This window comes from Nicotiana sylvestris, chromosome 6, assembly GCF_000393655.2.
Source record: "Nicotiana sylvestris chromosome 6, ASM39365v2, whole genome shotgun sequence".
Lineage (NCBI taxonomy): Eukaryota > Viridiplantae > Streptophyta > Magnoliopsida > Solanales > Solanaceae > Nicotiana > Nicotiana sylvestris.
In genome coordinates, this window is record NC_091062.1 from 206,530,128 (window position 1) to 206,602,216 (window position 72,089).

Below are 72,089 nucleotides of genomic sequence, written 5' to 3' on the forward strand. Positions count from 1 at the left end.
TTCGAGAGACTGGGTTCACCGAGTAAAGTGGATTGGGTTGTGGAATCGGGTTTGGTCAAAGCTCTGGGAGCCATTGGATCAGAAACAACGAACGGCCCTGATCAAATTCAACCATACGGCGTCGTATTGTTTGTCTTTGAAATTAACTGACCGGGCACCATCAAACGGCATAGTATTTGCCCTATACTACGTCGTTTGATGGTCTTTGGGTTGACAGACCTGGGCCGGGTAAATGCTTTGTTTTGGGCCTGATTTTTTTGTCAATTAAAATGGCCTAGTCCAATTTTCTTCCTATTTTTGTTCTTTTCTTCATTTTCACTAATTAATAAAACCAATTAAAAATTAATTAAAATCCTCATTAATTCCTAATAAGTATTATCACATAATATTAAACACTAATTAGAAGTAATCTCACAATTAGACATTAAACGCCGAAGAAATTATATAAAAATATAAAAATCCTAAATGTATTTTTGTATATATATATATATATTTTTTTTATTTTATATAAGCCCATGATTAATTAATTCTAAAACGCCACATTATTTCCTAGCTGCATATGCACCTACATTACTATTTTTTTTTTGTATTTTTCCCTATTTAAAATAAAATAAACATGCACAAATAAAATGCCACGAAAAATTCAAAATTGCATACAAAGAAAAATTATTTGTGATTTCTTTTGGAGTAGTTCTTGTGAGGTAAAAATCACGTGCTCACAGCGCCAAACACAACTTTTCAATTGGCGAATAATTCAACTCGTTAGGTGTCATCATCCTGCTCAAGTAGTACAGAGAGTTTTCTTTCCCCTCACTATTTTCTTGGGTCAACAGTGCTCCAACAGACCTTTACTGCGCCGCAATGTATAGTATCAACGACTTTCCAGGTATAGGAGCTGCTAAAACCGGAGGCTTCATCAAGTAGGTTTTGATACTTTCGAAGGCATTGCTACAAACTTGGTCCCACTTGAAAGGAACGCCTTTCTTCATGAGGCGACTAAACGGTTGGCACCTCCCAGCCAGGTTTGATATGAATCTGATAAGGTATGCTAGCTTTCCTTGCAGACTTTTTAATTCATGGATATTTCGAGGCTCAGGCATTTTCAAAATGGCATCCACTTTGGCTTGATCAATTTCGATCCCTCGATGTCGGACAATGAAACCAAGGAACTTTCTAGAAGTAACTCCAAAGGCACATTTCAACGGATTCATCCTAAGTTGGTACCTCCGGAGCAATTCAAATACCATCCTCAAGTCTTTCATGTGGTCTCCCTTCTCTCTTGATTTCACCACCAAGTCGTCAACATAGCATTCGACATTCTTGTGGAGAAAATCGTTGAAAATATTTTGCATAGCCCTTTGGTAAGTAGCACCAGTATTCTTCAAGCCAAAAGGCATTACCTTGTAGCAATAAATACCCTTGGGGGTGCGAAACGCAGTAAGCTCTTCATCTTTTGGTGCCATGCGAATTTAGTTATAGTCCGACGAACCGTCCATGATAGACATTACCTCGTAACAAGTAGTAGCATCGATCATCAGCTCTGGAATAGGAAGTGGGAATTCATCTTTGGGACATGCATTATTGAGGTCCCTGAAGTCGACGCATACTCGAATCTGGCCATTCTTCTTCCTTACAGGGACAATACTTGAAACCCATATTGGGTATTTAACTTCCCGAATAAATCCAGCTTCAATGAGCTTGTTAACTTCAGTTTCAATCAGGGGAACCAAGTCCGGCCTAAAACGCCTTTGAGCTTGTTTAACAGGGCGAGCACCATTTCTGACTGCAAGGTGATGGACTGCTACTTTCGGGTCCAAGCCAGGCATCTCTTTGTAACTCCAAGCAAAGACATCCCTGAATTCTTTGAGTAACTCAATATAAGTTCTCTCTTCATCAGCTTCTAGTAAAGCACTTAGGTAGGTGGGTCTTGGTTCCTCATCGGTGCCAAGGTTAACTTCTTTTAAGGCATCAACTGTCGTCTTCACTCCTTCTTCAAGTTCAGGTGGAGCATCTTTTGCATCTTCATCTTCTTGAGGGTCCCCATCATTGAAGGATATGTGATAACACAACGAAACATCCTCCAATTCCACATTATCTTCCATCGAAGACGAAACACCATTCTCGCCTTGTACAGTGATATGATACGAAGAACCTACACTTTTTTCACCTTCGTTACGTTCCTTAGTGTAGACCATGGTATATGGCTTTACCTTCAGTACTTCTTCACATGAAACCATCAGTTTTGTTTGTCACCTCATTCTGGAAGGAACCAAACTTTGGAAATCCTTAGAAATCTCCTGAATTTTGGGTGAAGCGGGTGTTGTTGTATTTCGATGATTTCTCTGGAATTTATTCCCCTTCTTTAATGGACCCAATCTCTCAAATACAGAAGTTCTCACAATTGATTTTCCAAGACGATCAAAGACAGAAGGCCTATTAGAAGCGGCAGATTCGTCTTCTACAGTGATATAATTGCTACTTGCCCTTCTTATTGAGATGCGCACTGGTGACGGTTGCTTGTATCCCAGACCTTCACGGGGTTGCCTCGTTGCAGCTTCTAATGGGAGCTTCCCTAACTTTGACAGCTCATTGAGATTGTATCCAACTTTTACAAATATCTTGTAAGCGTTATGATCAAAATCTTCATCTGTTCGCTTTGTAAGGAGTGCCACATTCTGCAAACGATTATGGGCTACAAACCCTACAAGCGACTTTGAGGGCAAATTTACTGCCTCAATTTGTTTTACCGAAAGAGTTAACTCCCTTAGCGTCTTGGTTTGGATATTATATGATTCGCCCTCGTCTTTCTTCCTTTTAGGGACATATTGGAGCGCGTGACTTACTTTATTTCCATAAGACGCAGTACCCCCTTTATGAGATTTATTCACGTTGGCGGGTATCTCTTCAGTAACAACTTTGGCTTTACCAATAGTCACCTCAGCTCTTTTAGTTATGGGTTCGTCATTCTTGCTTTTCATACCATCATCAACTTTCAGCTCCTTCACAATGCGGTTCTTCAAGTAGAACTTTGCATCGGCGAAGTGTGACTCAGCCTCGGTGAATGGCTCATCATCAGCAACTATCATCTTCTCGACTTCGCCCTCGTAGTATTTCAAACATTGATAGTAGGTAGATGGAACAACTTTATTCTCATGTATCCAAGGCCTCCCAAGCAAAACATTGTATGAAGTCTTCGTGTCGATCACATGCAGCCATGCACTTGATCACATATCTTCAATAGTGATTCCCAGCCTGATCGCGCCTATGTCTCTTTGCCCCCCTTGGTTGAATCCTTGGATCATCACACGACTTTCTGAGAGTTCGTTCATGGGAATACCAAGTTCTTTCACAGTATGGATTGGCAAAATGTTCACTGAGGATCCTCCATCAACCAAAATTCGATTTACCCTTTCATCGCGCATATAGCCAACCAGGTACAATGGGCGGTTATGAGGAGTGTCACCTAGCAAAAGATCGTCATTTGTGAACGTGACTTTTTCCTCACAAGCATTAACTTCTTGAGGAGTGGACTCAATGGGCTTTTCCGAAGGTGGTGCCAACGGTAGGTCATCAATTTTTTCTTCTCCTTTGTCAGCATGGAAACAAGAGGCATCAATGCCCTCACGGGAAATCTTCGTGCGGAACCAACTTGGTAAAAACTCCTCCAATGTCACTGGATTTCGTGGCTTTTGAGGATGGTGCATCTCCACTTTTGCTTTCTTCAAATGCCTAACTAGATTCTTTTTCATAGGTCTTTTTACCATCATCTTCCTTGTTGGTTGTTCTATTGATTCTTTTTTAGGGCTCCTTTTGTGGTGCCTAGGACGAGTCACCAATGTCCAACCTTCATCGTCATCAGGTTGATTGACTTCAGCTTTATCGCTCTCCAGTAATTCTTCATCTTTACTTTCTTTAAAACCACATAAGTCATCCGGACTGAGTGAGCCAAAGGTGATAGAGACTTGGTTTGCGCTTGCTTTCTCATCTTCAAGCACGATCTTCTTTTCGCGAGCCAAGTCCATGACTTTATCCTTTAAGACAAAGCACTTCTCCAGAGGGTGGCTTACAAGTCGGTGATATTTGCAGTAGTTCCGGTCATTTGTTTTCCCAGCTTCATTTGGTCGCTTCATCTCCGGAAGCTCAATGAGATTTAACTCGAGGAGTTCTTCGAAAAGGGCTGGCACATCAAAATCCAGGAATGGGTACTCTTTTTCCTGCATTTCTTTTAGAGTCAACTTCCCACTTGGCTTATCTTGAAACGAAGTGGATTTCATACTCTGCTTCTTGCTCTCCTTCGTCGTGAACTTCACAAGTGATGTATTGACATTCATAGCTTCTTTGCTTTCAGACTTGGGTACGAACTTGCCCCACTTCCTGACTTCTTGCTTGTCATTCACTTTGCGAGGTTCATAGATGGGTAGCCTTTCATTTCCAGCGGAAGCCATGCTCAATTCCATGTCATGGGCACGAGTTGCAAGTTCTTCAAATGTGCTAGGCTTGATACCTTGCAAAATGTAGCGCAATCCCCAATGCATGCCTTGGATGCACATCTCTATGCCTGAAGCTTCACTAACCTGTATTGCAGTTGAGGCTTGCATTCCTCCAACGATTGATAAAGTCGATAACCGGTTCCCCCTTTCGTTGACGAGTATTTGTGAGCTCTATCATACTCACTGTGCGTCTTGTGCTATAAAAACGATTGAGGAACTCTTGCTCTAGTTGATCCCAACTGTCGATAGATCCAGCCTCGAGGTCCGTGTACCAGTCAAAAGCATTTCCTTTTAGCGAGCGAACAAACTGCTTGATGAGGTAATCTCCATAAGTCCCAGCATTGTTGCACGTCTCAACGAAGTGCGCAATATGTTGCTTTGGGTTACCTTTACCATCAAACTGTTGAAACTTCGGAGGTTGATAGCCAGCAGGCATCTTCAACATATCGACCCTTGCAGTGTACGACTTTGCATATGTAAGGGAGGATTTGGCAGCAACTTCATATTTGTTCTTAATGGTTCCTTCGATGAACTCCTTCAGTTGATCGATTAGAATCATCCCTTCAGATGACACAGGGATAGCCTTAGTGGATGCTGCTTGTCTTGGGGGAGAGTCACTCTCTAGAACTTCTGGGGGCTTGCCGGGTGCATGGGTAGATTCTTCTTCCATCAAGATTCCCACCCTGTGTGTTAGCTTGTCAATTCTAGCCTCTTGATTTTGCATGCATTTGGTCAAGCCAGTGATTGCTTCCATCAAGTTTGCCAACTGCTCCTCCATAGATGAAGTGTTTGTCATCATGGCTTGTATGATTGTCGTCGATGACGGAGAATAGCATGGATTTTCACACAGATTGATCCTTGACTGGGTCACGCTATGTGGTGTAAGTGGGGAGGATCCATCGCTTGAAGCATCATCATCTTCCTTCACAGCAAAGTGCTTGGAGCTGGAGAGGTCAAGCAGAGCAAGAGTTTTCTTGATCTTTTCAGCAACATCGCTTCCTCCTTCAGATGCATTTGTGGATGATCTTGCTCCTTTTGAGGATGAAGATCCGAAAACAGGGGTTGATGCGGACGACACTTGGGGTGCTTGTTGTCCTAAAGAGCTTGCTTTGCTCCTCGTAACTGGTCCGAAGCTTCCAAAGGTGACATCGAGGATGCTTTCCACATCAGCATAGAACCTGGAGTTAGCAGCCTTGGTGGATGTTGATTTGGAGTTGATTTTCTTCGAAGCCATTTCAATGTTCTTGAATTTTGGTGATTGAAAAATTGAGATGAGAGGTAGAGATTGTCCCACTGGGCGTGCCAGAATTTGTAGACAATAAATTTGCATCGAGAAAATAAAATCAAGACCGAAAAATATCACAACAATCATAGTATTTTATTTCGAATATTTGAGTGTAACAATCTCTATGAATCCTCTGATTCTTCTTTTCAATAGTAAATAAATTCAAGGGCCTTTGAGCTTGATCCTGAATATGTATTTGTTGCCTCGAACGATAATCTTGTTCTTGAGCTTGAACTTGATTGCTTGAACTTGACCTTGATTTGTTCTTCGTTCTTGAACTTGCACTTGATTTCTTGAACTTGAACTTGAAGCCTGAAACTTGTGGAGGAATTTGCAGCGTTTGATCCACGAGCTCTTCCTTGCTTCTTGGTATAACTTCTGGTGTCTTTTCTGGGTTATGAAGACTCCTATTTATAGTTGTGGGAGGGAAGAGTTATGATAAGAACAAACTCTTTCCGACCAATCAAATTGAAGTGTGATAAGGCCGCATTTGATTGGCCAGAACATGTCACTTGCACACTTGGCGCGATTTCATTGGCCTTTTAGTGTGACTTGGCATGCCTTGTCATTTTGAAATGTGGCATGATCCTATTGGCTCTTCCGTTTGACTTGGCGCGCCACGTCACTTGACACGTGGCACCAAACTGGGCCTCTAGGAAGATGACATATTGGGCTTAATGAAGCATGCTCATTACTTGTAGCTCAATCAAATGGGCTAGCCCAATAGATTTGGACTTCTTTATTTAACCCATACTTATTGGATTTACATAACTAATCCAATTATATTAGCCCATAATATTTATTTGGCCTAAAATACATTTAATTGAGATTAAATCCAAATTTTATTATGGATTTAAATTCAGTAAAATTTTAATTATCTACAACTCCGTCTCATATTATGTGTCGTGTTTTTCTTTTACACGCCCCTTAAGAAATATTAATTAGGAAAATGATTGAACTATTCTACCCTTAATTATATCTTAAGATATAATCTCTCTTTATTAAATATTTATTCTAGTTATGTGTTATCTTTATTTTCAAAAATAATTATTACTAAGGGTAAAAAAGGAAAAAATAATCAATTTTATTTTGAACTTCTAAAATGACAAATAATTTGAGACAACTTATTTTAGTAACCACAACTCTGTTAATCAATATGAGATGGAGGGAGTACATTATTAAAATGAGAGTGTTAAAACATTTGACATATATTAATTTGGATTAAAGTAAACACCGGTGCAATAAATTTTTACCAGCAAACGCAAATGAGACTAGCCCACCACGAATCCCAATGAAATCAAATACACACTGATAGCTTTACAGCAGTATTTCTCTGCAAAACACTTGGCCATTATAAAAGTTAACCGACTCAAACTTTTATCTTTGCTACAGTAATTTACAACTTGATAACCTTAAGAAAATGAAAAGTGTACTTATTTTTTCCCTAAGAAGTTACCGTAACTAAAGCTTATAAAGCGAGAGCTAGTAGATCATTCTACCAATATTGATTCAATTGACCGAGTAGGGAGCGCTTCCCCCGAATGGATCATACGCGGCGCGAATCCTGATATAATCGAATTCCAATGCGTGTATCGGACATCGGGTGAAAAAAATATATATTGATTCAATTGCGTGAAGACTGATCCAACATTTGAGAAAATCTTTCAATTAAATGAATAAATGAGATGTAAATAAAGGAAAAGGGACAACCACACTAATAAAAAATTTAAAGCACTCAATAAAGCAGAACAACGTGCTTTATCAAGGAATCTAGATACCTAGTTCCATTGTCAAGTTGTCTTTTAGGACACTTTTGATCTATAGTTAACTGAGCTTCCCTTTTTTGTCATTTACATTCACTTTGCAGAACAATCATTGTTTCTGAGGAATGTTGCTGACTATACCACCATGCCGTTGCATAGCAGCAACTGGTTCACCACATCTGGGGCAACGAAATGATGGAGCTGCAGAACACCTTGTTTGAAGACAGTAGTAGCAGTACCTATAAGATTGAAATAAATAAAACTAAAATTTTCAGAATCACATTTAAGCATAGTAGACTAAGAGGTAGGAACAAGACTGGCAATGCTGTGAAACCTAATGCATGACAAAAGACCCATTAAAGACGGCATCATCATGCGATTTCAAAAAAAAAAAGCTCCTATTTACTACTTACAAAGTTCGAATATTAACGAATATGCACCCATCAGTCCCTCCCTGCCCGCCCCCAAAAAAAACAACAAATAAACATTTGCTTTAACAGCTCCAAATATATATGAATGCCTTGGTTGTCTGTAAAAATAGACAATCATTTTTAAGGGGCAGATGACGCGGCAAGGGCAGTGCAATGATAACTTATTGTGGATATAACCCTGAAGTAATAGTAGTTTCAACTCTCATGTTATGTGAAACCAGTAATATTGGAACTGTACTCAGCACAGAGGTCCAAGGCATATTTCCCTGGAAAGAGCATTAGTAATTAATGGCTACACTAACCTAGGATTGGTCTAGCTGCAATTTCCATGAAGCCAACTTAATCTCTGATAAGGATAATTCTTCGATTAAGTTCCGTAAAAGCATGTTCTTAATAAAGGCATATACACTTATATGAGAATACTTCATTACCAATTTATCGCATAAATGAAAGCAAGTAAACATATATACCTATGCTGACAGGGGATAGCTAGAAATGGAATTGATGGGGTTCCCTGGCAGATGGGGCATAAAGTTTCATCTACTGAAGAATCTGAAGATTTGTCCTTTGAGAATGGACGAAGGAAACTCTTGACAGATGCTGAATTGAGAAGGGGAAGAAGCAAGAGCAGCAGTTCCTGCATATTAGAACATTGCTCAAAATCTAAGTCCCTTCATATTGTGTATTGAAGAACTGAATTGAAAAAGCCTGAAACAAATAGCTTCAATAGTTGAACTGCAAAACAATAAAATTTAAAGCCCACCACCAGAAAGGAAAAAGGGCATGCATATGCGAGATTAAAAGATGATTCTGTTAGCTCTCGGGCAGCATGTAAAACAACTAAAAAACACGTAATACTCTATACTGTTATTGATTCAGACTATCTAGAAGTTTCTCGGCGAGTCCTTTTTTATACTTCCTGAATGTGCATAGGAATTCTGCGAGAAACAGCCAACGGAAGGACAGTTACCGAGAATTCATTCCACACCAACTGACGATTCATGTACTCAAAGCTCACAGCTCGGTTCATATTTGGGCTCCCATAAACAAGCCTAGCTCTTAAAGCTCTCTCAATGAGATTCCTGTACCTGCATGTAGTTGTAATGTGTTAAATTATCGGATAGATCACATGCAGGGGACATTCAGAACAATTAAATGATGCTCTGTTCATATTTGGGCTCCCATACATTTTTGTAGAATCAGCAGTACCAGCCATCTTATGTTCCTACAAAATTAATCATGACGCATGATTCCCTCAATAACTGCGGCAATCAGTCCTCCAAACTAGGAATCACCGTATGTCTGGACGGAGATGCGTGTACTACATTGATGAGAGATATTATGACCATAGCTCACTACAGTTACCAATCAAATCAAGGGAATGATGAAACTTAGAGGCCCGTTTGCTTTTGAGAAGAATAGAAGTCTATCTACATTGTATATTTAAATTACAAATGGGGTTTTTGTTGCAGATTTTCCCGATCCAAGGATGCCCTTTTACTAAAAGTGGAATTTCACACAACGATTGTTCCAAAGAGTTTCTAATAAATAACTGGTTTAAAAAAAAAGAACTTGTAAGTTTCTAACTCGTACTTTTATGTCCTCTTTAAGAACATTCTTCACAGGTTTTTAGGAACTTCACTTCACTAATTTAGTTATTTCCCATTAAAAAATTATCATAAAGCAATACAAGCTCAAATCCGTGCTTCTGTTACCCACGCACCTGTCTGTTGTACTATAGCACAGGTTCAAGCAGTATTACTTACAGCAACTACTTTACGAACTAGATTTTTCCCCTTTCTATTTGGTGGTCATGGCATGCATTAGAAAGAAATAAGAAGCAATTTTGCAGTAAGAGTATACCTTCCTGTGTAAAGAAAGAGAAGTAAATTGCTAAAAGACGCTGCTTTATAGATCCCCTCCATCCGTTGCATTAACAACCATGCTCCACGTGCCAAAGACCTCTGAAACAAACATAAAATTAACAAGTGACAAACAAATTATATGTCGACACTCTAAAAATCAGTAATATCCAAGTTAGGGGTCTTCGTTTAACTAATACTTCTCCATCCTAGTTCAAAAGACTGTTTGACTGGACAGCAATATCAACATAGGACTTAAAAACCTTACTATTCAAATGCACGTGACGTCCAAACTTAAGATAAACCTATACTTTTTCTCTGACATTGAACTTTCAATGCTTCCTCTCAAGATTCTCAACTCCATATTCCAATTATCCTCGTGAATTAGTTTATGACATTATATTGGACCTAATTGTCCACCTAACTTAATCTTCTGGTCTTACATATTTCCCCATTTAATATTAAGCAATACATTGTTCATCTCACATCTCAATAACCGCAGACACTCAATACAATGTTTATCTAAATAATTGCAGTACCTCAAAAGAGTAACGTGCAGTCCCTACATGTCAACTTATCAATTTCAAATTTTTTATAAGGTCAGTTAAACTCATATTCTAATAAGATAGCTAAAAAGATTCAGTTTAAGGAGAAAAGAGAACTAAATACAAGATAAAATATCAGTATAGTATGAATGTACATGATACCGTTCTATCATATAGTGTATGCAAGTATTTTCCTTTCAAGAAAATACAATTTTGGATGGACAAAAACAGAAAGGCAAAATAATACATTTGGAATATGGATTTCAGACTAGCTCTGCTCTAGTATTTTAAATTGACATTTATCTTTGCTAGTATTCAAGAAAAAAGTTTTCAGAAGTTCTTTAACTATTAAACTGCTCAAGGAAAACTTAGTATTCAGCTTCTTTTTTTATCAGCAAGGAGAAGTAGTTTCATCTGAATATTAGATTTAAAACAAACTGAAAACATTTTCATTTGGTATTCTTTTCGATATGTAGAATATTGTCTGCTGTGGAGAGTCCATGCGATAACAAACCAAGTTTTGTTTGGACATGTTGCTATTGCAAGAATCTCGTTGTTCCTGTCTAAGTGAAAAGTTACTTCTTATTTTCACAAACTGAAAGATCCCATGAAGCATTTCTATTAATATTCTACTCTCTTTTTATAAAAATGGTGGTGTCAGGGCCAGCTTGCATGCACCTCCCACCAGCATATGCATCGGGTAACTCTGTCTACCAAGGCTTAGACTTATAGGAAGAAATCACCTGACTTTTTTTGCCTTTGCGGAAATTTGAACCCTGGTTTGTCATAGTCCATTTAAACTTTATTGACCACAAGGCTACACCCTTGGATGCTTGTTAATACTCTACTCATATCAATGATTAATGTTGATCAGTGATAAATGTCTTTACTGATCTAATTTGAAGCTGCACCTTTTGGAGTTCCAAAGTCAAAAAAAACCTTTCAATTCATATATGCTTAAGCCAAGATAAAATAAAAATAGAAGGAATTCCTGTGCATGGCTAGAAATTGTAATACAAAGTTAGATTTTTAGAGAACTTTGTAACTTATTATCTCTAACAAATGGAGTCAACAACTCTAAAGAATATTATCTATTAGAGAACGAGGAGTATTCTTAGTGAACACAGATTTCTCACCATTAAAACTTGGCATCTTAAACAAACAAGTAGAATATGTTGGGGGGGGGGGGGGGGGACCAGTACCTGCTCAGAGTCGCCCCATCTCCGAAAAGCAGAAAACGATTGTAGACGGGCCCATATATATTGACCACCGACGGTTGCCACGCAGTACCATATCTTTTGAGCAGCAGTAAGTCCGGGTCCCTCTAGTCCAGTTCGCACTGAAACAAGCATGGAAAAGGAAAAAGAACTACAACTGAAATTATAGCAGTCGATGCAAGAAACAAGAAATGCAGTTGCATCAAGCTGTCAACATCCGCACTTCAAACACAAAGTACAGACCAACGAGATTTTCCAAGACTCCTCCATCATAGATTGATGTTATACACTTGCTAATTTAGGCATGCCAATCTATAAAACTACAACTGAAATTATAGTGGTTGAGGCAAGAAACAAGAAATGCAATTACATCAAGCTGTCAACCTCTGCACTTCAAAGTTCAAACACAAACTAAGACGAAAGAGATATTTCAAGTCAATCACACTGGCCCCTCCATCCAAATTGATGTTATATGCACATGCCAATTTAGACTTATCAAACTATAGAATTTAAAACTTTGCGGGGCTCAAGTAACTCAGTTTATCTGTTAGTAATCAAATAGAGCAAGACAAAGAGGATCATCTCACTCAGAGTCAGAGGTACCCTCCAGAAAATCCAAAAGAAACACTTGTTTTCCATATACCACATATCCTCTAAGTGAGCCTTAAGAAGATAAAAGAATTATTATACAGTAATTTCGAGATTAGTTGCCGACTTCTGTAAGAAAAGCAATGTCTGGGAGCCGACAAAGGAAGATGAATAAAGAATATGTCAATATGACGTGCCATTATTTGCACAAAAAATGGCCACATAAAAAAAGGAGGAGGAGAACGAGCATAACGTACAACCGACTTGGCTTCAGAAAAAATGAAGCTAACGCCTCAAAGCTAAACATGAGTACTTAAAAGCTATGTTGCTCAGACTATCCAAAAAAGTTGACGCACCCCTGTCGGATCCTCCAAAAATTCACTACTTTTGGAGGATCCAACACGCACCCAGTGGTATTTTTGAAGAGTCCGAGCAACATAGCTTAAAAGGATATCCAAAGTTCAGAACTAGTATTTTTCACATCCCTAAAGTACAAAACAACATCCACAAATATCCATAGCTTGCAACACGACATGACAATTAAGAACAAATGTCCAAAATTACTGAGATACGGAAAAGGTTGGTATGAGCTACTTATGAAAAGGGAGGAACAAGATTAAGTGAAGATGATTTTCTAACCTTTTCCTCTAATCTCACTTGCACGTTCATCTCTATATCTCAGATTCATGAGAGCATTACCAGGAGTAGGCTTATCAACCCAGATAGAAAATCGCCAGATTAGAAACTCGAGGAAAGCTTCAAGTTCTGGCTCATATTGATATAGCATTCCTGGCTAATCCCAAAAAAAAAAAAACATATCAAACCTGACTGACAAGGTAATCATGAAGACTTGATGAATTCGATGATAAAATAAAAAAGTTGCACGATAGGTACCTTCATCAAAGAAAAGACCTTAACCAACTGCTCCTTTAGCATGGCTGACATTTCAATGTCCAGTCTGCCAGCATCTACCTGATTAACTCTGGATATTGAAATTGGGATCACTGACTGCCAAAAGAAATCATTAACAAGACATTTCAGCAGTTGGGAGCAAAAAAAAACTCAGCAAATAAAACCTCAAAATGCCTAACTCTGTTTTAAACCTTCTCTGAGCCCGACAGATAAAAGATTTGGCTTTTAAGAACTTACAGATAAGGAATGGGAACAGTTTTTGTGTGTTACAATGGAGAAACAAGTAAAATTCAAAGGAGAAAAACACTCTAAAAAACATCAAAGGTTCCTAGAAAATGACTAATCTTTATCTTAAGATGGACTTTTCGTATTTCTAGCCATAATTTATAGTAACAATGAAGCTCCACAATAAAAGATCCTCTCTCTATAATACTTCAAATAATATCATTCTAGGTGGCCTATAACCTGAAGCAAATTTAAGCTAATTCCCGACTGGCTAGGGGATCTAAATTCAATTTTCTAAACCCAGCAAACGAAAAATACAATGTACAAAAGTCAGAATCACAACATTTTTTGAAGAATGTTCTATGTTCCACTAATTTTTCCATAACTGATTTCATCCAATAGAGAGTCAAAAGCACATCCTATTGTCATAAAAACTGAAACAACCTCTAATAATACTTTTGTGGATTAATTCCAATAAGAAAGATTATATTTTGTGAACAATTACAGTAGCAAAAGAACAACTGGACATAAAATGAAACAGAAGTGCGGAGGCAAACGGAAAATCTCCCGGAGCTGATACACAAGTTTAAGTCAGTACCTGCTGTGAGGTAGCAAGAGAGTGCCATTGAGGAATTGAATTTCGATAGGTATTGACCCAAGCATCTCGTTGTGGGGGATGATTGATGGTGGCACCATTATTGGGAGAGGACGATGAAGCTAGGTTTTGCCTATCCATATATTAACAGTGATAATACTGCTAGAGGTTATTCAGATGAATTATAACTATAGAGACATATGCGATGAAGAAATTGGTAATCGTCGCCGGCGGTTGCTTCCCCGATTCCGGCGAGCAACCTATTCCGTTTGGTACTGACTCTAGTCCTTCACTCTTAGACCACGCAGTCAATTTGAGAAATTACAGTTAACGTCTTTATTAGAAAGAATAAAAAGTTGACGTCTTTGTTTATTTAGAAAAAAACATAAATAATCTGAGCGGTTAGGGATATTTGTGAGGGGTAATTTCGTCTCTAAAAAATGATGATTCATGGACGCTTAGCTCGCACTTCAAGATTTGTTGGAAGACTCGTCATAGTGCCCACCACTAGTTTTCTTAGGGGAAGTAAACAATTAAAACCAACGGCAGTTGGATTATTAGAGTTAGGAGTGTTCTTAGTGGGCGTTTGGACATAAGAATTGTAAAGTTTCGAAAAAAAGGTAGAAAAAAATTTAAGTTGAAAATAGTATTTAAAAATTCGAGTTGTATTTGGATATGAATATAATTTGAAGTTATTTTTGATTTTTTTTTTGTATGCTTTAAAGTAAAATTTAAAATTTTTATTGTCAAACACTGATTCTACAAAAAAAAGTGAAAAACTTTTTGAAAAAAAAGGATTCTTTTTTTATGGCCAAACGGGCCCTTAAAACCAAAAGTCCAAATCAAATTGACACAAAAAAACTGACAATATTTTCGTTTGATTTGGTTTTGATTTTACATTTTAAAAATCGACCAAATGTGGTTTGATTTTGGTTTTAGGTAAAAAGTAATCGAACAAAATCAACTGTAAAAATATGTATTTAAAATTTTATTATTATACATATATCTGAATATTTAGGTAGAGTTTTTAAAATTTTATGGTAAATATTTAATCGTTTGCATGCTTAGTTTGTAGTCTATTTTTTCATCATTATAATAACCAAGTTCTTTGTCTTTACATTCTATTTGATGGTGGTTTTATTTTGCGAAGTCCACAAAACTATTTCATGTTAAAAATAACTTATCTTTAATTGAGTTTTTAAATTGCTCGTCACTATTTAATTCAATCATATATCATCAATATCTTAGTAAATTAAATGGCAATTTTTCTTAAAGAATAATTGGTTTGATAGTGTTGTGTTAGAATAAAGTCGGTGGAATATGTGCTTGGCAAATGTCTCATATTTAAGAGAAAAATTCGACAAAATCGGCAACAAAAAAAATAACTGAAAAATCGACAAAATTAACATAAACCGAACCTATAAAAAATTGAGTTAATTGATTTGGATTGGTTTTAATATTTGAATAACTGGCTTAATTGATTTGGTTTCTTTTTAGATAAAAATCGATCCAAACTGAACCATGAACACTCCTTATTGGAGTCGTCCCTCTCTTTCAATTTATGTGTAATATATTTTTAAAGAAATGTCATATCTTAGATGTAAGTAATTATTTATTTTAATATTCTTATTTTATTCTCAATATATTTCTTATAGGAATATTATGCCATATTTAAAATAACAGGATTTGTTTTTTTGAATAAGTTATTTATACTTTTAGTTAAAATCACATGATTCAAAAAACTTGTGTACATTCTCATGTTCCGTGTTCAATCAAATTAGACAAATAATATGATAGGAAATGAGTAATTTATTACTATAATCCACATCTTCTATGATTTTCTATCTACTTTTACTAAAGACATACCACGACCTCACTAAAGCAAGCTAACTACTGGTTATATTTTTGTTTTTGGAATTGATTTTCGAAAACAATTGAGGATATAACTTGTCTTTTTGGTTTTGGAACTGATTTTTGAATTTGAATTAAACCAAAAAAGAAATTACAGTTTTAAGGCTTAGGCTTCCTAGCACGTCGAAAACTTTAGTTTGGATTTCCAAACCCTTTGGAATTGGTTTCCTTTTACACTTTTGGGGGTCAAAAGCTTAAAGCAAGACCTTTAAGTAGATGGTTCCAACAAACTGCCTTTATCTTTATTTGATGTCACTATAAGGATTAGTGGATTACGTTACTAAAAAAGTTTTTCTTTTTCTTTTTAGAATCAACATCAACTGGTATTACACATCTGAATTTGTGCAAAATACACTAGTGTAAACTTGAATCTTATATTGGAAGATCCATAGTTATTTTTAATTTGTTAAATGTTTAAAAGTTATTTAATTGTCATCCAAAATCCTTCATAGTGGTAAAATTATATTTATTCAATGTCACGTGTGAGTTTACGAAGTATGATGCAGTGTAAAAAAGACCATGTACAGAAACTAGTAAGAGATGAACCAAGAGGACACAAAAAGCTTAAAGTAATAAAAGCCGTCGACAGCAGGATTCGAACCTGCGCAGGCAAAGCCCAACAGATTTCGAGTCTGTCTCCTTAACCACTCGGACATATCGACGCTTCGCATGGTGTTCGTCAGGATAATTATAATAATATTAATTTGTAATAATATGGCGAGAAATGGCAAATAAATCTTAAGTCTTCAGTTTTCTATGAATTGATATTTGTTACTATATAATTTTTCGGTTTTTCCTGAAGGCTGTCCCAATCAAAACAACAGAAAGAGAAGCTGCGAGGGACATTCTTGGCTCATAATAGTTGTTCGACTTGCACCTTCAATGTGTATATGTAGCTTAACCATGAAGTTGGCACCCTCCGCGCCTTGATCCTCCCCCAATGAAAATGATATAATGTGTTTACTTCTGTTACCCTGCTGAAACTTGAGTTGTTATGGTGCTAGGTGTCCTGTTTATTATACTATATGGATTGGGTTTCTATACTTCCTTCAATCCCAACCGTTTAAATAACTTCCCCACCCACCCACCCCACCCACCCAAAAAAAAAAAGAAAAAAAAATCATTCATCAATCAAACTCTCCAACAACTTGTTCGAATCTTAATCACAAAAACAGGAATCTTAATCTTGCCAACGGGTTGTGGTTAACAGGGATGGCAGTGGGGGCGTTTTTTGGCTCTGTTAAGCAGGTGTACAAATAAGGATACAAGGCAAGGAAACCAGCACTGCTTCTGATGAAGATTAATAAAAGTGATTAGGCAAAAAAGGTACAAGTGACCTATCACTTGATGCATCTTTTTTGATAATTCTTTCTCGCATTAAGAGTAATAGGGGCAAGGGAAGAGCCTCCGAACATCAGCCAAATTTTGCATATATCCTGTGTTGCATACAGAGGATTCATTTTGAAGCCATTGGACTTCTATGAATTCACGTATCTACTGTAGTACTTATAACGACCAGAGCGTAAGCAAATTTCAGTACCATGTGTTAATGGACGTGACAGACATTGGCTCTCAAGAAATACATCCTAAAGAACTGAAGAGAATAGAGAGAAAAGGAGAGATACATGTAACGAACAAAACTACAACCTACATCCAGTGGCAACAAAAATCTCATTTTTAACCAAATCTGGAACCGATTAAGGTTCTCGCAAAACCTGGAGATAGACCATTTGAGTGTAACCATTGAATACAGAAGTCTCAAGTCTAGATAAGCCAAGCCTCTGAAACAATCCATATCTGCCATCTTCAACAATAGGACTTTGTGCACGAGCTGGATCGTATCTCGTCTGATGAGTAAGTGAAGGACCAGCCACAGGAGGGAGCTCCCAGTAAACATCTAACACTGATTCTACAAACCTGCTGTTTTGAAAATGCTCTGCATAAGTAATAGCTTTATTGCTGTGGTTAAAATCATCGCGCATCTGCCCTCTCACACCCCACCAAGCTTCACCGGGACCGCATAGTTCTTCAATATCAACAGCCTTCTCCCAAAACTTCTTCCTTCTTGATCTAATCCTAGCTTCATCACTGTCCTTAAAGCAGCTATGGCCCCCACCTGGTAATCAAATAGAACAATGAATTATGCATACATATACTTCGAGGAGCACTACAACTTCCAATAACGCAAAGAGTTTTGATAAATCAAAAGGGAGGGAAATTTACAATTTCACAGCATATTAAGAAACATTAAGTTCATCCATCACACTAGAAACTAACATTAATCCAATTCTCTGCTTGTATTTGGTGGTGCATGTGGAAGGAAAGGAATACAGATGTTTCGAAGGAAACAACAGCTCTATACTGAAGAGCTAATCAGAATGTATACTTTTGATTTCTTTTTGGAGTAGCTTGGAGTGGATGGATGATGCCGAACCCCTAATGCAGTTCATAGAATCTTTTGTATAGTCTAGGTTTTTGCTGGGGTATCGATCTTTTATTTTTCTCCTTTTGGATGTAATTGCAGCTCTTTCTTAGTGCTAGTTTTGAAATACTTGCCATTTCAAAAAAAAGAAACAAAAAGAAAGACTTCCAGAGAAATTCAAATTAAACAGCAATATTTAAATGCAAAAGAACTTAAATGTCCAATTAGGTCTGAACATATGTAAAAAGATAAAAAGAAGCTGAAATGAAACACACCTCTTATATAAAACTGATCACACATCTGCCTAAAAGAATAGTGGTCTCCCGTGCCAGTATCATAGTTGTCCTCAAACACAAGATGCCTGAACCCTGCTTTTAGTGCTTGCTTTAGTCTGTCAATCAAAGTTCAAAATGGAAAATCAAGAATTTTGCAAAACAAGTGGCAATTGGTATCAGATGAGACAGAACGGTTACTAATGCATTGCAATTAGACAGAACAAATGCCCAAAGAAATACTTCATCAATGAAAACACTGCAAAGAGCGTCCAGTCTGAAAAGCCAGAATACCTTTTCAGTTCATTTTGATGGTCATCGAAAAAGACAAGAACCTCGCTAAGATCCTTGATTGCATGTTTTTTCATAACTTTCGCCCAATCAACATTTCCGAAATCAACAAAGTCTTTTCCAGCAAAGTACGTGCAATTTCCATCAACATAGGCAGGTCCTTTCTTCAGATATTTCTCTGGATGACGCGGTGTAAGTGATATAATTGGCGTATCTGGCATTGCTTGTCTCAAAACCCAAGTTGAGTGTCCCTTGAAAGCACCACTCTCAATCATCAGCTCTGGTTTCAACCATCGAGCCATAAACCAAAGCCCAAAGCTGTGGTCAAAACCCATCCCATACATGTTATTCTTGATAGGCCGTGTCTCGTATATCGGTACAAACTCCTCCAGACCTTTGAGTAAATCCTTAATGGTCCATTCAACAGATTTGCCATGTTTCGATCTGCCTTTTGACAAGGATTAAAATTATAAGCTGCATTGGATCTTTCTATTATCATCTTTAAGTGCTCAAATCCAAAATGTTCAGCTACTACAACTTCTTCTTTTTTTTTTCGGGATAACTGAAAGAAACTTAAAATCGAGAAATTAAATGGACACTAATTCTCTTTTTTAGATAAGAAGCTACAACTGATTGTTATTCATCAATTATTGCATTTACTCTGGCTTCTCCTCATAGATAGAGAATGCACGGCAGAAAGACCTTCTAACATTCCAATGTTGATCCACTTTTTACATACATGTATATATAGAAATATATTTCCGTATGTGTCTATGTATGTATAATGCACATATGTATGCGATAATTACTTCATTTAGTGACACCTAGATCTAAGCTACAGCTTAAGACTCAGTTCAGAAAAAGAAAGAAGAAAAGAAGTGCAATGATGATAAACAATTTTTAATTGGGATATGATAAATTGCAAAGCAGCTATATACACGTAACTGAGCAGTCTGCATTTTTATGCTAAATCTATAATCTCATTTGTACGTGTGAGTAGCATTCTCAAACAGTCCCATAATAGCATTAAACTACAAAAAAAGGACTGCTAATAATAAGTTCCCCAAGTTCATAGCTGAGGGTACCAAATCTTAATTAGACAGCCAGAAATTCAATACACGCTTACAAAAAGTTCCCATTAAGCCATCACACCAACCTCTTCCATTAACATCACACTGTATAGCAACTCTTAGTCATACTTATCTCACCTTATTGGAGGTTGAGACGCTGAGTAAATCATAAACCACGAAAAGACAAAATGCTACTCCAGTAACTCGCACCTTAACAATTCTCCATTCAACCCAATCAACTACGCCTTAATCCCAAACTAGTTGGAGGCTATGAGTTCCTTATACCAAAAAATCCAGATAAATTAGGTAAACTAGACCTTCCGCTTTCTTTTAATCAAAGAAAACTTGACCACAAGCAAAAATAAAAAGCAGCTCCAATCATGCTAAGGAAAACAGACAAACACATCACATTATTTGTTTAATCACGAGATTCAATTGAGCATATATTTCTAATCAGCCAATGCATAATATACAGATCTGGACAATCCTGGATCGCAAACAACAACAACACATAAAAAGGAAATCTCAATATTTACGTACAATAAATAGAAGAAATCCGTACAAAAATTCATATATTTGTTTGCGTCAGTGAGTAGAAGAAATAATTGAGACGAAGAAAAATGAACTTACACCACGGAACACCGAGAGATCCGAAGTCAGTTTCAAGGGCTTGGAAGCCAAAAAATCTTAAGCGAGAAATGTGATCGGAAGAGGAAGCGGAGATACAAACAAGGTCACGCGAGTGGTAAGCGAAAGAAGTGAGGACCACCAGCACAAGTCCTATAAGGAGGAATGGCCAAATATGACCGGTTCGAGTCATGTAATTGGTGAATCTTATCGCCGGAGACAAGTGCTTTCGTGTTTTCGATTCGTCTCCCTCTCCGTCTCCGTCGCCGTCGTCGGTAACCGGCGATGCCCTGCGTAAAGAGAGCACTCTTTCTAGCATCTTCTTCGTTGTGCTTTTTCACTCCTACTCGACTCGCTCTCTCACACTGAATGTGTGAAATATCATTTATTTGTTGGACACGAAACTCCTGAGGGGAAAGAGGGGTAGTTTTATTTTTATTTTTACTTTAAACAAAACAAAAAAGGAAAAAGACCATAAAGTGAGAATTACAAATAAAGTAAATTACACTTTGACCACCCAATTCTTTGTGTGATCAGAGAATGCCCCCAATATTTGCAATATTTTCACTTGTAAAGTGTTACTGCCCATATGGAAAAAGAAATGGTCATTCTACCGATCAAATGTTTACACTCTGTTTGAATTGTCGTTTCCATCATTTCTTTTTTCTTTTTTTTTTTGGTCAAAAGAGAAGCTAATATATAAATTTAAATATTGTTCATACGAGTAGACATGCTCCTTTGAGCATTAAAGTTGCCAAGGTTGGCCAAAACATTAGAGACATCACTAGAGATAGATCTACGATATGTAACTCCAGAAATATTCAACATAAGACTAGGCAAAATAACATATGGTGATAGTACTAAAACAGTAGGATCACCAATTTTTTCAATTTACAGTTCTTCCTTAGCTAGCAAGTCAGCCACTTAGTTTTGCTCCGAAAAATAGTATTTTAATTTTGGATCTCCTAGTTGCTGCCTTAGCATCCTGCAATCATGTAAGATAAATGTATATTGTGAGGAGTTAGTTGTGAACATGTTAATAATCTCTATTGAGTCTGCATCAACCTCTAGAGGATGAAGGCCATGAGCATAAGCTAGTTTTAGACCATGTAGAAGTGATATGAGCTCGCCATATGTATGATCAGATTGAGGAATCTGCATGTAGTAGCCTAGCACCCAATCCCCTTTGTTATTTCGGGAAACTCCACCAATACCTCCTGCTCCATCTTTAAATGCTCCATTAATATTGAGTTTGAAGTGATTTTGTTTAGAAGGATGCCATTTGACATGGAGAGCTAGAGTTGGTTTGGTGCTGCTGTCATTTCTTGCTAGAGCAATATACTCTGTAGCTCGCATATGTACCAGATCAAAAGAAGCATAGTTTGTGAGGTTATTGTAAAGGTTGTTATTTCTAATGATCCAAATATGCCAAAGACAAAAGGGAAATAGTTCTTTCCATGTGTATATCGCTTTTGGTAATGTAAGAGGGAGGTTTGCAATATTGTCCAACTAGTGGTGGTGATTGGCAAGCGTCTGAATACTAATAAGACCAAGTCTTTGCCAAAAGGATTTAACAACCTCACAGTCAACGAAAATATGATCAAGAGTTTCTTCACAAAATCTGCAAGTGGAGCATTGTCTATCAATATTAATGCCTATTGAGTTTAAGTAGACTCGGGTTGGTAAACGATTATGATAACATAACCAAATGAAGAATTTTATTTTATTTGGTGTCTTGAGCTTCCAAATCCAAGAGAAGTTAAGAGTGTTTGGTGGCTAGATTTGACAAGTGTCCTAGCAGTTTTTGAGCTGAAACAGCTGGTGTTTGTAGTTTCCAAATTGGCATGTCTTCATGTTCAGGGAATAATGGTAATTGAACACTATTAGAGATATTTTTGAGGTTCCAAGATCCATTTTCATTAAGGTCTACAATATTATTTTTTTGGTAATTATCATATTTTATTACCAAAGCGAAAATTTACAGCTAAAAAAAACTTCACTAAGGCTGGACATCTTCCCAGATCGTAGTATCACCCAATGCTCCCTATACTAATAGCTAACTATCATTCATTGTATCAATTGTATTGTACTACTACTTCAGCATCTTCTGATCACGGATAGAACTTCAGCTCTTCAAGTCTTCTTCTGAGTCTGGTCATCTTATGGCCTCTTCCACATATCATTTGTATGATCTACTTTACCAGTATCTCTTGTTGCCTCTGTTGTGATCTAAAGATCCTCTGGTTTCTCTCTTGTCACACATAGTAGACACATCCAGCTAAAGGCATTCTGTATATCTCATCGTTGGCTTATCTGCTCTTTGCATGGTAGTATGCCCAAGCTACCTCTTGTCTCCACTCCATAGCCTGTCTTGTGATGCCCATCCATTGTAGAAGTTTTCTCCAGATGAATTCTGCAAACGCGCACTTGAAAAATAGATGCTCAATGCTTTCCTCTTTGATATTATATAATGGACATAATACCTCACTTGTCACCCTCCATCTTGCTAATTTGTCCTTAGTGTTCAGCTTGCCCATGATAGCCAAATAAAGAATGAAAATGCATTTTGGCACTCCTCCATTATTGCACATCAGTTTTCTCCATGGGATTTTCTGTTGCTCACTTCTTAGCATCTTGTATAAACTTTTGATGGATAAATTCTTCCTATCAAGAATCTCTGTCAGGTTTATTCCAGCATCAATCATGTATTACTTAGCCTTCGGTATCTTCTTCACTATCTACGAAGCTTGTTTAGGTTTAATTATCCGTATATCTCTACCTCTCCCATAGTATATGTGTATCCACTGCACACATAGCTTGTCTTTTTTCTGAGTTATATTTCATAGTAATTTACATATGGCAGCCTTATTCCACATGGTTATGTCTAGCAAGTTCCATCCACCAGTAACTTTTGGTTGGAACAATTTGTCCCAAGATATTAAAGTTCTCTTTGATATATCAGCACCCCCAGACCATAGGAAATTTCTACATATTGACTCTATCAGTTGTATCACCTTCTTTGGGAAGACAAAGATTTGGGACCAGTAGATTTGAATAAAAAACAGGACACTCTTGATCAATTGAATTCGACCAGTATATAATAAAAACTTTGCAGTCTATAATGTTATTCTACCAATCATTCTATCTAACAATAGTTGAAACTATATGATAGACATCCTTTTTGTACTTAGAGAGACTCCTAGATATCTAATAGGCAGCACTCATTTGGTGAAGCCAAGTTTATCCATAACATACTAAACTTACTCCACCAAAGTATATAGAACTCTTACTTTTGTTTACTTTCAGTCCTAATACCCTAGAAAACTCCATGAAATAGTTATATAGCATGTGAATAGATATTTCATCTCCTCTACAGAACAACAATAGGTCCTCAGCAAATCCCGGCTGGATTATTTGTAGTGTCTCACACCTTGGATAGTAATTAAAGTCTATGGTCTGGAGGAGCTGATTTATTGAGAGCATGTTCAATAGCAGTTAAAGGACCCCCTATAGTAGCTCTAAGACTGGGAGTATTGGGTATGCCAAAAATTAATGCTTTTACCATTTTCAATGATCCAACGGATACCTTGATTACAAAAGTATCATCCCTTAAGAATATTTCTCTAGATCATTGAATCAGTTCTACGTTGATGGGTATGAGTTTGGGACTGAAAGTTTCTATGAACAATATTTATTAATGAGGACTCGGCCCCAAAGGGAATGAGGATTTTTTAAAAGTCGACATGCAAGGTTCGTGTGAAGAGTTAAAATCTTGTTATCAGCACTATCTATACCTAATCCACCATTATTCTTAGTATCAGTCAAGGTATGCCAATTAACAAAATGAAGCTTTGATTTTTCAGCAGTAGATTCCCATATAAAATTACGCTGGGTTCGATCAGTGAGGCTATTGATTTTTTTTTGGGAGTTTGTGGTATTGCACAATATGATTTGGAATAGTATTAAGAGTAGAGGTTGCAAGGGTAGTGCAACTTGCCATATTAAGGAATCTAGTCTTCCAACCTGTAAGCTTCTTATTCATGTTATCAATGATGAATTGGAAGTCTCTTGACTTTGATTTTTGGTAAAAAATGGGAAAAGCTAAGTATCTACCAAAAGTGGAACTTTGCTTAACTTGGAGGGCATGAGAGAGAATTTTCCTGATGGTGGGATCATAATTTTCAGAGAAAAGGACTTTTGATTTATCAAGGTTTATTTTTTGACCTGACAACGCCCAAAAATAATTCATAGTTCTCAAAATGGTGTCACAATTCTTGTTGTCCGTCCGGCCCATCAAGGTTAGATCATTTTCAAAGAAAAGATGAGATAACTGGGGACCAGTTCTACTAATTTTGATAGGGTTCCAATTACCTAGATCCACCTCATAACAGATATTTCTAGAGAGTATTTTTAAGCAGAGTATAAAGATGTAGGGAGACATGGGATCTCCTTATCTGACGCCTCTACTAGGAACAAAAAACTCAGTTTTACTTTCATTGATAAGAATAGACATAGTTGAGGAAGTAATACAAGACATAATAAGTTTAATAAGATTCGGAAGGAACTGGAAAAAAGTGAGGGTGCAACGTATGAAAGACCATTCCAATCGATCAAAAGCTTTTACAAGGTCAACTTTTAGAATCATGTTAGCTTTTAAACTTTTCATCTTTTGGTAGTGGTTCACAACTTCTTGAACAATGATCGAACAGTCGGTCGCTTTTCTATTCTCCATCAAACTAGCTTGATGGGACCAATAAGCTTGTCTAAAAGGGGTTTAATACGGTTTGCAATAACTTTTGTGGCAAGTTTATAGACAGTATTTCAAAGGCTAATGGGTCTAAAGTTCTTTATATTATTGGCATTTTCGAATTTTGAGATGAGACACAAATAAGTATGGTTTAGTTTCGGAGGGATGGTACTAGTGGTGAAAATATTATGGCAGAGTGACAGGACAGAGGGACCCATAATTCTTCAGTATTTCTTATAGAAAAAAGGGTATAAACTATCTAGTCCGGGTGCTTTAAAGGGTTTAAAAGATTTTAAAGTTTCTAAAATTTCATGTTCACAGAGTTTTTTTCTTAAATGTATTTTATCTAAATATGTGAGAATGGGAAAATGATAATCATTGTAGTGATTAACGACGTCAAGATGAACAGTGGAATACAAGGCTTTGAAGTAATGGAAAATATGGGCTTCTATATCAGTTGGTCATAAATCAAGTTACCAGTATCATCTATAAAAGAGATAACAAGGTTTCTTCTTCTTCGATTAATGGTCGAGATGTGAAAAAATTTAGTATTTGTATCTGCTTCAGTAATCTAGTTTATACGAGATTTCAACTTCCAAAACTCTTTTTCCAACCTAAGGATATCATTGAAGTCTTTTATAAGAGAGATTTCAAGACTTTGGAGGAATAAGTTTTCGTCACGACCCCAAATTGTCGGTCGTGATGGCGCCTATCACCATACTAGGCAAGCCAACCCGATCAAGTATCCTTAACAATTTTTTTTAATAAAAAATTATTATAATATTAGTTAAGTCTCAGTTTCTCATAAGAAACATTTAAATCACTGAAATGTGCGGAAAACAGTAAAACATTAAACCAACAGTGCCCAAACATCTAGTGTCACGAGTCTGGAGCCTCTAAATACACAAATTAGACTGTCTATTATATAACAAGTCTAAAGTGCAGAAAAGAGCAAGACAGGAAAGAGGAAAGCAGGACTGCGGACGCCATGCAACTACCTTGCAGTCTCCGGCAAACTCCGACAATGTTGAGGACCCTCACTCTGCCGCTCGGGCACCTGGATCTGCATACAAGGTGTAGGGAGTAACGTGAGTACGCCAACCTAGTAAGTAACTAAAATAAATAAGGTCTGAAAGCAGTGACGAGCAGTTAAAATCGTATAAAGGAGTAAACAACAGAATATCAAGTCAAACTCCACAGTTTAAAAACAAGTTTCATCATAAAACTTCAGTTTCAATAGAAATACTTTGAAATCATTTACTTAGCAAGTTTCAACAAAGTCTCATTATTAAAAAAAAAAAAAAGAGTAAAATCAGCGAAAATATCATAAATGGGCCCCTCAGGCAAGGTATCACTCATAAATATAGCCTCTCGGGCAAGCCTCTCAGTCACTCGTGACTCAGCTCTCGTCACTCAGTACTCACACTCAGCACTCAGGTTTAATAATGCCCCATAATAGTAATAATCATAATAATCGCTGCGGCGTATAGCTCGATCCAATATATATATATTGCTGCGATGTGCAGCCCGATCAATATAAGTATCGCTGTAGTGTGCAGCCCGATCCATAATATATACATATAATATTGATGCGGCGTGCAACCCGATCCGTAATATTTATAATCCTCACCATTAGGTCCTCAATCTCTCTCAGTCATTAACCTCACAGCCACTCGGGCATAACAGTAGAATTCTGGGAAACTCGGTCCAAACAGTCTTCACATTTAAGAAGAAGAGTGATAAGCCAGTTTTAAACAATAAACAGGTAAAATATGGCTGAGGATATGCTTTCAAATAAATAGAATGAGGGAAAACAGTTAAAATGCCCCTAAGGGTATCAATAGGTCGGCACGAGGCCCCAAACATGGCATACAACCCATAATATAGCATAAATCTCTAAAATACATAATATCATAAGATTTCAAATCAAATACGCGACATAATAGTCGCTACGAGACGGACCAAGTCACGATTCCTACTGGTGCACGCCCACACGCTTGTCACTTAGCATGTGCATCACCTCATTTATCAAACAATACAAAATACCGGGGTTTGTACCCTCAATTCCAGATTTACAATGGTTACTTACCTCAAACCGGGTGAAAATACTACTCCGGATGCCCTTGCCTCTCGACTCGGCCTTCACTCGCGTCGAATTTATTCAAAATCAGAATCATAACGTCAAAATACACTAAGGGAATGAAGCCCATGCGAAATTAATCAAATTACAATACAAATCCCGAAATTAGCCAAACCCGACCCGGGCCCACGTCTCGGAATTCGATAAAATTTACACCAATAGATTCCTTATCTCCCCACAAGTTTGCACATATCAAAAGTCTCAAAATCTGACCACAAATGGCCCCTCAAATCCTCAAGTTAAGGTCTTCAATCTTAAGCCCTAGTTTTTCCAAATTTTAACCCTTAATTTCCATAAATTACAAGCCTAATCTGCGGAATAACACCATAGAAATGAGTTTTAGGTTCAACAAATTTACCTCAACGAAGTTTCCTTGAATTCCCTCTTCAAAATCCTCCAAAAAGCTCCAAAATGGACTTGAAATGGTGAAGAAATAGCTCAAAATCGCGAAGTCCATAATTTATATGTTTTGCCCCAACTAAACCGCTTCTGCGGTCACAAACTCGCACCTGCGGACCCGCACCTGCGGTCCCAGGTGCGCTTCTGTGAAATTCACTTAAACGTACAATGTCCGCATCTGCGATACTTTACTTGCATCTGCACTATCGTAGATGCGCTCACCTAGCTGCTTCTGCGGCTCTAGCTCTCCTTGGCCCCTTCCGCTTCTGCGGCCCCTTTCTTCGCATCTGCGGCGTCGCACCTGTGGTCCCCTATCTACAGGTGCGGAAATATTAGAAGCAGAAAATCTGTAGCTCCTCCAAAACTCCAACCTCTCCCGTCAACCATCCGAAATCACCCTGAGGCCTCCGGGACCTCAACCAAAAGCACAAACACATCATATCCCACTACTCAAACTTGTACCAATCTTCAAAATGCCTCAAACAACATCGAATTAACCAAATCATATCGAAATCAAGCCTAAGATTCCAAAATCTTCCAAATTTTGCTTTCGATCAGAAAGTCTATCAAACCACGTCCGAATGACATCAAATTTTGCACAAACATCCCAATTGACATAATGAACCTACTACAACTTCCGGAATTCCATTCCCATCCCTATATCAAAATATCACCTATCAACCGGAAAATACCAAAATTCAAATTTCGCCAATTCAAGCCTAAATCTACTCCGGGCTTCCAAACCCCGTTCCGATCACGCTCCTAAGTCCCAAATCATCACCCGAAGCTATCCGAACCATCGAAATTCACATCCAAGCCCTATTTCACATAAGTCAACATCTGGTTGATTTTTTCAACTTAAACTCGCTCACAAGAGACTAAGTGTCTCAAATCTCGCCAAAACCTTTCCGAACCCGAGCCAACCAACCCGATAACATATAATACCGATAAACAAAGAATTAGAAGCATACATGGGGGAAATGGAGTGGTGACTTATGAGAAGACTGGCCGGGTCGTCACATCCTCCCCCTCTTAAACAAATGTTCGTCCTCGAACGAGTCAAGAAACATACCTGAAGCCTCAAATAGGTGAGGATATCTGCTCCGCATCTCCCACTCAGTCTTCCAGGTATCCTCCTCTACGGGCGACCTCTCCACTGTACTTTCACTGAAGCTATATCTTTTGACCTCAACTTTCGAACCTGACGCTCCAAAATAACCACTGGCTCTACATCATAAGACAAATCATCGTCCAACTGAACCGTACTGAAATCCAAAACATGAGACGGATCGCCAATATACTTCCGAAGCATAGAAACATGGAACATCGGATGCACACTTGATACGCTGGGTAGCAAAGCAAGCTCATAAGCCACCTCCCCAATCCTCCGAAGCACCTCAAAAGGCCCAATGAAACGAGGACTCAATTTACTTTTCTTTCCAAACGTCATAATACCCTTCATGGGTGAAACCTTCAACAATACCTTCTCACCAACCATATAGGACACGTCCCGAACCTTCCTGTCAGCATAACTCTTTTGTCACGACTACGCTGTACGAAGCCTCTCCTGAATCACCTTCACCTTGTCTAAAGCATCCTGCACCAAGTCTGTACCCAATAGCCTGGCCTCACCCGGCTCAAACCAACCAACTAGAGATCTACACCGCCTCCCATACAAAGCCTCATATGGAGCCATCTGAATACTCGACTGATAATTGTTGTTATAAGCAAACTCTGCGAGCGGTAGAAACTGATCCCATGACCCTCCAAAATCAATGATACAAGCACGTAACATGCCTTCCAATATCTGAATAGTACGTTCGGACTGCCCGTCCGTCTGAGGGTGAAAAACTGCGCTCAACACAACCTGAGTACCCAACTCCCTCTGCACGGCTCTCCAAAACTGTGAAGTAAACTGAGTACCTCTATCTGAAATGATGGAAATAGGAACACCATGCAAATGAACAATCTCCCGAATATAGATCCCTACCAACCGCTCTGAAGAATAGGTAGTACACACAGGAATGAAGTGTGCTGACTTGGTCAACTGATCCACAATCACCCAAATAGCATCGAAATTCTTCAAAGTCCGTGGAAATCCAACTACAAAATCCATAGTGATCCTCTCCCACTTCCACTCCGGAATATCCATCTATTGAAGCAAGCCACCCGGTCTCTGATGCTCATATTTCACCTGCTGACAATTAAGACACCGAGCTACAAATCCCACAATGTCTTTCTTCATTCTCCTCCACCAATAATGCTGTCTCAGATCCTGATACATCTTTGCGGCACCCGGATGAATGGAATACCGCGAGCTATGGGCCTCCTCCAGAATCAACTCCCGAAGCCCATCCACATTGGGCACACATATTCGGCCCTACATCCTCAACACCCCATCATCACCAATAGTCACATCTCTGGCATCATCGTGCTGAACTCTGTCCTTATGGACAAGCAAATAAGGATCATCATACTGGTGCTCTTTGATGCAATCATATAAGGAAGACCGAGAAATCACACAAGCCAATACCCAACTAGGCTCCGAAATATCCAACCTCACGAACCGATTGGCCAAGGCCTGAACATCAACTGCAAGAGGTCTCTCCCCAACTGGAATATATGCCAAACTCCCCATACTCATCGCCTTCCTACTCAAGGCATCGGCCACCACATTGTCCTTTCCCGAATAGTACAAGATAGTAATATCATAATCCTTTAACAACTCCAACCACTTCCGCTGCCTCAAATTGAGATCCTTCTATTTGAACAAGTGCTGAAGGCTACGATGATCAGTAAACACCTCACAAGACACATCATACAAATAATACCTCCAAATCTTCAACGTATGAACAATGGCAGCCAACTCCAAATCATGAACATGGTAGTTCTTCTCATGGGGCTTCAACTGGCGAGAAGCATAGGCAATAGCCCTACCCTCCTATATCAACACACACCCAATACCAACTCTCGAAGCATCACAATACACTGTATATGAACCCAAAGTTGATGGCAAGACTAATACTAGAGCCGTGGTCAAGGCTATCTTGAGCTTCTGAAAGCTCTCCTTACACTCATCCGACCACCTGAATGGAGCAACTTTTTGAGTCAACTTGGTCAAGGGCGATGCAATAGATGAAAATCCCTGAACAAACCGGCGATAATAACCCGCCAAACCAAGAAAGCTGCGAATCTCTATGGCTGAGGACGGTCTGGGCCAACTCTGAACCGCCTCTATCTTCTTCGGATCAACCTGAATACACTCGCATGACACCATGTGCCCCAAGAAAGCCACTGAACTGAGCCAAAACTCACATTTGGAGAACTTTGCATAAAGTTTCTCCTCCCTTAACCTCTACAACAGAATTCCCAAATGCTCCGCGTGCTCCTCCTGACTACGCGAGTACACTAGAATATCATCAATAAAAACAATCACGAATGAATCAAGATAAGGCCAAAACACGTTGTTCATCAAATGCATGAATGCCGCCGAGGCATTGGTCAGCCTAAAAGACATAACAAGGAACTCATAATGACCATATCTGGTCCTGAAGGTTGTCTTAAGAATATCTGAGTCCCTGATCTTCAACTAGTGATAACCTAAACGGAGATAAATCTTAGAGAACACTCTCGCTCCCTGAAGCTGGTCAAATAAATCATTGATATGAGGCAAATGATACTTGTTATTGATTGTTACTTTGTTCAACTGTCTGCAATCAATACACATCCTTATCGTGCCATATTTTTTCTTCACAGATAGAATAAGAGCTCCCCAAGGCGACACACTAGGCCGAATGAACCCCTTATCAAGGGGTTCCTGAAGCTACCCCTTCAATTCCTTCAACTCCGCTGGTGCCATACGATACAGTGGAATAGAAATGGGTCGAGTTCCCTACACCAGATCAATACCGAAATCAATATTCATGTCCGGGGGCATGCCCGGCAAGTCTGCAGGAAATACATCGTGAAAATCCCTCACAACAGGAACAGAATCAATACTGGAGTCTCAGCACCGACATCCCTCACAAAGTCTAAGTATGAAAGACAACCCTTCCCAACCATACGCTGGGTTTCAAGAACGAAATTACCCTACTAGGGACAAAATCAGTCGAATATCGACACTCAATCCGTGGCACACCTGGCATAGCCAACGTCACTATCTTAGCATGACAGTCCAAAATAGCACGATACAGAGATAACCAATCCATGCCCAATATCACATCAAAGTCCACCATACAAAGTAATAATAGATCCACTCGAGTCTCCAGACCCCTAATAGTCACCACACACGACCGGTACACACGGTCCACAACAATAGTATCGCCCACCGAAGTAGACACACGGAAAGATAAAACAAGAGACTCACGGGGCATATCCAAATAACGAGCAAACTATGATGACACATAAGAAAAAGTCGAACCGGGATCAAATAACACAGAGGCATCTCTGCGGCAGACTGGGACAATACCCGTAATCACAGCATCTGAAGCAACGACATCGGTTCTATCTAGGAGTGCATAGAAACGAGCCTGACCACCACCTGATCGACCTCCCCCTCTGGGGCAACCCCTAGCTGACTGACCCCCACCCTTAATTCCTGAGTAGGTGGTGAAGTAACTGGAGCTGAAGTCGAGGGCTGACCCCTTTGCTGAAACAAACACTCAAGAAATCGAGGACACTGCCTCCTCATGTGCCCGAACTCTCCACACTCATAGAAACTCCCCGATGTTGGAGATGGGGACTGAAGGGAAACCTAGCACTGGAATGACCAGTAGAAGGGCCTGGCATGGAAGAACCCTGAACTGATGGAGCACGGGACAAACTCTGGGTTGGAAGGGCACTGAGTGATGAATGGCCCTGATGAGAACTGTGAGAACCATGACCCAATGAGGCCCCACAATAACCTGGGCAAGCTGACTGAGCCTGCCTGAATAGACGGCCTCTGCCCTACTGAAACTGACCTCTCGAAGGAGTACTACCAAAGCTACCAGATCCTTGAGGCCTCCCTCTCCTCTCGCTCCTAGCGACGAACTGACTCAATCTCACAGAAGATGTTAACAACCTCCTCGAATGTAGCACCTGGCACCCTCTCCCTAGTCATGAGAATCCGAAGCTAATACGTGAGGCCATCAACGAACCTCCTGATCCTCTCTCGATCTATGGGAACCAACCATACCGCATGACAAGCTAACTCAGAAAACCACATCTCCTACTGTGTCACAGTCATATCACCTTGACGCAACTGCTCGAACTGCCTGCGCAGCTCCTCTCTCCGAGACTGTGGCACATATTTCTCCAGAAAGAGAACAGAGAATTACTGCCAGGTAAGGGGCACTGCACCAACAGGCTTACGACTCTCATAAGCCTCCCACCAAGTGAAGGCAGCTCCAGAAAACTAAAAGGCATTAAATGTTATACCACTGGTCTCAAGAATACCCGCTATGTGAATAATCCTCTGACACTTGTCCTAGAAACCCTAGGCATCCTCTCCCTCTGTACCACTAAAAGTCAGAGGCTGGAGTCTACCAAACCTCTCCAATCGATACTGCTCGTCGTCAAGTATAACTTGTACCACATACTCCTGAGTTGGTGCAACCGGCTGGGCTGGAGGTGCCTCCGGTGTCTGAAGTCCCTGTATAACCTACTCAAATGTGCAAGTAACGGTAGTTTGGGTGCCTCCCCCGGCCTCAGAAGTAACTGCGATCGTAGTAACTAAGAATGCTTGAGCCAAATCGGTATACACTGATAGAATCTGAGCTAAAGCCTCTTGAAGGCCTGGAATCACAATAGGCACAGCTGGTGCCTGAGCAGGTGCTGCTGGAGCGTCCATAACTGGGACCTGATCCTGAACTGGGGCGGTTGGTGGATCTGCAGGTGCTGCCCTAGCTGTTGTGCGAGCTACACCCCTTCCCCTACCATGGCCTCGACCGCATCCTCGGCCTCTAGTTACCCCGACTGGTAGTACTGGTGGTTGTCCATCCTGACCAGTATCACGGGTCCTCACCATCTGTGAGAGAATGGAATAATAGAAGTTTAGTACTCGGATCAACAGATTCGCACGACAAGAATTTCAAGAATATTAAGTTTTTCCTAAAGGTTCTGCAGCCTCCCGAGGATAAGTACAGACGTCTCCGTACCGATCCGTAAGATTCTACTAAATCAGCTCATAAATTGCGAGACCTATGTAACTTAGGCTCTAATATCAACTTGTCACGACCTCAAATTCCTGGTCGTGATGGCGCCTATCACTATACTAGGCAAGCCAACCCGATCAGGTATCCTTAACAATTTCTTTTAATAAAACATTGTTCTAATATTAGTTAAGTCTCAATTTCTCATAAGAAACATTTAAATCACTGAAATGTGCGGAAAATAGTAAAACATTAAACCAACACAACCCAAACATCTGGTGTCACAAGTCTAGAGCCTCTAAATACACAAATCCGACTGTCTATTACATAACAAGTCTAAAGTGTAGAAAAGAGCAAGACAGGAAGGAGGAAAGCAGGACTGCAGATACCATGCATATACCTTGCAGTCTCCAGCAAACTCCGACAATGTTGAAGACCATCACTCTACAGCTCGAGCACCTGGATCTGCACATAAGGTGCAAGGAGTAATGTGAGTACGCCAACCCAGTAAGTAACTAAAGTAAATAAGGTCTGAAAGTAGTGACGAGCAGTTAAAATCATATAAAGGAGTAAACAACAGAATATCAAGTCAAACTCCATAGTTGAAAAACCAGTTTCGTCATAAAACTTCAGTTTCAATAGAAATAGTTTGAAATCATTTACTTAGCAAGTTTCAACAGAGGCTCATTATAAAAAAAAGAGTGAAATCAGCAAAAATATCATAAATGGGCCCCTCAGGCAAGGTATCACTCATAAATATAGCCTCTCGGGCAAGCCTCTCAGTCACTCGTGACTCAGCTCTTGTCACTCAGTACTCACACTCAATACTCAGGCTCAATAACACCCCATAATAGTAATAATCATAATAACCGCTGCGGCTTGCGGCCCGATCCATAGTTTATAGTCGACTACGCTCACTGGGGGTGAACAGACTCCGGAGGGGCTCCTATAGCCCAAGCGTCATATTGTTACGGCGTGCAGCCCGATCCAATATATATATATCGCTGCGGCATGCAGCCCGATCCATATAAGTATCACTGCGGCGTGTAGCCTGATCCGTAATATATACATATAATATTGCTGCTTCGTGCAACCCAATCTGTAATATTTATAATCCTTACCATTAGGTCCTCAACCTCTCTCAGTCATTAACCTCATAGCCACTCGGGCATAACAGTAGAATTCAGGGAAACTCAATCCAAACAGTTCTCACATTTAAGAAGTAGAGTGATAAACCAGTTTAAAACATAAACAGGTAAAAATATGGCTGAGGATATGCTTTCAAACAAATAGAGTGAGGAAAAATAGTAAAAATGCCCATAAGGGTCTCAACAGGTCGGCACGAGGCCCCAAACATGGCATACAGCCCATAATATAACATAAATCTCTAAAATACATAATATCATAAGATTTCAAATCAAATACACGACTTAATAGTCACTACAGGACGGATCAAGTCACGATCCCTATTGGTGCATGCCCACACGCTCGTCACCTAGCATGTGCGTCACCTCATTTATCAAACAATACGAAATACCGGGATTTGTACCCTCAGTTCCAGATTTACAATGGTTACTTACCTTAAATCGGGTGAAAATACTACTCCGTGATGACCTTGCCTCTCGACTCGGCCTCCACTCACGTCGAATCTATTCAAAATCAGAATCATAACGTCAAAATACGCTAAGGGAATGAAGCCCATGCGAAATTAATCAAATTACAACACAAATCCCGAAATTAGCCAAACCCAACCCCAGCCCCACGACTCGAAATTTGATAAAATTTACACCAATAGATTCCTTATCTTCCCACGAGTTCGCACATATCAAAAGTCCCAAAATCTAACCACAAATGACCCCTCAAATCCTCAAGTTAAGGTCTCCAATCTCAAGCCCTAGTTTTTCCAAATTTTAACCCTTAATTTCCATAAATTACAAGCCTAATCTGTGGAATAACACCATAGAAATGAGTTTTCAGTTCAACAATCTTACCTCAACAATTTTCCCTTGAATTCCCTCTTCAAAATCCTCCAAAAAGCTCCAAACCCGACTTGAAATGGTGAAGAAATAGCTCAAAATTGCGAAGTCCATAATTTATATGTTCTGCCCCAGCTAAACCGCTTCTGCGGTCACAAACTTGTACCTGCGGACCTGCACCTGCGGTCCCTGGTGCGCTTCTGCAAAATTCACTTAAATGTCCCATGTCCGATACTTTACCCGCACCTGCGCTATCGCAAGTGCGCTCACCTAGTCGCTTCTGCGGCTCCAGCTCTTCTTGGCCCCTCCCGCATCTGCGGCCCCTTTCTTCACATCTGCGGCGTCGCACATGCGGTCCCCAATCCGCAGGTGCGGAAATATTAGAAGCAGAAAATCTGCAGCTCCTCCAAAACTCCAACCTCTCCCGTCAACCATCCGAAATCACCCCGAGGCCTCCGGACCTCAACCAAAAGAACAAACACATAATATCCCACTACTCAAACTTGTACCAATCTTCAAAACGCCTCAAGCAACATTGAATCAACCAAATCATATCGAAATCAAGCCTAAGATTCCAAAATCTTCCAAATTCCGCTTTCGATCAGAAATTCAATCAAACACGTCAGAATAACATCAATTTTGCACACACATCCCAATTGACATAACAAACCTATTACAACTTTTAGAATTCCATTCCAACCCCTATATCAAAATCTCAACTATCAACCGGAAAACGCCAAAATTCCAATTTCGCCAATTCAAGCCTAAATCTACTCCGGACTTCTAAAACCCATTCCGATCATGCTCCTAAGTCCTAATTCATCACCCAAAGCTATCTGAACCATCAAAATTTACATCTGAGCCCTATTTCACATAAGTCAACTTTCGGTTGACTTTTCCAACTTAAACTCGCTCACAAGAGACTAAGTGTCCCAAACCTTGCTAAAATCTTTCTGAACCCGAGCCAACTAACTCGATAACACATAATACCAATAAACAAAGCAATAAGAAGCAGAGATGGGGAAACAGAGTGGTGACTCATGAGACGACTGACCGGGTCGTCACAATTTTAGGTAGATGACTAACATGAGCGTCTGGGAAAATATTAAGCCAATCATCATTAATGAAGCACCTGTCAACTCTTTCAAGAATCAAATCATTCCGAGTTCGTTTATTAGACCAAGTGTACTTTCTTCCCTTAAAACCTAGATCAAATAAGTTGCAGTTGTTTATACATGACCAAAAAATATCTACTCTATTATTATTAACCTGCCTACCACACCCATTTATCATTGGTAGCGAGAACCTCATTTAAATCACCACTAATAAGGCAAGGACCATTATAAGTTTCACGAATAGCTATAAGATTATCCCATAGAATTTTGCGTCAATTAAATAAGTTACTAGCATAAATCACAGAAAAGAGCCAGGGTTGAGTTGAGGAATATACCTAAACCATTGCATGAATTTCTTGGCTAGTAACAAATATTCTGTCAGTCTACTAGACCAAAGGAGCACAATACCACCCGAGCGACTATTAGCTGGCACTTCGATCATATCTATGAAAAAGGAAATTATCTCCAAGTATTTGGTGATTCTCCATCTTGGTCTTTAGGAGGGCAACTAGGCAAGGCTTATGATAGTCTAACATAAATCCAAAAATTCTTCTAAAATCAAAATTATTGCAACCTCTACAATTCCATATGACAAAGTTAGTGTGGCTATTCAGTGGGGCTAATTGATTGTTTAGGTTCACAGGGCTCACAAGTAATAAGCACTGACATGGTTTCATTTGCATGGTGGAAACATGCTTTTTTCCTTGGTTCCCCCCTGAAGATTTAAGTGCTTTGAACTCTGCAAATAAGGAGTTTGGTGAGTTGTGCTCTTATGTTTATGTCTCATTTTTGAGTATCTACTAGTTTTGGTGTTTGTGATATTGACGCCAACACAAGTACGCTTAGTTGAGCTCTAGTTGGTAGTAATTGATGTAGAGTTGGTGAATTTAAAGTGAAAAAAATATGAGATAGTTCAAGATTACTTCTTGGGATAGTGGAACTGCTTCAAGAATCTGCAATAGATGAAGGTTTGGAAGATTGATCTAGTTTCTCTATTATGTTAGATTTAGAGTGGGTCACAAGATTGTGGAGAAGTTAGGGTTCATGTGAAAGGTTAGAGGGTTTCCCCATAACCGAAGCCTTAGGTTTGAGGCTTCTTCTTGTGGATTTTCCTTCTGTAATTTGATAAGATATCAAGGGTCTTTTATCAGCACTACTATTGGTAGATTTACCAAGTTGAAAAGTAAGATTAGAATTCTTTATGGTTGTGGAATTGATATCATTCTCATTGGAATTCTCTTGGTTTATTAATATAGAAGAACTGGGTGGAGTGTGTTCAGGAATGTCTATGGTTATTTCAGGGGTGAGAATTTGTGTTTCAGGTTGTGCTTCGAATATATTAGGCAAACAAATTACAGTAGGAGTGGTTAATTTACCCAAACTTTCACTTTGGTGAACATCTATATGTTGCTTCCCAGTATGGACTGAGTTTGAAACATCAGAAGAAGAATTTTTGTCCATGATTTTGTCTCCAATAATAGTTGATGCAAGGCTATCATTGTGAGCATTGACAGAAATATTTTTAGAAATGTGAATGTTAGCTATCTGGGCGCTCTCTATTTTATCAAAACCAATTGACTGATTGAGAGTAGGGGCCATTAAAGGAATTAGTCTAGATTGTAACTTGGGTCTTATTAATTTTAAGTTAAGTTGCCCCTGATTAGCGAGTTCACTATCGCTTGCTAGCGACTTAGTTAGACCATATTCATGATTTTCAACAGCAGTCAAATTAAGATGAGCATATGAGGCAGATTTTGAAGAAGAGTTAGAATTAGGTTTTTCTTTGTAAGTAAAAGTTTTTTAATCAAGATACTTACTAGTGGTGGTGTAACAACCCGACTGATCGTTTTTAGCTCTAGTGCATCGTTCGGTGGTTTGAGGCCATGAATAGCTTCACTTAAGGTATTACGACTTATACGCGTGGTCGAAATTGGAATTTCGAAAGATCAGAGTTGATTTGGCAAGAAATTCTCATTTCGAAAGCTTTAAGTTGGAAGAATTGACCAAGGTTTGATTTTTGAGTAAACAACCTCGGAATCGGGATTTGAAGGTTCCAATAGGTTCTTATGATAATTTTGGACTTCGGCATATGTCCGAATCGGGTTTTGGATGATCCGGGAGCATTTTGGCGCTTATTGTGGAAGTTAGCATTTTGGAAGAATTCCATAAATTTGGGTTGAAGTGAATTTTAATGTTATCGATGTCCGTTTGGAATTCTGAGCATGGGAATAGCTCCGTATGGTGATTCTGGTCTTAGGAGTGTGTCTGGATGTGGATTTGGAGGTCCGTAGGTCATTTTGGGTTCATTTGGCGAAAGTTGGAAGTTGGAGGTTTTTGGAAGTTTGACCGGGAGTGAACTTTTTGCTATCGGGGTCGAATTCTAATTTCGGAAGTTGGAATAGGTCCGTAATGTCAAATGTTACTTATGAGCAAAATTTGAGGTCAATCAGACGTGATTTGATAGGTTTCGACATCGGATGTGGAAGTTAGAAGTTCTATAGTTCATTAGGCTTGAACCGATGCGCAATTAGTAGTTTTGATGTTATTTGGTATGATTTGAGGCCTCGAACAGGTCTGTGTTATGTTATGGAGTGGGTCGGTGTGATTGGACGAGGTCCCGGGGGCCTCGGGTGTGTTTCGGATTGTATCGCGCTCTTATTTGATGTTTTAACGTCGTTTCTTTGGACATAAAGATACCATATTAATCAAATGACCTTTGATTTATGATTGGATTGAATCATTAGATTCGTATCGTAATTACGGAGCCATAGCAAAAAAAATTGTCAAATTTGGACATCGTATGAGAGAGTTATGCCCATTTCCGTGTTGGAAAAAACTATTGGTTTCTGGTGTGGTCGCAATTGCGACCATCTCTATCGCAATTACGATGCCCACTTCGCAATTGCGAACTTTTTGTCGCAAATGCGACCTTTTCAAGCCCTGTTCTTATTCGCAATTGCGAAGGCTTCTTCGCTTTTGCGATGGTTCGCAATTGATTGCAAATGTGACATGTGCAGCTTGTTTTCCGCTGTGTAACTTGGATTTTTGCTTCATTTTATCATATTTTGAACCCTAGGTCCAAGAGTAGGCAATTTTCAGAGAGGATGTTCGTATCAAATCATTGGGTAAGTGCCTCTAACCAATTTTCAATTATATTTTGTGAATATACCTTAGATTTAATATCAAAATTCATGAGAACCTAAAGGAAAATTCGGGGAAAATTGTAAAATCTTTTAAAATGTAAAATGATGATTTGAAGGACGTATTGGTATTGAAATTTGATAACTTTGGTATGGTTGAACTCGTATCGGAATAGGTGTTCGGGTTTTATAAATTTTATCGGCTTCCGAGGTACGGGCCCGGGTAGTTGACTTTTGTTGACTTTTTGCAAGTTGTATAAGGATCATAGCTTTGTTAATTGGAATTGTTTTCTCTTGCATTGTTTGAAGTATTTAAGTCGTCTTTGGCTAGATTGAGCCGAGCGGTGGTGAATTTGTAAAGGGAAAGCTAAATTGAGTATTGAGTTGGCCGAATTGAGGTAAGTCTCTTGTCTAACTTTGTGAGAGGGAAACTACCCCTAGGTGATATATTTAATATGTGTAACTCGTTGCGGGGACTAAATACGTACAATGTGACGAGAATCCGTACGTAGTTAGACTCATGTTATTGTTTGGGTAGACTTAGGTTCACACCATGCTATACCTGCACTATAGGGATTATCTTTGCTCGCTTAAATTCTTTTATTTCGCATTATGACTTGAGACTAGACATGCGTAGAGTGATAGACTTGCTATTGTAGAGACTTACGAGTTTTATGATTAGTCATGGAACAATTGTACTCCTCTTATGAAATTGTTTCCACGATATGTGTATATGTTTAATTGAAAGGTTTTTCGTTAAAGAAGTTATAACTCACACATTTATTCGTGAGTGGGTTCAAGGACCCGTCAAAGCTTCTTATTCTAATGGGATCGAGCCATTCGCCTCAGCATGATTATGTATTTCACATCTTACGGGATTAGGCCGATCGCCTCCGCAGGATTTATGTACCACACTCTAATGGGAGCGGGTTGTTTGCCTCCATAGTTTAATAGATGCTCTATGGTTTGTGTCGTTCGACCCTCGGCAATGCACAAATTATGATGGGATCGGGTCGTATGCCTCGGCATTTCTAAAAAATATCTTCATGAAATCATGCGTAATATTTTGCAAGAAGCCAGTGTATCCGTGAGTTTTCCTGATTTGAAGTATAACGACCTATTTGGTGAGTTCCATATATATATATATATATATATATATATATATATATATATATAAGCTCCGGTTGAGGAGGGATTTGCAAATTGAGAGCTTGAGTTATTGCAAAGAGAAGAATTGCACCACGTATTTATACTTGTTTATTTTGTTTATTTACTCTGCCTCATATTTGTTCACCTCTTTACTGTACCTAATATTATTGGACCACTAGTAAGTATCGATGTCGACCCCTTGTTACTCCTCTGGGGTTAGGCTAGATACTTACTGGGTACACGTTGATTTTTCGTACTCATACTACACTTGATGCACATTTTGTGCAGGTACTATTATGTCTGGTGGTCTTTTGGGCACGGACGCGCGGATGATGCGGAGACTTAGGTGAGTTGCATTCTATATTATGACCCGCAGCCAGCAGAGTCTTCTTCAAAGTATTTATATTTCTTCTGTCCAATTTATATTCTGGATAGCGGCTATATTTTTGTTTTACTTCCTAGTTGATGCTCATGCACTCGTGACACCGGGTTTTGGTGTGCTTATAGGTTGCTCAATTGTTAAAATATTATTATTTACTCTATAAATTCCATCTCTTACTATTTAATAATTAAAGAAATTATTATTTCAAAATATTTAAATAAGAACCAAATTAATTAATTAGTGTTGGCTTACTTGACAACGGTGTCCAATACCATCAGGACCTTTAATGGATTTTGGGTCGTGACAATATGGTATCAGAGCGCTAGGTTCGCTTAGGTCTCACGAGTCATGAGCGAGTCTAGTAGAGTCTTGCGGATCGGTTCGGAGACGTCTGTAATTATCTTCGAGAGGCTACATGGCTGTTAGGAGTACTTTCCTTCTTGATTCCTTATCGTGCAATTTGATTCCTCTAAGGATTGTGCCTTTATCTCTTTCCTATTCAATCTTCTGCGATGTGAAGTGCTTGTTATCAATTGGGAATCGAGGAATTTTAATGGTACTACATATGTGGTGCAAGATGTTTCTCCCTGCGCATTCGAGCAAGTCATTATTGTCTTCTTGCAGAAGGATGTTCTGTCATTTCGGCTCAGTAGTTGTGTTTTTAATAGTCTCGAGGTTGTGTGCAGATAGCTATGATGTTCAGACATGTTATCACACATTGTTAGTACAATGGTAGGGTGCTTGTCTATGTGTCGAGGCAGTGAATGAATTGAAAGGAGGATTGCTCGGTGCATGATTTAGGGGTTCCGCATTTAAATCTAGTGGGGGAAAGACAATCGGTCTACGAATGCTCAGGTTTTAGTCGATAGGGTAGCGAGATTTGATATTCCCGAGTGTGGTGGGATTAATATTTTGATGTGGTGTCATCGTTCTTGTTGGAACACATCGAGGTTCACCGGTGTTATGGTTTTTGTCAAATCTCCTTCGAGCAGGGTAGTGTGAAATGGTATCGGAGAAGCGACTATCAGAGGTCGCGGTGTGCGGTGGTTCAGGATTGAATCAGTGTTCCTGGTGTTGATGACTCGAGATGGATGATCTTCTAGGAGGTTTAGAGTTGGTAGTAATTTATTAGTTCAAGTACTACAGAGATGGATTTTTACTTAAGGTAACAACTGGGCAACGAAGGATGAGAAAGGACATGTGGGAGGTGTCTTGCAGTGGATAAACTTCTAGAAAGCCAAGTATGAAATGTAGAGGTCGAGAAGTTGCTTAAAGGAGAGGGTTTAACCAAAGAGGGAGAGTGACGGAGTAGCATATGGGTTCTGTGGTAGGGTAGCCACACGCCTCGAGGAAAGTTAAGAGCAATTTGGGAATCATGATGGACAGTGACAAGGTCCACGAATTTTATTTGGATGCAACATGACTTCGAGTTTGGAATGCATTGTTGGGCTTTCAGTTGATATCAATGGGAAAGAAGGAATTCTTGGTGGGTCCCAAGATTATGTAATTGTAGCTTCAAGCTAAGTGGGGAAGCCCCACCGTTTACGATTGGGTTGCGTGGTTGTCTGCTTATGTAGTTTCGGGTTATTGGTGTATTGGTAGGTTATTGTGACTAAGGACAGAAAATATCAGTGGTAATTCGAGCAAAGGATTTGAGAAATGTGTGCTATATTTGGGCTTTATTGGTTCATGTTCAAGTTTGGGAAGAATCCAAGTCTATGCTTCGTGTGGATGTGATGTACAAGGAAAGAAATTCAGCCGGTTGCTTCTTTGAGAGGGTATTCATGTGCTAGCAAGGCCTTGGAGTTTGATTATATTCGGGAACAAGTCAGAGTAGGTGACTCTCAACAATGGTCCTAGTGGGTTCAAAATTAAAGTGTGGTGCCTAAGGATTTCGAGTCCGTGGTATGGATAAGTATCGATCTTTTGCAGTGGATTATGGAATGGGCTTGGAGTATTCTATGTTATCTTCAGTCTACGGTGTAACATTGGAGGAATGGGAGAAAATAACTTCGGAATCATAGGGAACCAATCAGAATGGGTGTACCAGTTTGCGAATATGCGCCACAAGGAGGGTATGAGATGGTTCATGGGTTTTGAGACAACATGGTCTCGTGAAATAAGGTCACTTGGGATGAGTGTGGATATGAGTTCATTATGTTTTTCATGGGGCTATTATTTTTCCTAAGGCAATTCCAGAGTAAATTAGAGGAAGTCGGATCTGTTAATAATGGTCGAATCGGCATGATGGTGGCAATGATCAGTTCCTTTGGCGTGTTAATTCATGCAGGTGATTTGTGCGGTAGGTGCGAGGCTTGACAGTCACCATAATTTGATTTATTTGGAGGCATTCGAGTATTATGGCATGTTATATGTAGATGGATCCCAAAAAAGTTATGGTGGTTTAGACCACTACTCGAGGTTGTATTTTTCTGCGGTCATGAAAATTCAGTCACATGTTGTAATGGTTCTCCTGGAATGAGTAAAGTAAAAGGTTTCTATATGATGAAGTGGATTCCCTATTAGTGGTCCAGGAGTCATGATGAAATTCTTGTACTCTTGCGTGTTGGCATGATTGGGTGCAAGGGGTAGCATGGAAATTGGAAGTTGAAGATCAAGGTTTGCCATTTGGTATTGACAAGAATATCACGAGCTCGTATGAGCAAGAAAGGAATTCAGGTGATTAGAGTAAGCTGGTATTGTCCTTGGCATCACCTAAGATCGGTGTCCTATGTACAAGGCTTTGCATACTGATTGCGGATTCTTGATTTGCTTTATAGCATTAATGTGGCCGGTGGTATGGATGTGCAGACTTGTTACCTGGTGTGGAAGGTTGTGGGAGCGTATTTCACGGGAAGATTGTACAGGTATAACCTGTATTCACTTAATTGATCAAATATTGAGACCAAGTATGGAGATTGTGGTACTATCGCTAATTTGAAAAATTATGCTTGAAGGGTGCTCGGTTTATTTTGTTGAGGACTGGAAGTTGTCCTAGATTAGACGGTTGTTCTTATGTGTCATGGGAAAAGGGGTTACCGTGGATCTTTGGAAGGTTATTAGCCCAATGCAATATGATTGGAATCAACTTGAGATCCGAGGATGGATCTAAATGTGAATGTGACTCTATATCAGGCCGGATGTGTTCATTTCAGCTTAGCATTGTTACAGAGGAGTATTCAGACCTTGGATGTTAATTCTGTCGTCAGCTATTTCATGTAATACTCTATTGTATTGTGTGGGTTGAAAGGTGGTTTGATTATTCACACTCGTATCGAGATCCCCTGTAGTTTGTGGTGTTATATGAGCAGGATGGCTCTCAAGATACAAGTCATTTATTGCACCTTAGTTGTGCTTGATTTTCGTAGCTTATGACGCTATCCGTCTCCCCAGGACTTGCATTATTCACTTCATGTGCTTGTGGTTGATATTCGGATAATTAGATCCGTATCATAATTACAGAGCCATAGAAAAAAGAATCGTCGAATTTGGACATCGTATGAGAGAGTTATGCCTATTTCCGTGTCGGAAAAAACTTCTGGTTTCTGGTGTGGTCGCAATTGCGAACATCTCTATCGCAATTGCGATACCCAGTTTGCAATTGCGAACTTTTTATCGCGAATATGACCTTTTCCAACCCTGTTCTTGTTTGCAATTGCGAAGGCTTCTTCGCTTTTGCGAGGGTTCGAAATTGCGAACCCTGGATTGCAAATGCGACATGTGTAGCTTGTTTTCACCTGTGTAATTCGGATTTTTGCTTAATTTTATCATATTTTGAACCCTAGGTTCGAGAGTGGGTGATTTGGAGAGAGTATTTTCGTATCAAATGTTTGGGTAAGTGCCTCTAACATATTTTCAATTATATTTTGTGATTATACCTTAGATTTAACATCAAAATTCATGAGAACCTAAAGGAAAATTCGGGGAAAATTGTAAAATCTTTCAAAATGTAAAATGATGATTTGAAGGACGTATTGGTATTGAAATTTGATAACTTTGGTATGGTTGAACTCGTATCGGAATAGGTGTTCGGGTTTTATAAATTTTATCGGCTTCCAAGGTACGGGCCCGGGTAGTTGACTTTTGTTGACTTTTTGCAAGTTGTATAAGGATCATAGCTTTGTTAATTGGAATTGTTTTCTCTTGCATTGTTTGAAGTATTTAAGTCGTCTTTGGCTAGATTGAGCCGAGCGGTGGTGAATTTGTAAAGGGAAAGCTAAATTGAGTATTGAGTTGGCCAAATTGAGGTAAGTCTCTTGTCTAACTTTGTGAGAGGGAAACTACCCCTAGGTGATATATTTAATATGTGTAACTCGTTGCGGGGACTAAATACGTACAATGTGACGAGAATCCGTTCGTAGTTAGACTCATGTTATTGTCTGGGTAGACTTAGGTTCACACCATGCTATACCTGCACTATAGGGATTATCTTTGCTCGCTTAAATTCTTTTATTTCGCATTATGACTTGAGACTAGACATGCGTAAAGTGATAGACTTGCTATTGTAGAGACTTACGAGTTTTATGATTAGTCATGGAACAATTGTACTCCTCTTATGAAATTGTTTCCGCGATATATATATATATATATATATCATCAAAAGGTTTTTCGTTAAATAAACTATAACTCACACATTTATTCGTAAGTGGGGTTAATGACCCATCAAAGCTTCTTATTCTAATGGGATCGGGCCATTCGCCTCGGCAAGATTTTGTAATTCACATTTTACGGGATCGGGCCGATTGCCTCGGTAGGATTTATGTACCACACTCTCATAGGAGCAGGTCGTTCGCCTCGGCAGTTTAATAGACGCATCTATAGTTCGTGTCGTTCGATCCTCAGCAGTGCACATATTATGATGGTATCGGGTCGTACGCCTCGACATTTCTATAAAATAACCTCATAAAATCGTGCGTAATATTTGGAAAGAAGCTAGTGTGTTCGTGAGTTTTTCCTGATTTGAAGTATAACTATCCATTTGGCGAGGTCCACTATATATATATATAATATATGTCACGACCCAAATTCCGTTATAGGTTGTGATGGTGCCCAACACCGTTGTCAGGCAAGACAATCCTAATTAACTAGTGAGTTCTCAATTGTTTTATTTAAACATTTTCAATATTCACTTAACTTATTTTTTAGCCGATCGAAAATCAACAGTTTCATAACAATAGAAATGCAACCCAAAATGATAGTCTACAGTATGTGCCAGGAACTAGTGTCATAAGTACTAGGGAAACTAGTAGAATATACAAAATACCACTATCCTACTGCCTGAAATAGAGTAGACAGTACATAATCAGCTACAAAAGAAGAGAACTCCGATATGCTGCAAAACGACTCAGAAGGGGCAGCTAACTGTGGGATCTCGATCAGGAATCAGGAACGCGCGCTGGAGGGGTAACTAGATGCACCTTCCTCAGATCCTGTACAATTAAGTACAGAAGCGTAGTATGAGTACATAAACAACATCTACCCAGCAAGTATCCAGTCTAACCTCGAAGAAGTAGTGACGAGGGGTCGACTTGACACTTTCTAAGTGTAACGACCCGGCCAGTCATCTCATGAGTTATCGCTCTATTTTCCCCATTTCTGCTTCTTATTGCTTTGCCTATCAGTTCTGTACGTGATCAGGTTGGTTGGCTCGAGTTCGGAAAGGATTTAGTAAGGTTTGAGACACTTAGTCTCTTTTGAGAAAGCTTAAGTTGGAAAAGTCAACTGGATGTTAACTTATGTGTTAGAGGGCTTGAATGTGAGTTCTGATGGTTCGGTTAGCTTCGGGAGGTGATTTGGGACTTAGGAGCGTGATCGGAATGAGTTTTGGAGGTTCGGAGTAGATTTAGGCTTGAATTGGCGAAGTTGATAATTTGGCAATTTCCGGTTGGTAGGTGAGATTTTGATATATGGGTTCGAATGGAATTCTGAGAGTTGCAGTAGTTCCGTGGTGTCATTTGGGATGTGTGTGCAAAATTTCAGGTCATTTGGACATGGTTTGGTTGGGTTTTTGATCAAAAGCAGAATTCGGAAGATTTTTGGAAACTTAGGCTTGAATCTGATGAGTTTTGGTTGATTTGATGTTGTTTGAGGTGTTTTGAAGATTGGTATAAGTTTGAATAAGGTTATGGGATATGTTTGTGCTTTTGGTTGAGGTCCCGGGGGATTCGGGGTGATTTCAGATGGTTGACGGAGAGTTTGAGATTTTGTTGAAGCTGCAGATTTTTCTGCTTTTGGTATTTCCGCACCTGCGGATTGGGGACCGCAGAAGTGGAATGGAGATAGGGAGGCAGAAAACCTTTGAAGCGGTTAGTGGACCTCACCTGTGATTGCGCAAGTGCGGCTGGTGCATTGTAGATGTAGATCGGGGCAGAATAAGTGAAACCGCAGAAGCGGTTCTTTGGCCGCAAATGCGGTACCGCAGAAGTGAGAATATGGCCGCAGATGCGAAAATATGTGGGCCAGAAAGTATAAATTGTTTCGTTCGTGATTTTTGAGCTATTCCACCATTTTTAAGTCGGCTTAGAGCTTTTTGGATGATTTTGAAGAAGGATTTCAAGGGAACTTCATTGAGGTAAGGATTTTGGACCTAAAACTTGTTCCTATGGTATTACTTCACGGATTAGAGCTATAATTAATGGAATTTAAGGGTTTAAAATTGGGGAAACTAGGGCTTGGTATTGGAGACCTAGACTTGAGGATTTGAGGGACCATTTGTGGTCGGATTTTGGTACTTTTGATATGTATGAACTCGTGGGGAGACGAGGAATCTATTGATATGAATTTTATCGAATTCCGAGATGTGGTCCCGGTGGTCGGGTTTTGGTAATTTCGGAATTTGTGTCATACATTGATTATTTTCGCTTGGGCTTCGTTCCCTTAGCATATTTTGACGCCGTGATTCTGATTATGAATAGATTTGATGCGAGTGGAGGCCAATTCGAGGGGCAAAGGCATCGCGAGCTAGAGTTTGGACCGGATTGAGGTGAGTAATGATTGTAAATGATGTTCTAAGGGTATGAAACCCCGGATTGCACATCGTTGTGCTATATTGAGGTGACGCACATGCTTGATGACGAGCGTGGGGTCGTGCACTGTTAGGGATTGTGAATTAGTCCATCCCAAGTGACTATTTTACCACGTATTTGACTGAAATCTATTTGCTATCATCATTATTAGGGCTGAATGCCATATTTGGGCCTCGCACCAACTATTTGAACCCTTCGGGGATTTTTGTTGATATTTCCTCACTGTTTTGACTTTATACTTGAACTCAGTCATGTTATACTCCATTGTTTTCATACTCAACCATGTTTACTCTGTTTTAACACTTAAATGATCTTTTAAATGATATTTTGGGCTGAGAATTATGTTTTACTATTGCTCGAGTGGCTTGTGAGGATTTTGACTGAGTAAGGCCGATGGCCTATGTTGTGAGGAAACACTAACTATGATTATGAGGTCGAGGGCCTGAGATATGTACGCCACAAGGTGGCTTGTTGATATGAGGCTGAGAGCCAAGTGATGACGCCACGAGATGGCTTGATATTGCGCTTGGGCCGAAAGGGGCCCCTCCAGGAGTATGCACACCCCTAGTGAGCGGGGATACCCATTGTGATATGAGATATAGTCCGAGGGGCTGGTATTGTTGACATTGTGCCCGAGGGGCAATCCTTTATGTGCTTATCTGTCCTATTTGTCTGTCATTTGCCTGTTTAATTGTTGAAGAGGCATTTCTAATGTTTAAACTGAACTTATACGATTTTACATATCTTTACTAAACCACTATTCTTACCTGTTTTACTGCTTCATTATAGTCTCTAGTGTGCCTTACGTGATTTCATGCTTTCAGTCTTTATTTATGATTATTACTCACTGAGTTGGAGTATTCACTTTACTCTCTTCACCCCGTGTGCAGATTCAGGCGTTGCTGATCTTACCAGTGTGAGTTGAGAGCTCCTGGCAGACTTCGGAGTCCGTGAGGTAGCTGCTTGGCGTCCGCAGTCCCGTGTTTCTCCCCCTTTATCATTTCTTTCTCTTATCAGATATTTTGTAATAGCTTATAGACTTTTCAAACTTGTATTAGGATTGGTAGATGCTCATGACTAGTGACAACCCGGTATCGGGATGTGTTGGGTTGTATTCTGCAAATTATGCTATTATATGCTACTTTGAGATTTTATTTATTATGCTTTAGACTTATTCCTTATGGTTTAACTGTTAAAAATTGAAGTGGAAAGTGTCGGCTCGCCTTGTCTTCACGAGAGGCGCCATCACGACCGGGCTCGGATTTAGGGTCGTGACGCTAAGGTCAATATCAATAATGATATGTAAGAATTACACTAAGCATGATTAGTATGAATATAATAGCAAGTCTCAGAATTTAAAAGGAAACGATATATCAAACTCAGTCATGTCATGTAATAATTTGCACTTCAAGCATTTAAACAGAGTAATTCATGGAGTTATTTCCCCATATATATCATGCGCACATTATGATGAGGTCGTACAACCCGGTCCAACATAATAATAAATGTGCACTACCAGAGGGTCAAATGGCGCGAACCATAGATGCATCTATTTCTACTGTGGCGATCGACCCGCTCTACAAATATTAATTATTATCAAGAAGGCTCATAAAGGTGCATTTATAGTCAAATGAATCCATACAAGTTCTCAAGTAAGTGCATACGTTTGTTTATATTTATTTTCAATCCCTAACATGTTCTAAGTGATCTCACTAGAAAATAAGAACATAAGCATTTGCAAGTATGGCATGATACGGGTCCTAAACTATCCAGACAATTAGCATAATAGTAGCTACGTACAAACTCTCGTCACCACGTACGTACGTAGCCCCCACAAACAATCACATACATTTATTAGATTCACCTAGGAGTTTATTTCCCTCTTATGAGGTTAGAAAGGAGACTCACATCGCTCCAAAACTTACTTCCAATAGCAAGAACGTGCTCAAACCCTCAATTTGGAGCCGAACGATCTAAAACTAATTAAACGGGGTAAGAACTAGTCAATACAAGCTCAAGAGTTCATATTCTAACTATTCGAGTAATTTCCCAACTCTAAACAACTTTCCTAAAATCCATCCCAGGGCCCACGTGCCCGAATTCTGGAAATTTTTAGGGAAGTTGTTACCCATAACCTAAGTATTGAACTCACATTAAGTAGAAGTAACTTACCTTACAAGTGTTAGGTTGAAATCTCTCTTTGGAAGCTCCCAAATCGCCCAAACAATGAATGAAATGTGTCAAAAATAATACACTCTTGTGTTAAACGAAGGTACTGCCTTCAGCGATTTCCACACCTGCGGTTAGGGGACCGCTTCTACGAGAGAAATTCCATATCTGTGGAGTTGGGCTGGGCTGGCTGGGACCGCTTTTGCGGTCTGAGGGCCGCTCATGCGGTTCCGCTTCTGCGAAATAGGAGCCGCATCTGCAGTTCCTGGGTTCCTCCCCCGGGCCGCACCTGCGAAGGCTGGACCGCTTCTGCGGTCTCACACTTGCAGCTGACCAACCGTAGGTGCGGTTATGATAGATACCAGGAGCTTCAGCTCCTTCCAAAACTTTCTAACTTCACTCGAGCCTCGTTCGATTGATGCCCGGGGCCCCCGGGCCCCGCCCGAACATACCGACAAGTTTAAAATCATAAAAAGGACTCACTCAAACCCTCAGAACACCCGAAACAACGCTAAATCTAAGAATCACCCCCTAAAACCAATTGATCCAAACTTATGAACTTCAAGTTCTTCAATTTACATCAAATGCGACGAAACACACTTATACCACTCAGATTGACACCAAATTTTGCGTGCAAATCTTAAATAACAATACGGAACTACTCCTAGTCTCGGAACTACATTTGGACCTCGATAACACAAAAACCGCTCCAAGCCAATTATTCAAGAACTTCAAAATCCTTAAGGAATCAACTTTCACTATTAGGCGTCAAAGCGCTCCTGGGTCATCCAAAACCTGATCCGGACATACGCCTAAGTCCGAAATAATCATACAAACTTGTTGGAACCTTCAAATTTGGATTCCGAGGTCGTTTACTCAAAACGTTGACCGAAGTCAAACTTGGCCTTTTAAGCCAACCTTAAGGAACCAAGTGTTCCGATTTCAACCTAAACTCTTCCAAATCCTGAACCAACCATTCCCGCAAGTCATAAATCAGTAAAAGCAAGTACGGGAAGTCTTATCTAGGGGAACGTGGTTCTAAAAACGCAAAACGACCAATCAGGTCGTTACAGGAGGGATTTGCAAATTGAGAGCCTGAGTTATTGCAAAGAGAAGAATTGTACCACGTATTTATACTTGTTTATTTTGTTTATTTACTCTACCTCAAATTTGTTCACCTCTTTACTGTACCTAATATTATTGGACCACTATTAGGTGTCGATGTCGACCCCTCGTCACTACTCCTTCGGGGTTACGTTAGATACTTATTGGGTATACGTTGATTTACGTACTCATACTACACTTGCTGCATATTTTTGTGCAGGTACTATTATGTCTAGTGGTCCTTTGGGTGCGAAGGTGCGGATGATGCGGAGACTTAGGTGAGATGCATTCCATATTACGACCCACAACTAGCAGAGTCTCCTTCATAGTATTTATATTTCTTCTATCCAATTTGTATTCCGGACAGCTGCTGCATTTTTGTTTTACTTCCTAGTTGATGCTCATGCACCCGTGACACTGAGTTTTTGGGTGATTATAGGTTCCTCAATATTGGAATCGTAAAATATTGTTATTTACTCTGTAAACTCTGTCTCTTACTATTTAATAATTGAAGAAATTATAATTTCAAAAATATTAAGATGAGAACCAAATTAATTAATTAGTGTTGACTTGACTGACAACGGTGTCCGGAGGGATCACAACCTTTAATGGATTTTGGATCGTGACAGGTGGCATGATATAATTTAACATTTGTACCTTGTTCCGTTTCTTTTCTCACCGGCAGTGGGCGACCGGGGGCCGTCGCTTTAGAGCTACTTCTATTTCTTCGTCTGGGGAAAATAATAGTGTGCCATGCATCTTCCTCGTTGTAAGTAAGTGGTGGGGTTTGGGTTCCCCTACCATGTTGAGGTTTGGTCTTTCCCGCTCGATCTCTGTTGGTAAAGTTATTATCTTATAGGAACAATTTAGTTCAATATGCCCTAATCTGCCACATGTTTTACATAAAATATCTGCTCCTTCATAGAAAAGATTTTGTTTGTGACTTCCGATAGTGATGTGTGTTTTCACTGGTATTCCAATTAGGACCTCAACATAGATACAAGCGTATTTGTCCCTTAAAGTTGCAGATGTACAAGTATCAATTTTCAGAAGACAACCCAACTTGCATCCAATCTTAGATAAAATAATTGTGTCATAGAATTCAGTAGGGAGTTCTGGCAAATGGACCCAAATAGCCGAGGAGGTGACTTCTGCCTCAGAGGCAACAAAATTTGGATGCCACTTTGTAATTGACAGAAATAAACCATTAATAATCCAAGACCCGTTGTAAAGTGCTTTTTACATACTTTCTTCCTTGAGAAATTTGACTATGAAGTAGTCAAATCCAAAATCGATTAATAATAACTCTTCTGAAACTTTCCACATATCTTTCAATTTAGATTTAAGATATTGGTGAATCATTCATTTTCTGAATTATTTGATAATAACTGAAAATTTCCAAGGGAGGTACAGTCTATTCTTGTCTTCCAGGGGTAATAGTATAGTATCATCATCATTAATTTCATCACCTTAATCGTTCTCTATCTGTAACTCTTTGGTATAGAACATTGAATTCGCGTTTCTTGACCCAACAATGGAGGAAAATGGGTTAATTAGTTTTTATTTAAAAAAAGGTTGGTTTAGTGTCTCATCTAGAGTCATAGAGGTTAAATCAACTGGTTTTGGTGGTATTCATGGTTGAGGTACAATAGAGGAAGTGGGAGGGATGGTCATAGTAGTTATCGAAGAGAAGGGTTGGAAAGTGAAAATGGAAAGGAAGGGAAAGTAAGAGAGAAGCTAGAGAGTCTCTCTCTAGAATTTTCTTCTTAATAAAACCTCCATTTCTATCATTTTATAATATATTGTTTGCAATTGTATTGTATTGTCGATACAATAATTTGATAGATTGTATTACTAATTGGATCATTAGCTTCTTTATAATTTGAATTACTTATATTATATCGTATAGTACTATCTGCTATAAATATTGAATTTCTCAACAAATAATTAACCAATAATGAAGACGTCTTTTTCCCTAATTTATCACCAAATATATCTTGTAAATATATCAAGCTATCAAATTCATCAAACTCTATCTTAACTGTAACGACCCGACTGGTCGTTTTGCTTTCTAGAACTTTATTCTCCTAAATAAGACTCTCCGTACTTACTTTTACTGATTTATAACTTGTGGGGATGGTTGGTTCGGGATTTGAAAGAGTTTGGGTTGAAATTGGAACACTTGGCTCCTTAAGCTTGGCCTAAAAGGCCAAGTTTGATTTCGGTCAACATTTTAAGCAAACAACCTCGGAATCGAGATTTGACGGTTCTAATAGGTTTGTATGATAATTTTGAACTTAGGCGTATGCCCGGATCGGGTTTTGGATGATCCGGGAGCATTTTGGTCCTAATAGTGAAAGTTAGTTCTTGAAGAACTTTGAAGTTCTTTTAATTTGGTTTGGAGCGGGTTTTGATGATATCGTGGTCCGAATTAAATTTCGAGACCGAGAATAGTTTCTTAATGTCATTTAAGACTTGCACGCAAAATTCGGTGCCATTCCGAGTAGTCTAAGTATGATTCAACGCATTTGGCGAATTTGGAAAACTTGAAGTTTAAAGTTTGATTCAATTTGATTTTGGGGTATGATTCATGGTTTCATTGTTGTTTTCGCATTTTGAGAATTCTAGCAAGTCCGTATTATGATTACAGACCTGTTAGTGCCTTTGGACGGGGTCCCGAGTGGCTTGGGTGAGTTTCGGACCCCTCGAAGCTAAATGCATGAAACCAGATCTGCCCAGTTCTGGTTTCCTTCTTTGCGAACACGAAGGAACCATCGTGTTTGCGTAGGAGGAGTTGGGCTGGAGAAGGAATGCTCTTCGCATTCGCGATAGCCGCTCTGCGTTCATGAAGGTCTGGGCCAGTGACCTTTGCGTGAGGCCTCTCACGTTCGCGTAGAGTAGAGTAGTTGGGCCGGGCCAGCTTTGGTCTTCGAGTTCGCAAAGTCACCATAGTGTTTGCGAAGGTCTAGTCAAGCTAACCTTCGCGTTCGTCTGTCAGTTGTCGCATTCGCAATGAAAGGACTTCAGAGGGCCTAAGCCAATGGCCTTCGCGAACGCGAGGCCCCTGTCGCGTTCGCGATGAAGGGGGAAGCTGGGTAGTGAGTTTAAAAATCGGGTCTTAGGCATATTTGGGGTCATTTATTACATCCTTAGGCGATTTGGGAGCTTCAAAAGGGGAGATTTCTACCTAGCTTTGTGAGGTAAGTAATTTCTACCTAATACGAGTTTAATACATAGTTTATAGATAGATTACAACATGTAAATTAGTGAAAATTATGGGTTTAGAGCAAAACTTAGATTTTTTTATTAAAATGAGATTTAACCACAAAATTTGTTATGGAATGTAGTAAAAATTATATATTCTTGATCCTAAGGTTATGGGTAACAACTTTCTTAGAAAATTTTCGGAATCCGGGCATGTGAGCCCAGAGGTGAATTTTAGGAATCTTGCAATATGGGTTGGGTAATCACTCTAATAGTGGGAATATGACCTTTTGAGCCTATATTGATTAGTTTTTATGTTATTTGGATAGTTACGGATTGTTCGACACTAAATTGAGGGTTTAGGCTTAAGCTTGGACCGGGAAGTAGCCCTTGAAGTGAGGTAACTCTCTTTTCTAACCTTGTAAGAGGGAAATTTCCCTATCGGTGAACTAAATTAATATATGATTATTTATGGGGGCTACGTACACACGAAGTGATGAGAGTCCATACGTAGCTACTATTCTTATTATGTCCGGGTAGTTCTAGGCTTACACCATGCTTTGTGGACAGCGTTATCTGAACATCTTTTGTTGGTTTGCGTTGAATAAAACTATGTTGAGAATTTTAAGATTTCAAAGGGTTTCAAGTAAATTATTATTTTGAAAAGAATTGAGAAGAACTTTGTTATATTTATATTTAACCGCGTCGCAAGTATATTCCGCGAGCGGGGTGACTATTTCCACTACTCTCATGGGAGCGGGTCGTTCGCCTCGACAGGTTAATAGATGCATCTATGGTTCGCGCTATTCAACCCTCTGGCAGTACACATTTTATTATTATGTTGGATCGAGCCATATGACCTCGGCATAACTTACGCATGCTATTATTTGGACTTTCCGTGACATGTGTTGCTTTAATGCATTGAATGTAAATTGTTAAATGATATGACCGGACTTGACATTATATTATGAAAGAAGAATTTATCACTTCCTGTTGTTAAGCTTTCAGTATTATTTATGATATCCTTGCTTAGCATAACACTTTAGTTATATTATTGTTAGCTCTAGTAAGTGTCATGTCGACCGCTCGTCATTACTTTTTCAATGTTAGACTGGATACTTACTAGGTACATATTGTTTATGTACTCATACTATGCTTCTGTACTTAATTGTACAGGATCTGAGGCAGGCGCATCTAGTTATCCACCAGCCACGCATACTTGATCCCCCAGCTTGAGACTTTATGGTGAGCTGCCCTCTCGAGCCGTTCTGTAATAGCCGGAGTCTCTTCTATATCTTTATTTTCTGTCTATTTCCTTTCAGACAGTAGGATAGCATGGTTTTGTATATTCTACTAAATTTCCCACATACTTGTGATACCGGGTCTTGGAACACACTAGTAGACTTATGATTTTGGATTTGTTTACATAATTTTGGTTTTCACTTATTTGCTTTAGCTATAGTTGTGTTTTAAATGGCAAGTTTCTAAACCTTTTAATAAAATGAGAAGATAATATCCACTTAGCAACCTATTTAAACCGGAAACTACTAGATTGTTTAGTATTGGCTTGCATAGCAATAGTGTTGGGCGCCATCACGGTCTGTAGTGGAATTGGGCTGTGACATTAACATATTACGTAAATATATTAGTTCATTTCTATGACGACTTGGCCGGTCATCTTAAGAATTTACGCCCCGATCCCCTATTAACTACTTTCCCCAAGTTTGTTTCTACTATTTTGATTTGCCAGGATGTTTAGTTTTGAGTTTCGGAGAGTTTTGGGACACTTAATCCCTAAATGAGAGCTTAAGTTTTGGAAAGTTGGTCGTAGTCGGAACAATATGAAGACGGTCTCGGAATAGAAATCCAATGGTTCCGTTAGCTCCATTGGGTGATTTCGGGGTTAGGAGCGTGTTTGGATTGTGTTTTGGAGGTCCGTAGCTAATTTAGGCTTGAAATGCCGGAAGTTGAATTTTTGAAGTTTCCGATTCGATAGTGAGATTTTGATCCGAGGGTCGGAATGGAATTCTGGAAGTTGGAGTAGCTCCGTAGTGTTGAATGTGACGTGTGTGCAAAATTTCAGATCATTCGGACGAGGTTTGATAGACTTTTTGATCAAAAGCATATTTTTAGAGTTTTTGGAATTCTTAGGCTTGAATTCGATGAAAAATAGGTATTTTGATATTGTTTTGAGCGTTCTGAAGGTTGGAACAAGTTTGAATGATGTTTTAGGCTTGGTTGGTAGGTTTGTTTGAGGTCTCGGGGGCCTCGGGTGAGTTTCGGATGCTCAACAGATCATTTTAAGTTGTAAAAAAATTGTAGATTTTGTTCAGCTGTTGTAGAGGAATTTTACTCTTCGCGTTCGCGAGTGGGCCCTCGCGTTCGTGAAGAGTCAGTTGAGGAAGGTGAAAATTAAGCCTTTGCGTTCGCGAGGAAGGCACTGCATTCGTGAAGGGCTAAGTGTTTGTACATCGCATTCGCGTTGGTGGTGTCGCATTCGTATAGAAGAAAATGAGTGACTAAGTTTTAGTAGATTTAATGCATCGCGTTCGCGATAGGTGGAATGCGATCGCGAAGGCCTGTCTGTGCAAAACATCGCGTTCGTGAGGTATTGACCGTGATCGCGTAAGAGGAAAATGGTCAAAATCATTTTGTGCTTCGTGAACGCGAGGGTTTGACCGCGTTCGCGAAGAAGGAATTACCTGGGCAGATATAAGATTTCAAAATCGAGGGTTTAGCCATTTTTATCAAAACTTAAGCTTGGGAGCTTGGATTTGGGTGAGATTTTAAGGGATTTCAGATATATCGATTGGGTAATGATTCTAGACTCCTTTTTGCTTGTAACCCATTAATCTAAACATGAATTCATCCTTTAATTTCGAAATTTGTATGAAAATTGGGGAAAAGTTCTTAGACCAAGAAATTGAGTTTTAATTGGGGGTTTGAAATCGGATTTGGATAATTTTGGTATAATTAGACTCGTGAGAGTTTGAGAATTCTGAAACTATAAATTTTACCCGATTCCGAGATGTGGGCCCGAGGGGCATTTTGGTCATTTTACTTAATTTCGCGTATTAGCTTAGAATTTAATTGTAGAATCAGTTACTTGAAGTGTTATTTACATTATACGATTGAATTGAATAGATTTGGGCCATTTGGAGTCGAGTACTCGTGGCAAGAGCGTGGTATCAGGTTGATTTTGATCTGGTTCAAGGTTAGTGGCTTGTCTAACCTTGTGTAGGGGACCTTTCCCTTAGGATATGATATATTTGATAAGTGAAATGCCTTGTACGTGAGGTGACAAGCGCGTACTTGAGCTAATTGTTGAAAATCCGGTTTTTTCTTAAGTATTTCAATTAAGTTCTTTTTCCTGTTTTATTCCACTTGCGTATTTAGCCTGTTGCTAGTTTAGGAAAGCATGTTTAGTTGACTTAATTGCCTATTTGCCTAAATTGCCTTAATTGCATTACTTGAAGCATGTTAGGCTAGAATTAACTGTTTACTTGGTATGGAATTTAGCTTAATTGGGTATTCTTGTGTTGCTACTGTGTGTTTTTTACTTTAGGACTACGGGAGGGCATCCCGGGAGATCCCTTGTACGTATTTATGATCTGAACTGAGGTGCGGGATACCAAGAGATCCCTGACACGTATATTTAGGATACCAAGAGATCTTCGGGATACTAAGAGATCCCTAGCATATAATTGAGGATACCAAGAGATCCTCGGGGTATCAAGAGATCCCTGGCACGTATATTGAGGATACCAAGAGATCCCTAGCATATATTGAGGATACCAAGAGATCCTCAAGATACTAACAGATCCCTAGCATACAATTTAGGATACCAAGAGATCCTCGGGATACCAAGAGATCCCCGACTATCATCCTGGTTATGAGTGGCATTTCCTGGTGTTTGCCTTTATTTTTGTTTCCGTTATTGTACTCTTATTAACTTGTATAGATCCTTACTGTAGATTTTCAATTTTACTGCTTACCTTATCGTGTCATCTTTATATTTATTTAACCTCAGTAGGGCCCTGACCTTTCCTCGTCACTACCAATCGAGGTTAGGTTTGGCACTTACTGATTACTGTTGTGGTGTACTCATGCCCCTTCTGCGCATGTTTTTCATGTGCAGATACAGGTATCGCTACTCAGGCCTATCATCCTTGAGGAGGCATCTGCTCTAGAGACTTCGAGGTACATCTGCCGCGTCCGCAGACCGAGAAGTCCCTTTCTATTCATGCTTTTAGTATTTAGCCCTTTTGTATTTTTCTATTCTTATGAGACATTCCGAAGTTAGAGCTATGTAGTATTGATCTTAGCTTGTGATTCGTGGGTTTCCGGGTCTTGGATCTATGTATTGGATAGTGAGAGTTAAATATGGTGTATGCCGAGCGGCACATTCAAACACTGTTATTACTTTATTACTGTTTTAAAATGTTTTACTTTCGCAAATTTTGGTTTTCTTCCGCAATTTAGGCTTATCTAGTCGTAGAGACTAGGTGCCGTCACGATGGTTCATGGAGGGCAAACCGGGGTCATGACAAGTTGGTATCAGAGCTCTAGGTTCATAGGAGTCATGGATCACAAGCCGGTTTATTAGAGTCTCGCTGATCGGTACGGAGACGTCTGTACTTATCTACGAGACGCTGTGTAACTGTTAGGAAAATTTCCACTTCATTTGATTTCCTTGTCGTGCGATATTTTGACATCACAATTCAAAACTTCTGTCTTCTATTCTCTCACAGATGGTGAGGACACATGCTACCCGAGATGATTAAGCACCCGCGCCCCCTAATGCAGCCGACAGAGGCTGAGGCAGAGGCCGAGGATGCGCACGTGGTGCAGCTAGAGCACCTGCACGAGCTGTCACCGAGGTACCCCCAGCAGTTCCAATTGGAGTCCATGCACCTGACACACCTACTACTATAACTACTCCAGCCCTTCAGGCGACTTTGGCGCAGTTCATGTTCATGTACACCACCTTGGCTTAGGCAGGGTTGCTTCCCCTTACTGCAGCCACATCTCAGGCCGGGGGAGCAGCACAGACTCTCGCCGCTCGCACTCCTAAGCAGCGAGTACATGTTGAGCAGGTCCTTGAGATTATTCCTAGACCGCCTGTAGTGCCAGTTCAGCCCGAGGACAGGGCAGCGGTTTTCGAGGAGGAGCAGCTGAGGCTTGAGAGGTTCAAGAAGTACAAGCCTCCTGTATTCAGCGGTCTAGCATCGGAGGATTTTCTGGATTTCTAGATGAGAGCTACCGCATTTTCCGTACCATGGGTATATCAGGATCGAGCGGGGTTTTCTTCACTACTTTCCAGCTTTGAGGAGCCGCCAATGAGTGGTGGTGCACCTATGAGTTAGATAGTCCGGATGAGGCTGCTTCACTGACTTGGACTCAGTTTTCAGATCTATTCCTGAGAGAGTATGTTCCTTAGAGCCTCAGAGACGCATGGTGCGCAGAGTTTGAGCATTTGTGCCAGGGTACTATGACTGTCTTAGAGTATGCTGTCCGTTACACCAGTTTGGCTAGGCATGCACCAGCCTTGATTTCTACTGTTCGCGAGAGAGTTCGCCAGTATATTGAGGGCCTTATTCCCAGCATCAGGTCTAGAATGACTCATGAGTTGGAGATGGATATTTCTTATCAGTAGGTGGTGAGCATTGCTAGGAGGATTGATATTATGCATGCTAGGGAGAGAGAGGAGAGGGAGGCCAAGAGGTCTCGAGAGTCAGGCCATTATTCTGGTGCTCGTACCCCAATTGCAGGTTGTCATGGTAGGGGTTATATGAGTCGTCCTGTTCATTCAGCTCTTCCAGCAGCCAGTAGTGCTCCAGCTCCTCCTAGGCCTCAAGAGCCTTATTATGCACCTCCGGTTTCTAGCGCACCTCCTGCGCGGGGTACTTTCAGAGGCCAGTCTAATAGACCTGGTCCGAGCTAGTCATAGCTACCACGTCCTCCCAGAGCTTGTTTTGAGTGTGGTGACACACTCCACGTGGTGAGGGATTTCCCTAGACTTGGGAGGAGTGCATCGCCACAGACTTCTCAGCCACAACATGCCCCGTAGAGTTCACAGGCTATGATTACAGCTCCAGTTGCTACCCCACCTGCTCAGCTAGCTAAAGGTGGAGGTCGGGAAGGTAAAGGTCACCCTAGAGGGGAGGCCAGGCCAGATACTATGCCCTTCCTACCCGTACCGAGGCTGTAGCCTCTGATTCTTTCATCACAGGTATTATATTGGTTTGCCACAGAGATGCATCGGTTCTATTCGATCCAGGCTCTACTTACTCTTATGTGTCTTCTTATTTTGCTCCGCATTTGGGTGTATCTCGGGATTCTTTGAGTTCCCCTATTTATGTTTCTACTCCTGTGGGAGATTCTCTTGTTATGGACCGTGTTTATTGGTCGTGTTTGGTTGCTCTTAGTGGTTTTGAGACTAGAGCCGATTTATTGTTGCTCAACATGGTAGATTTTGACATTATCTTGGGCATGAATTGGTTGTCGCCCCATTATGTTATTCTTGATTATCACGCCAAAACCGTGATGCTGGCTATGCCAGGTGTACCGCGTGTTGAGTGGAGGGGTACTTTAGATCACACTCCTAGTAGAGTTATTTTTTTTCTTAAAGCTCAGCGTATGGTTGACAAGGGGTGTGATGCATACTTAGCTTACGTGAGAGATGTCAGTGTCGATACTTAGCTCCTCCTGAGTTGAAGGAGTTGAAGGATCAGTTGCAGGAATTGCTTGATAAGGGTTTTATTCGGCCTAGTGTATCACCTTGGGGTGCTCCTGTCTTGTTTGTGAAGAAAAAGGATGGTTCTATGCGTATGTGTATTGATTATCGCCAGTTGAACAAAGTGACAGTGAAGAACCACTACCCTTTACCTCGTATTGATGATCTGTTTCACCAGCTTCAGGGCGCACAGGTGTTTTTCAAGATTGATTTGCGCTCAGGTTACCATCAGTTGAAGATTCGGGAGCCAGATATCCCGAAGACTATTTTCAGGATTCGGTATGGTCATTAAGAGTTCCTTGTCATGTCATTTGGGCTGACCAATGCCCCATCAACTTTTATGCATTTGATGCACAGTGTGTTTCGGCCATATCTTGACTCGTTCGTCATTGTCCTTATTGATGATATTCTGGTGTATTCCCGAAGTCGGGAAGATCATGAGCAGCACTTGAGGACTGTGATTCAGACTCTGAGAGAGAAGAAGTTATATGCTAAGTTCTCGAAATGTGAGTTTTGGTTGGATTCAGTGGAATTCCTAGGCCACGTGGTATCGAGTGAGGATATTCAGGTGGATCCGAAGAAGATATAGGTCGTGCAGAGTTGGCCCAGACCATCCCAGCTATAAAGATCCGCAGTTTCTTTGGCTTGGTGGGTTACTACTGTCACACCTCCTTTTTCACCCGCGCCGCCACAAAGGGGCGTAGAAGGGAGTTTTTCCAATTAAAGGACAATCGAAACGGGATTTATTTATTTAATTCAGAGTCGCCACTTGGGAGATTTATGGTGTCCCAAGTCACCGGTTGAATCCCGAATCAAGGAAAAGAATGACTCTGTTTAACAGTCTGCGCACCAGAAATCCGGATAAGGAATTCTATTAACCCGAGAGAAGGTGTTAGGCATTCCCGAGTTCCGTGGTTTCAGCACGGTCTCTCAACTGTCGTATTTAGCTTAATTATCTGATTTTATTCAATTATGAACTTATGTGCAAACTTTAAACTCTTTACCATTTTTATTATTATTATTATTTTAACAGAGAATTACAACATTGTGAAAAAACGTATCTCGAACCACGTCACATCAATGTACCCGTGGTTATCAACACATTTCGACTCTGTTGAGATTTGGATTTGGGTCACATAAATGTGCACCCGAGTTTAAGAAAGTAAATTGTTAAAGGCGCGCCTAAAGCGACTAACGTATCATTATTTTGGGTAAGGCCGTGAAATTTGCTAAACGGTTGATCCCGAAGTCTATACAATTATTAACCAATTTTTGAGGGCCCTGCAATTTGTGTGTTTTATTGGGCGAGGCTCATCTCGTTTATTTTAAAAGGATAATCCTAAAGTGCCTACATTTTTAGTATTAAATTTGTCTATAAAAATGAAAGAGAAAATGTCCTAATTTATTTACATGCTTACGAGTTGTTATAGGATTACAGTAGATGATAACGGTAATTTACACTCGAACTCGTAAAAATGGAGAAATGTTTTGTGCCTTTATTCTATAAGTGAACTACTAAAGCTGGAATTACAAAATGCATACAAAATTGTCAAAATATTCAAAACAAACTAACCATTCTCCAAATTGATTTAAACTAACATTCCTAAAATTGATTTAAACTATTGGAATTAACGGCTAGAAAATGTTATCAACACGGATTTGAATATTGGCCTATATGCTGCCTAACGGAATCGAACACTGCCTATTTAAAATCTGCCTCAAATACAAAAGAAAGCTAGAGATGAAATATAGCAACTAATCCCTTAACTTATTTGTTCATTCTACAAATTACATATTTAACTACATGGAGTCTGTAATTGACAACTACAAACTATAGTTTGAAAACCAAATAGTTCCGGTTAAATACAAGACTATGTCATGCATTCCAGTTGAGTTATAAAACTAAACTATATAAATACTTGTCACATATCTTATTAAACTATAGATACAACACTAATTCATCAAACACCCTAGCATTTCATTTCATTTTCACATCTCACAGCCACATCAGTATTGATTCGAAAGTGTACCTGGATAACGGAAATACAAGAAGATGAAGGAGCGGTCAGCAACAGTAATAACACGGCAAGACAACAACAACTCAACAGCAACAATTCAAACCAGATTCGAGGCTCGGAAAGATTTGAAGAAAACCAAACAAGCTCGATAGAACAGCCCCAAAAGTTTGGGAAAGACTAAACAACAACAACCAGCATCACCACAAATAGACTCAACCACACGTGTATTAAACCCAAAACTAAACTCGTAGGCTACTTTGTTTTTGTTTTCTCTTTTTAAACTCTCCAGCACTCTCTTAAGATTTTTCAGAAAAATGTTCAACCCCTCTCCAGATTTCCAGAATCTCCTCCTCTCCCCCTTAGAATGTCCTCTTATTTATAGCCAAACTTGAAGCACTTAAATTAATCCCACCATCTTCTCCCCATCCCTCTTTTGAATCCCACTACTTAATGTTTTGTCCCCCACTATATTAGACAAATATATTAGTTCCCACTACCACTTGTCTTGTCCCCCATTATGCACTAAATAATGTATTAATTCCCACCATTATGTCTTGTCCCCCACTACATATTATTTTAATATTATTAGTGCCTAGTGGATGGAGCACTCAAATTAATCATTTTTTAAGACTCAAAATCCCGAAAATGCCCCTGAAAATACTACAATTTACCATTATACCCCATCCCTTTCAATCTATACCAAAATCATATCAGCTATAACCAATTCACCTAATCAACGATCCAATTAACAAACAAACTCTGAATAAACAAACTCGCCAAACAAACTCCTAATCGACAACATTCATGAATTAACAACAGAGTCAGATTCATATAAAAAAACTTAACAGGATAAACAAGTAGATTTAAATCACTAAACTCAACATCAGTTGAACTCAAACTAGTAGGAAAATCGTCAAAACGCACACACACATAATTTCAATGAATATGCAGTAGGAATATCATGCGAAAACTCTATCAAAAATGAAACCAAAGAAAAAACAACAAAAATTCGTGAACGAGCTACGGTTGACCTTTATGCTAACGAACCGACGTCGAACAATGTTGAACTTCCGATGAAACACAACTTCGTTCGCAACACTGTTTCGACGCTTGACTAACAGACCCGGACTCGAACGGAACCTCGACGTACTGCCTCGACGTATGACTGAGCTGCTGGGTCAGTGTAACGTTTTAGACATGCTTCAGCTCCAGCAACATCGAACTTGTCTAAAAGGAATAAGCAAGGTGGACCTCTGCATTCTTTGACTTGCGAGTTTTCTTTTCCCTCCGAACATCTGAAGTTGTGAATGTATACGCCGAGGTCGTTTGGCAAATCTCCACTTGTAACCACTTTAAAAGATAAAGGGTCGTTTGATGTGAGGTCGTGGAGCAACAGCAGCAGTGGCTGACGAGGGAAGGCAGTGGCATGGCAGTGGAGCTGGAGCTCGATGAAGAAGGTGAAGACGGGAGGCTGGGCTGCTGGTAGTCAGCTGGACGTGAGGGAGATGGGGTTGTCGGCATGATAGTGGAGGTCGACGAAGAGGGGGTGGTGGTGGTTCGCTGGTTGTTGAAGATGGGCCGCTGGTCGACGAGCTGCTGGTCGACGACGATGGCAGTGTTCGTTGAAGAGTGGTTGACGAGGGGGTCGTCGGACTGCCTCACGTCGCTGGGCTGTTGGTTTTGACGACGACGAAGCTTGAAGATGGCAGTGGGGTTGTTTGAGGCGACGTGGTCGTTCATGGCTGGAGGTCGAAGGACTGGTTGATCTCGACGAAGAAGATGAAGACGGGGCAGCCATGTGAGGGATGATGGGGACGACGGGGAGGGCAGCCATGGATGGCGATGGTGCTGCTATGGAGGTGAGGTCGTTTGGAGCTGATGCAGGGGGAAAGGGCGGGTGTTTTAGGGTTTGGGGAAATGAAGAGTGAAAAAAGGGAAGGGGGGGTAACTCGTTTGGTTATGGGGCGGACCGGGTCGGGTTGACCCGGTAGGGGTTTATTTGGTTTGGGCCTGGTTGATTTAAATTAAAAAGGTGGCCCAATCCGATTTTCTTCTTATTTCCATTGCTTCTTTTTTTCTTCTTTTATTTTTTCTTAAACTAAAACTAAATTATAAAAATCCTAAATTATCCTATAGTACTAAATTAATTTATAAAAGTGCTAATTAACTCTTAATAACAATTAACACACAATTAAATAGCAATTACGATAAAATCACACAATTTGAACATTAAATGCTAAAAATGCAACGTACATTATTTTTATGATTTTTTGTTCTTGTAAAACAAACTTAATTGCTCCTAATTGTAGAATTAAATCCTAAATGCAAATGCGACATATTTTTGTATTTTTTTTATTAATTTAACAAATAAACATGCACGGACAAATACAAATAATTATCCAAAAATGCCACGAAATTCTCAAAATTGCACACAAAAGGAAAATTGTTTTATTTTGAATTTTTGGGAGTTAATCTCACATAGGGCAAAAATCACGTGCTTACAGCTGCCCCTCTTTGTCCGAAAACACGAAGAGTTTTCGTGCAAAGATAAAGTGAGCAGATATGAGCAATTTTTGCCCATCCGAGTACTCCGTGTGAAGCAATTTTTTTGAAAAGATTTAACCGAACCTTTGCTTCAAAGGTTTCCTACATATCCCTGGCTAGAAGGGAATCAGGTTAATGTAGTTCGGGAAGTTTTGGTAGCTGGGACTACCATGGGACTGCAATGTTACTGCTGTTGCATGCTGTTATTACTGCTTGCCGACCTCCTTATTACACCATGCTGAAAGAAAACAAGAAGCTAGACTAAACTATAGTCTATGAATTACAAAATCTTATCTAGATCTTCAGTCGTGCTCTTGTGTCTCTTGTTGCTTTGATGTCTCGGTGACTCCTCGGGTATTTCTTTACTGCTGATTTGTCTTGTATTCTCCCTTGACCGCCGATCTCAAACTGCTTATGTCCTTCTCGGGAGCTTCGCATTATTTTTCCATCGAATCTTGAACTTCCTTCCTCTGCTGGGGATTCTTGTTGTTTCCCGCTGGGGATTTCGGTTGTATTCCTCTGTTTTACTGACTTCAACACCAATTACTTCTTAAATATAACACCTCTGCCGTTTCTTTACTTCTGGCTCGACTTGTGGTCTTCCTTCTGATTTCTGCTAGGGTTTTTTTGTTGTAACACCCCGCTTTACTGACTTCAAACTTCCATGTATTCCTCTGTTATATGGGCGGGTTCCCAACTTCAAAACTTAAAATGTAAAGACTGAAATGTATTCCTCTGTTATACGGGCGGGCTCCCAACTTCAAAACTTAAAATGTAAAGACTAAAATGTATTCCTCTGTTATATGGGAGGGCTCCCAACCTCAGCCAACAACTTCAAAAAATAAATCGCCATTCCGTTCTTAAGTCGGGGCTCCTGACCTCAACAACAACTTCGAAAAATAAAGCGCCATTCCGTTCTTCAGGGGGGGGGGCTCCTGACCTCAACAACAACTTCGAAAAATAAATCGCCATTCCGTTCTTCAGGGGGGGCTCCTGACCTCAACAACAACTTTGAAAAATAAAGCGCCATTCCGTTCTTCATGTGGGGTTCCTGACCTTAACAACAACTTCGAAAATAAATCGCCATTCCGTTCTTCAGGCGGGGCTCCTGACCTCAACAACAACTTTGAAAATAACGCGCCATTCTGTTCTTCAGGCGGGGCTCCTGACCTCAACAACAACTTCGAAAAATAAATCGCCATTCCTTTCTTCAGGCGGGCGAGACTTCAACAATAACTTCGAAAATAAATTGCCATTCCATTCTTCAGGGGGGTTCCTGACCTCAACAACAACTTCGAAAAGTAAATCGCCATTCTGTTCTTCAGGGGGGGCTCCTGACCTCAACAACAACTTCGAAAAATAAATTGCCATTCTGTTCTTCCGGGGGGGATCCTGACCTTAACAACAACTTCGAAAAATAAATTGCCATTCTGTTCATCAGGGGGGGCTCCTAACCTCAACAAAAACATAGAAAAATAAATCGCCATTCTGTTCTTCAAGGGGCGCTCCTGACCTCAACAACAACTTCGAAAATAAATCGCCATTCCTTTTTTCAGGTGGGCAAGATTTCAACAACTTCGAAAAATAAATCGCCATTCTGTTCTTCAGGGGGCTCCTGACCTTAACAACAACTTCGAAAAATAAATCGTCATTCTAATCTTCAGGGGGGGCTCCTGACCTCAACAACAACTTCGAAAATAAATCGCCATTCAATTCTTCAGGGGGGGCTCCTGACCTCAACAACAACTTCGAAAATAAAGCGCCATTCCGTTTTTCAGGGGGGGCTCCTGACCTCAACAACAACTTCGAAAATAAAGCGCCATTCCGTTTTTCAGGGGGGGCTCCTGACCTCAACAACAACTTCAATGATTCAAACTAGGAAGTGAGTCTCCTACGAATGAACTTAAATGAACCAGACTAGGAAGTGTGTCTCCTAGGAGAAAATCTCAGTTTAGGAAGTGCGTCTCCTAAAGCAAAAATATAACCCGAAACACCCAGACTAGGAAGTGCGTCTCCTAGGGGTGAAACTTCAATGATTCAAACTAGGAAGTGCGTCTCCTATGAATGAACTCTCAATTTAGGAAGTGCGTCTCCTACAAGTGTAACTTCAATGACTCAAACTAGGAAGTGCGTCTCCTAGGAATGAATTTAAATGACTGAGACTAGGAAGTGCGTCTCCTAGTGGTAAAATCTCAATTTAGGAAGTGCATTTCCTAAAGCAAAAATATAACCCGAAAGACCCAGACTAGGAAGTGCGTCTCCTAGGGGTGAAACTTCAATGATTCAAACTAGAAAGTGTGTCTCCTACGAATGAACTTAAATGAACCAGACTAGGAAGTGCGTCTCCTAGGAGAAAATCTCAATTTAGGAAGTGCGTCTCCTAAAGCAAAAATATAACCCGAAACACCCAGACTATGAAATGCGTCTCCTAGGGGTGAAACATCAATGATTCAAACTAGGAAGTGCGTCTCCTATGAATGAACTTAAATGAACCAGACTAGGAAGTGCGTCTCCTAGGAGAAAATCTCAATTTAGGAAGTGCGTCTCCTAAAGCAAAAATATAACCCGAAAGACCCAGACTAGGAAGTGCGTCTCCTAGGGGTGAAACATCAATGATTCAAACTAGGAAGTGCGTCTCCTACGAATGAACTTAAATGAACCAAACTAGGAAGTACGTCTCCTAAGAGAAAATCTCAATTTAGGAAGTGCATTTCCTAAAGCAAAAATATAACCCGAAAGACCCAGACAAGGAAGTGCGTCTCCTAGGGGTGAAACTTCAATGATTCAAACTAGGAAGTGCGTCTCCTATGAATGAACTTAAATGAACAAGACTAGGAAGTGCGTCTCCTAGGAGAAAATCTCAATTTAGGAAGTGCATTTCCTAAAGCAAAAATATAACCCGAAAGACCCAGACTAGGAAGTACGTCTCCTAGGGGTGAAAGTTCAATGATTCAAACTAGGAAGTGCGTCTCCTACGAATGAACTTAAATGAACCAGACTAGGAAGTCTCCTAGGAGAAAATCTCAATTTTAGGAAGTGCGTCTCCTAAAGCAAAAATATAACCAAAAAGACCCAGACTAGGAAGTGCGTTTCCTAGGGGTGAAACATCAATGACTCGAGCTAGGAAGTGCATCTCCTAGGAATGAACTTAAATGAACCAAATAGGAAGTGCGTATCCTAGTGGTAAAATCTCAATTTAGGAAGTGCATCTCCTAAAGCAAAAATATAATCCGAAAAACCCAGACTAGGAAGTGTGTTTCCTAGGGGTGAAACATCAATGACTCGAGCTAGGAAGTGCGTCACTTAGGAATGAACTTAAATTTAGGAAACGCGTCTCCTACAAGTGTAACTTCAATAATTCAAACTAGGAAGTGCGTCTCCTAGGAATGAATTTAAATGACTGAGACTAGGAAGTGCGTCTCCTAGGAGAAAATCTCAATTTAGGAAGTGTGTCTCCTAAAGCAAAAATATGACCCGAAAGACCCAGACTAGGAAGTGCGTCTCCTAGGGGTGAAACTTTAATGATTCAAACTAGGAAGTGCGTCTCCTACGAATGAATTTAAATGACTGAGACTAGGAAGTGCGTCTCCTAGGAGAAAATCTCAATTTAGGAAGTGCGTCTCCTAAAGCAAAAATATAACCCGAAAGACCCAGATTAGGAAGTGCGTCTCCTAGGGGTGAAACTTCAATGATTCAAACTAGGAAGAGCATCTCCTATTAATGAACTTAAATGAACCAGACTAGGAAGTGCGTCTCCTAGGAGAAAATCTCAATTTAGGAAGTGCGTCTCCTAAAGCAAAAATATAACCCGAAAGACCCAGACTAGGAAGTGCGTCTCCTAGGGGTGAAACATCAATGATTCAAACTAGGAAGTGCGTCTCCTACGAATGAACTTAAATGAACCAAACTAGGAAGTACGTCTCCCAAGAGAAAATCTCAATTTAGGAAGTGCATTTCCTAAAGCAAAAATATAACCCGAAAGACCCAGACAAGGAAGTGCGTCTCCTAGGGGTGAAACTTCAATGATTCAAACTAGGAAGTACGTCTCCTACGAATGAACTTAAATGAACCAGACTAGGAAGTGCGTCTCCTAGGAGAAAATCTCAATTTAGGAAGTGCATTTCCTAAAGCAAAAATATAACCCGAAAGACCCAGACTAGGAAGTACGTCTCCTAGGGGTGAAAGTTCAATGATTCAAACTAGGAAGTGCGTCTCCTACGAATGAACTTAAATGAACCAGACTAGGAAGTCTCCTAGGAGAAAATCTCAATTTTAGGAAGTGTGTCTCCTAAAGCAAAAATATAACCAAAAAGACCCAGACTAGAAAGTGCATTTCCTAGGGGTGAAACATCAATGACTCGAGCTAGGAAGTGCATCTCCTAGGAATGAACTTAAATGAACAAAATAGGAAGTGCGTATCCTAGTGGTAAAATCTCAATTTAGGAAGTGCATCTCCTAAAGCAAAAATATAATCCGAAAGACCCAGACTAGAAAGTGCGTTTCCTAGGGGTGAAACATCAATGACTCGAGCTAGGAAGTGCGTCTCTTAGGAATGAACTTAAATTTAGGAAACGCGTCTCCTACAAGTGTAACTTCAATGATTCAAACTAGGAAGTGCGTCTCCTAGGAATGAATTTAAATGACTGAGACTAGGAAGTGCGTCTCCTAGGAGAAAATCTCAATTTAGGAAGTGTGTCTCCTAAAGCAAAAATATGACCCGAAAGACCCAGACTAGGAAGTGCGTCTCCTAGGGGTGAAACTTTAATGATTCAAACTAGGAAGTGCGTCTCCTACGAATGAACTTAAATTAACCAGACTAGGAAGTGCGTCTCCTAGGAGAAAATCTCAATTTAGAAAGTGCATCTCCTAAAGCAAAAATATAACCCGAAAGACCCAAACTAGGAAGTGCGTCTCCTAGGGGTGAAATTTCAATGATTCAAACTAGGAAGTGCGTCTCCTACGAATGAACTTAAATGAACCAGACTAGGAAGTGCGCCTCCTAGGAGAAAATCTCAATTTAGGAAGTGCATCTCCTAAAGCAAAAATATAACCCGAAAGACCCAGACTAGGAAGTGCGTTTCCTAGGGGTGAAACATCAATGATTCAAACTAGGAAGTGTGTCTCCTACGAATGAACTTAAATGAACCATACTAGGAAGTGCGTCTCCTAGGAGAAAATCTCAATTTAGGAAGTGCATCTCCTAAAGCAAAAATATAACCCGAAAGACCCAGACTATGAAGTGCGTCTCTTAGGGGTGAAACTTCAATGATTCAAACTAGGAAGTGCGTCTCCTACGAATGAACTTAAATGAACCAGACTAGGAAGTGCGTCTTCTAGGAGAAAATCTCAATTTAGGAAGTGCATCTCCTAAAGAAAAAATATAACCCGAAAGACCCAGACTAGGAAGTGCGTCTCCTAGGGGTGAAACTTCAATGATTCAAACTAGGAAGTGTGTCTCCTACGAATGAACTTAAATGAACCAGACTAGGAAGTGCGTCTTCTAGGAGAAAATCTCAATTTAGGAAGTGCATTTCCTAAAGCAAAAATATAACCCGAAAGACCCAGACTAGGAAGTGTGTCTCCTAGGGGTGAAACTTCAATGAT

The 72,089-nt window shown here is 39.8% G+C and overlaps 3 protein-coding genes and 1 non-coding gene across 5 annotated transcripts; all 4 read right to left on the minus strand.

Moving 5' to 3' along the window:
• Window positions 1–7,374: 7,374 nt before the first annotated feature.
• On the minus strand, window positions 7,375–14,274 carry LOC104210987 (peroxisome biogenesis protein 2). Its single transcript, XM_009759977.2, has 8 exons — window positions 13,917–14,274; window positions 13,076–13,189; window positions 12,821–12,974; window positions 11,579–11,715; window positions 9,833–9,933; window positions 8,940–9,057; window positions 8,440–8,606; window positions 7,375–7,777 (listed from the first exon to the last, which is right to left on the minus strand). The coding sequence occupies exons 1-8, from the start codon at window positions 14,052–14,054 to the stop codon at window positions 7,648–7,650; spliced, it is 1,059 nt and encodes a 352-aa protein (XP_009758279.1). The 5' UTR covers window positions 14,055–14,274; the 3' UTR covers window positions 7,375–7,647.
• Window positions 14,275–16,404: 2,130 nt separating this feature from the next.
• TRNAS-CGA (transfer RNA serine (anticodon CGA)) lies at window positions 16,405–16,486 on the minus strand. Its single transcript has one exon. It is a non-coding gene; the product is annotated as a tRNA-Ser (tRNA).
• Window positions 16,487–17,224: 738 nt separating this feature from the next.
• LOC104210974 (uncharacterized) lies at window positions 17,225–20,910 on the minus strand. 2 transcript variants are annotated; one of them, XM_009759965.2, is made up of 4 exons: window positions 20,510–20,910; window positions 18,813–19,257; window positions 18,522–18,637; window positions 17,225–17,940 (listed from the first exon to the last, which is right to left on the minus strand). In XM_009759965.2, the coding sequence occupies exons 1-4, from the start codon at window positions 20,823–20,825 to the stop codon at window positions 17,522–17,524; spliced, it is 1,296 nt and encodes a 431-aa protein (XP_009758267.1). In that variant the 5' UTR covers window positions 20,826–20,910; the 3' UTR covers window positions 17,225–17,521. The 2 variants fall into 2 exon arrangements, with proteins under 2 accessions (XP_009758267.1, XP_009758271.1); XM_009759969.2 differs by having other exon boundaries at window positions 18,813–19,253; window positions 20,510–20,868.
• Window positions 20,911–28,930: 8,020 nt separating this feature from the next.
• On the minus strand, window positions 28,931–29,290 carry LOC138871972 (uncharacterized). The gene has a single exon (XM_070149900.1). It carries the CDS (start codon window positions 29,288–29,290, stop codon window positions 28,931–28,933), a length of 360 nt encoding a protein of 119 aa, XP_070006001.1.
• Window positions 29,291–72,089: the final 42,799 nt, after the last annotated feature.

Coding starts and splice junctions, on each gene's coding strand:
- LOC104210974 (XM_009759965.2), bottom strand. CDS start 20,825: ATGCTAGAAAGAGTGCTCTCTTTACGCAGGGCATCGCCGGTTACCGAC. Junction 18,638..18,812: donor CATCAAAATGAACTGAAAAG/GTATTCTGGCTT, acceptor TTTGATTGACAG/ACTAAAGCAAGCACTAAAAG. Junction 17,941..18,521: donor TGATCAGTTTTATATAAGAG/GTGTGTTTCATT, acceptor TTTGATTACCAG/GTGGGGGCCATAGCTGCTTT.
- LOC138871972 (XM_070149900.1), bottom strand. CDS start 29,290: ATGGTTGGTGAGAAGGTATTGTTGAAGGTTTCACCCATGAAGGGTATT.
- LOC104210987 (XM_009759977.2), bottom strand. CDS start 14,054: ATGGATAGGCAAAACCTAGCTTCATCGTCCTCTCCCAATAATGGTGCC. Junction 9,934..11,578: donor GATGGGGCGACTCTGAGCAG/GTACTGGTCCCC, acceptor TGTTTGTTTCAG/AGGTCTTTGGCACGTGGAGC. Junction 8,607..8,939: donor TGGTGTGGAATGAATTCTCG/GTAACTGTCCTT, acceptor TCTAATATGCAG/GAACTGCTGCTCTTGCTTCT.